Source organism: Macrotis lagotis, chromosome 7 (assembly GCF_037893015.1).
Source record: "Macrotis lagotis isolate mMagLag1 chromosome 7, bilby.v1.9.chrom.fasta, whole genome shotgun sequence".
Taxonomy (NCBI): Eukaryota; Metazoa; Chordata; class Mammalia; order Peramelemorphia; family Peramelidae; genus Macrotis; species Macrotis lagotis.
In genome coordinates, this window is record NC_133664.1 from 173,088,709 (window position 1) to 173,160,797 (window position 72,089).

Here is a 72,089-nt window from a genome sequence, read left to right on the forward strand (position 1 = left end):
TTGAAATAAGAGCAACAATTTCTATGAGGGAAGTGGCCTCAGGCTTTCTCCATGAGAGGCCAACATGTGGCCTTTGAATATGAACTTAGCTTCTTTTGCCTTGGCATTTGGTGTTTTATTTTATGTGAAGAAAAGGGAAATAGTGATGATCTTAGTGAGCTTCAGGAGTGTAGAAAATAAATCAATTGAGAACTTTAGGAGTGATCTCTGTACTGGGTTTTGTAGCCATCTCTTCCAGTTTTCGGGTCTGAAGGAGCAGGCTTTGGGTCTCTCCCCAGTAGTAGCTGAGACATGGATGTCCATCAGTTATGCTACATTTGAACATGAACCAAATTACATATTACATAGAACATACAAATTACATAGAAATTATGTAAAGTCTAAGCATACTCTCTAGAGATTGAAGTGATATAGGCGAGAATTTGCTCTTGAGATTGTGGGAAGAAATATCTGTACTATAATTCTTGCTATATCATCAAAGTAAATATACCTATTGTTAATTGGAACTGGAATACTAATCACTGAAGGCTAACAGTTGAGGGAACATAATAGAGAAAAAGGACTTGAGGGCACAGTACTAGAGAAAGATAAGCTAGTAGTCACACTAGGTGAGGATGAAAACAGAGTACTCATTCTCTTTTTCCTTTTGGTTTATTTATTTTATATAATTACAATAATCTTGTTATGAGAGTAAACATAACACCCCCCCAAGAAGATGAGAAACCTCAAGAATAGTGAGAGAGAAAAACAATGTACTTCAGTCTATGTTCATAATCCAATGGCTCTGTCTCTGGGATGAGTTGCCTTCTTAATCATAAATCCATCAAAGAAGTTGCTTCAATATTTATCCCACATTTGCTATGACTAGCTATATTTCCCTCCACTCTATTCCTTCCCACTCTCATTTATTCTATTCTCTTTCTCCTTTCACCCTGTGCCTATTCAAAAGTGTGTTGTATCTGAATACCCTCTCCCACAATCTTCCATCTCTTCTCTCACCTATTCCTTCCTTCCCTCTCCCCATTCCCCCTTATCCCATTCCTTTCTTCTCATTTTTCCTCTGGGGTAAGACAGATTTCTATACCCTATTAAGTATGTATGTTATTTCCTCTCTGAGTCATTTCTGATGAGAATTAAGTCTCACTCATTCCCCATTCCACTCCATTGAAAAAAAGCTTTTCCTTGACTCTTATGTGAAATATCTTAGCTCCTTCTTCCTCTCCTTTCTCTTCATTCCAGTAATTTTCTTTATCACCTATTGACTCCATCCTTTTACTATATTATACCATTATATTCTGCTCCCTCTTGTGCCCTTTCTATATATGCTCCATCTAATAGCTCTTGTAAATAAAAAAATTCATATGAGTTATCAATATCTTCTTCCCATGCAGGAGTACAAACAGTTCAACATCATTAAGTTCCTCATAGTTAGTCCTTCTCCTCCAATCTCTCTATGGTTCACCAGAGTCCTATTCTTGAAGATCAAACTTTCTGTTCAGCTCTGGTTGTTTCAATAGGAAAGTTTGAAAGTCTCCTTTTTCATTGAAAATCCATGTTTTCCCCTGAAAGAGGATGTTCAATTTTGCTGGGTAGTTGATTCTATGTTGTAAACCAAGATCTTTTGCCTTCTGGAACATCATATTCCAATCCCTATGAGCCCTTAATATAGATGGCCAGATCCTGTGTAATTCTGACTTTAGAGCCATGGTAGTTGAATTGTTTGTTTATGGCAGCTTTTAGTATTTTCTTTTTGACTTGGGAGTTTGGGAATTTGGCTATAATATTACTGGAAGTTTTTCTTTTCGGAATTTCTTTCAAGAGGTGATCAGGGAATTCCAACAATTTCTATTTTACCCTCTACTTTTATGATTGCAGGAAAATTTTGCTGTATTATTTCTTGAAAAAGTGAAGTCTCGGTTCTTTACCCAGTCATGACTTTCAGGTAGCCCAATTATTTTAGAATTATCTCTTCTGGATTTGTTTTCAAGGTCAGTTATTTTTCCAATGAGTATTTCACATTTTCTTCTAATTGGGGGGGGGGTGTAGAATAGTTTTATTTCTTCCTGATTTCTTGTAAAGTCATCAGCTTCCTTTGGTTCCATTTTGCATTTATTCAGAGAGCTTTTATTTCCTTTTTCAGCTGGCCAACTCTGCTTTTTAAGGTATTCTTCTCCTCATTTGCCTTATGGGTTGCTTTGTCTATTTGGCCTAAACTGGTTTTTAACATATTTTCTTCAGTATTTTTTTTTCCTTTCACCAAGCCTATTTGGCTTTCATGATTTGTCTGTATTGCTCTCATTTCTCCTCTCAATTTTTCCTCTACCTCCCTTAATTGCTTTTCAAAGTCTTTTTTTGAGCTTATCCATAGCCTGAGCCCATTTTCTATTTCTCTTGGAGGTATTGGATATAGAAGTTTTGATTTTGTCATCTTCTGAATCTTCCATGGGATCAAAGTAATTTTCTATGGTCAGATTCCTTTTTCTTTTATTTGCTCATTTCCTCAGCCTATGACTGATTTACAACACTTCCAAGGCTTTGGGGGGTTTTGGGGACACCCCACTGGGACTTTAATTCTTCCAAGGTCTTATGAGAGACTCTGACTGCTTTCTAGCCTGTGCTTTGATATATAAGCCCTCCCCGCCCCCTGCTGTGAGGTTGGTCCCTGCTCTGCTATGGTAGTATGGTAGTATAGAATCTCAAACTGCAACCTGGTTCTCAGTGTGGGCAAACAGCAGAGTCCTGACCCAGAGAGAGCAGAGAGACCTCTGCAGTGACCCCCAACCCCTGTGCTCTGTAGGTACAGGCTGACTTCCCTGATTTCTGCTGCAGGTTCTCACCACAGGGATGCTCTGAGCCTGCATTTGCTCTACACTCATTCTGGTGTGGTGGAGTTCTCTCCCCAGCTCTTCAAGCTGTTCCCAGTGATCCCTGGACCAGGAGGTCTGGAAACTGCCCCCTCTGCCATAGACCCAGGCGCCCCTACAGATCTAGGGATCTGGCCCCACTGCACTGCCCTATGGCTTTTTCCAACCCCTGGTCCCGGTGAAACAGACCTTTCCTGTGGAACTTCTAAATTATCTCAGACCGGGAAACTGTATCACTCATTCTTTCTGTGGATTCTTCCCCTCTAAATATTGGCTATAGTCATAATTTGATGACTTTTGGAGGTTTTTGGGGAATGAGTTTCTGAGAATTCCTGCCTTCATGCTACCATCTTGGCTCCGCCCCTCATTCTCTTAAATGATTTCACATGGTCTGTTAATTTGTGACAGGTCAATATTCATTTTAATGCTATTAACAGTCTTTATAGATACCCTTAATTTAAGATAACCTTATAGTTGTTTGTCCACTTATATCATTCTGATCAAATCTATATCTATAGCCTCTAGAGACTGTAGATTATTGAGCTACTGGTTTAGGTAAGTAGTTATTCATCCACAACAAGAAATGGGATGACAGCTTCCCTTTTCACTGAATATTCTTGTGAAATTGAATTAAATCCACTGAAGTCAATTAGCATTGTTGTAGAACAGCTTGAGTTTCTATATGTATTCTAAGTAAGTCAGGGTTTCTTTTCTTAAACTCCATGAGTGTTCAAAAGCAGAACCTTTAAGGCTCTCCCCTCAAAAATGAACCTTTTCCTGGTCCTCCAGGAGCTCTTTGCCCAAATGGTATAGATCTCTATAGAATCTCCTTTAGGAGGACTAGGGAATCTTTCATGAAGCTTTTCCTAGCTTGGACTTATTTTTACTATCCACAACAAGACATCCAGTTTTCAACTAGCCTGTATCTCTAAGGGGAAGTGGTCATCTCTCCATAAAAGTGAGGTGCTTCTTTCTATTATAGAGGATGAGGCTTTGGGCCTTCTCATAAATGTCACTGTCATCTGACTTAAAAGTCATTCATTTATAAAGGCATAGATTAAACATTAGTGTTTTAGGAACAATATAGAATCAATATACACACAATAGAAGATTCTGAGTCTGATGACAACAACAGGTGAAAACAATAGGTGAAATGTAATTCCAAGCCTGGACTTCAATAGCTGTGCAATAGCCTTACCTTTACACAATAGTCCTTTAATATTTTTCAGGTACTTTCTTCAATGTGGATCTTGTTGGACATTTTTTAACTGTCAAATGAGTCTGGTAATTCAGAGAGCAAATCTTAGTGGATTATCATGTCCTTTTCCCAGTACAGACTCTTCTACAATGCCCCAACTCTTGTATTTTATCCTTAAATTTTTTTATAACATCTATAGTCACAAACTAGTTTCCATTTCAAAAGTAATCTCTTGTAAATTTCAACATTCCTAATGATAGCATTCTTAGTATTGGTCAACGACACCAATATATTTAACCAAGTAACAAAAAGTAATTCCCTAACAGACCAAAGAATTCTGTAAACTTCTGAAGATGCAAATTTTCAGCCATATCAATAAAAACAACTGACAGAAATTATCAGCCAAGAAAACTTGCAAATCAAATATTATAAGAACAATGCCCTTCTAATTCCATATTAACTGAGCATCAGCTAAAGCATGTCCTTTAAGTAAATTAGTACTAAGAATTAATATTAAGAAATTAGAATTAATAAATAATTAGTGTGATTTGGTTATAAGTATAAATAATTAAGTAATAAGAATTAATATTCATCTGCAATATAGTATTGCACAAGTTTAGCACAGAGTTTATAATGTTTATAATACATAAACAAAAACTGAAAAAACAAACAATTCACAGTAACAAAAGAAATGCTCACAAAACAAAATAGCATTCAAAACAAAAGAAAATTCAAATGATAACTTCTGTGAGAAGGGGAAATCCAGGAAAATGAAGAATTAAAATTCAAAATTTAAATTAAAATTCAGGGAAAGAAAGAAAAAATTAAATTAAATTTTTGGTAAAATTAAAACTAAATACATATAGTAATAATTCATGAAATGATGCTTTAAAAATAAATAAAAATAAAAATGAGGATATTCTTGAAACTCACCAAAGGAAAAAAAAGAAAAGATACGGGGGAGAATCCCACTTCTTACCAGCAGATGTCACTGTGGATGGCTGTTTGGCCAAGAAGAATTTTCCCTCTTCCCTTCTCTCCTTAGGGAAGGGATTGATTCCTTACAAATTATACCTGCATCCTCTAGTATAGTCAGATTGGTCACCTTTCCCATTTCTCCCACTGAGGTTGGAAATTCTTGCCTAAGACAGCCTCCATTAAATTAGTCAACTGGTTACAAACAAGTTGATTAGCTTAGAAGCAAAGCAAATTAATGGCCCTCAGGTCCACATAGATTACCTTTCTCTGATATTTTGGGGAAATTAAAATACAGGCTATAAATAAAATCACCAAATATGAGTACCTGTTCAAATTAATTTTAGATTTCTAGAATGGAAACAGTCCCTAACCTATTTAAATTCTTGTGTATTTAAATTAGGTACTACTAGTCCTCCCATTTATAATCTCTGTACTTAATTAAAAACTCAAGACCAATTAAGATTAATTTTATCTTTACATGGTATAAATGGTCTGGATACTAATTAAAATAGGAAATGAAAATATAACTTTAAGGAACATAAAACTTTTTTTTTTTAACATTCACTGTCCTGGAGTGGAAAAAGCAAAGAAAAGGAAAAGAGTCTTCATTTCATCCCCCTCAGCAGAATCATCTAGCCAGTGTCAGTTTTTTTAATTCTAGGGGCATTCTCAGGATTTAAATTCTAGATTGTTGTTTTAACCACCATTTCTCTCTCTTCTTTTTAGGTTTTTGCAAGGCAAATGGGCTTAAGTGGCTTGTCCAAGACCAAACAGCTAGATAATTAAGTGTCTGAGGCCAGATTTGAACTCAGGTACTCCTGGACAGGGTTGGTGCTCTATCCACTGTGCAACCTAGCCACCCCTTAACCACCATTTCTGTAGCAGACTATAGAGCTCAGTCTCTTCAACATGATGGACATAGCTCCAACCACTTCAGCAAGCTGAAACTGGAACTCAAACTTAGCTTCTTCAGATCATCCTCCTATTCCTTTTGCCTTAGATCAGTTTAAAAAAGTGTTAACTACCAAAAGCAGAAGAGGAGATGCTCCCCAAAGCCAATTCAGATTCTGTGATAGTTGCTTTTTATGCAGGGTGGAGAAAAACAATCTGTCTCATGTGATAACACAACCATTTCCCTGTTCATGACACAAACTCCAAGAGTTTGGTCTGGCTCAGAGCCTTCCTCTTAGGCAGGAATTAATGTCACACTATATCCAAGATTGCTTTCTTCTTGAGAGAATTCACTGGCCTACATTTTGCAAAGCCTGTCAGCTTAATTCTTAGTGAACAGGAATTAGGATATACCTTAATGTGTGGAGATAAGTTTAACATCTTAAGTATGACTGAAACTTGGAAGGATAGTATTCTGACTAGAATATGATGAAAGACCAAATATTTTATTCAAGATTAAAAAAAAATAAGGAATGGCAGAATATTATCGCAATTATATAGGAAATATAGGCACTGGAAGGAGGAAGTTAAATGGAGAGTGCTTAGATGACAATCAATGCAGATAAAAATTTGAGGAAAATTGTAGTGGGAATGCAGACCAAATACCACAAGGAGGCAATTGAATGTAATGGGGCTTTGCTGTGCTTGTCCAAATCACCTAAGATGGAGATACCCAGAGCAGGATCCTCCTTTTGGGGGAAAACATCCTGCATTCCCCTACTATATAGAAAGGGAGCAACTTCTTTCCATTAGTTGCAGAGGCAGTAGATGCTGTGTCTGAAAACAGCCAAACTGAGACAGATTCTCACTTTCTCTCAGCATCCAAGGGATGAAGGTCCTGTTCAATCAATGCATGGAGCCCTTGAACTAAGTTTAAACTTCTAAGCTAAGAGTGGGAAAAGGATCAACTTCTCCCCAGCCACCTCCCCCATGTCCCCTAACTCTACCTTTCAGCATCTTTGTCCTTAGAATTAGGCTTGAAATTGTTGTATTTGTTATTTCCAGTTTTGGGCACAAGAGTTGAGTCTCTGGATGTAGGAGTTGATCCATGGTTACCTTAAAGTCAAGGTTTCAGTCCCGCAGAGGTGTTTTGAGATCATGGGTCACCTGGGTGGAAGCCCAGGGAGCTTTGAACTTGGGACTTGGTTAGATTATGCTATATAGGAACTGAGTTAAGCTGTAAACCTAATTCCTTACCCCTTCCAGATACTAAGTTGGTATAAGGATTGCCATACCCTGCCCTCCCCCTCCCCAGTTGAAGTTAGAGGGAGGTTGTATTTTGTTCTTACTATACTTATGAAGTAAATAGTTCATTGTAAAAGCTAATCTATTAGTAGTTAAATAGAACTGGGGTGCAAGAGATCCCTAATATTGACTTAAGCCCTGAACTTAAGTCAATGGCAAGGACACTTCCAAGCCCCTTAAGAGTAGCCAAGAACCCTGGGGGAGGGTGAAATGTGGTACATTTGGACTTCAGGATGTTGAGGCCAGAGTAGGTTCTGTCAAAAGATACTGAGTTTGGGAAACTGATTACAAACTCAGCTCCAAAGCATGATGTAGTCATGATGGAAAATTTCAATTAGCCAGATATCTGCTGTATTCTCTGTCAAAAGCAGAATAACCAACAAAGTCTTACTTTAGTGACATAAAGAGGGGGACTATTTTGCTCTTACCAATAAAAAAGGAACTTGCTGTTAAAGTAGAAATGATGGGAACCTTGAGAGGTAGAGATCAATTCATCTTAGAGTTTATGATAGTAGAGAGATAAACTGGGCTTAGTTCAATGTGTTGATTTCTGAGAGTTCTGAGAAAGAATATAGAGCATCTCATTGTCTAAAATTCTACTGTGGAAGTCAGTCCAAGAGATATATGAAGCTCTCAGGATCGAAATTCTGATGATATAAACAATTTTGATGAGAATGAAAAGAGAATTCTATCTACAGAGACTCATGTGAATGTGCAAAGAATTTATTAATCAATTTATATTTTTTAAAATAGATGTTTGGAATACAAATTAAAATTTAACACATGAATAGTCAAGCATCCTGAAACATAGAATAGTCTAGGCTGACTATGAAAAGGGATTTTTTAACAGTTATATTGAGGAAATAGATTATCAAAGGAATAGAATTGCTACAAAGAGGAGATGGAATGTTAATAATAAATGACAGTGGAAAAGCAGTCATTATTTTATTTCTATTTCCTCCTGCAATTAGAATGATTTTTTTTGTAGTGGAAAACACAGGAGAAAAAGAATTAATTCAGATTTGTTACTCAAGATGAGTAAACAAAAAGAACACCTAATTGTTCTCAAGACTTCCGATCACTTGAAAAACTCATTAAAGCTACCTGAAGGACATGGTAGTACATCAGGGAAAAACCTTCATTTAGAAATAGAGAACCTGAAATAAAATCTCAGTCCTCTTCCTACTTTCTCTATACCATAGAGAAATCCCATCCAAGTTCAAAACTTCAGTGTCATCCTACACTCCTCATTCTCACTTTAACCCACTTACCTAACAGTTGCAAATCTACCTCCACATTCTACCTCCACATCTTTCAATGAATCTTTCTCCACTCTTGGGCAATCACCATTGTTCAGGTTTCATCATCAACAATTCATAAAACTAAATAAAGTTAAAATAAAGGTAAATAATTAAACTTTCAAACAATGATTTTTTTAAAAAAGTTTGTAGTATTTTTGCCTCAGAAGTTATTAAAACTTTAAAATGCACTGCAACTTTTGGGACAGTCTGTCTGTTCCATTAGATTATAAATTCTTTGAGGGAAGGAGCTGACTTTCACTTTTGTTTTTATATACCCAGAACCTAATACTCTTCCTACTGGTGCATTAAGTCATTTAATCTTTCTCAGCACAGTTTTCTTCTCTGTAGGATGAAGGGGTTGAGTAAATCATCTCTAAACTCTCTATATTAAAAAGTCTGAAGGTTTTAAGTATCCTGATTTTCAAAAAAGAAGAGGACATAGACCCCAAATGATAGACCTCTGTCCTTCATTTACATTTTTGATAAAAAACTAAGAAGATATTATTAGATTATTAATGAATATTAGAAATGATATAGTAGTCACTAGGATCTATCATGGCTTCATTGAGATTATATGTTTATCCTTTGTTCTCAAGGAAGACCAAGACATCAGGGAGGTGATGCCATGATAAGCAAGTGAAATGAATATGAGGGAGGAGTTGCTGTGCTAAGTCACCAGCCTCACTTTCTCCTCTAGAGCCATCTTCTTCCAATGACCAGATATGGATCAGAATGACTGGAGGTGACCCTGTATGCAAGGCAATCAGGGTTAAGTGATTTGCCTAAGATCACACAGCTAGTAAGTATCAAGTATCTGATGTCAAATTTGAACTCAGGTCTTCCTGACTCTATCCACAGTATCACTTAGCAGTTCCCTCATTGAGAATAGATTATGTGAGAATAGCCTTATTTCCTTTTTCAACAGGTTAATTTTTAAGTTTCTAATTATAAAGATTGATGAAGATATAACATGCTATGATCTTAGAAAAACATTTGATAATGTGTCACATAGACATTTGCTCTGGTAGATAAAATAGAGCTGTAGGATAGATGATAGAACAGTTAGGTGGATTTGGAAATAGATGAATGGAGTTACACATCCATAGCGACCTGAAGGAAAGTCTTAATAAGAAGTCCTGAAGGATGACATTGACCTTTTGCTGTTCAATATATTTTTTAATGTGTAAGGTCTTATTTTTGAGCACTGAAGTTGTGGAAGCAACAACAACAACAACAAAACAACAAAACAGCCCTGACCCTTATGAAGTATATACTGGGGTATTACCAAATGTGCATATGAAGTGATACAATGGGAACGGAAGAGGGAGAAAGTGCCATTATATAAATGTATAACTGGAAAAGCATTCAGAAATAAGAGCGCATCTGAGAAAGAGGTGGGGGTTTTTAGTGGATTACAAAGTCAATAAAAATCAGAAGTGTGATTAGCAATGAAAAAAATCAATTTGTTCTTAGGTACATTAATTGAGGAAAAATATTTATCTACCCTTAATAGGAAATGCCTGAAGTATTGCATGAGTCCAATTTGGAACACTGCATTTTGGGCAGACTTGAAAAATTTGAGAATCTCCAGAGAATGATGACCATAAAGGTGTGAGAACTTGAAATCATGGCATATAAGAACTGTGTATGTTTATCCTTAAGAGAGTTTGTTCTTTTTCAAGTTTCAAAAGGTTTTTATTTGGAATATGAATTAGGTTTGTCTTTAAAGTTATGACTGGCTTCAAAAATCATAATCAGAAACAGTGGGTAGAAGCTGTGGACAGGTAGACTTAGGTTTAATATACAGAAAAATTTCTGAACAATTAGAGTTATCCAAAATCAACTCCAAATCAAATCTAAATCAAAGGTCGCAAATTCTTTATCAGTGCCAATATTCAAGTGGTGATTAGATGACCACTTGTAAGGCATGTCAGAGGGGATTCCTAGTCAGATATGAGTTATTTGCATGATTTCTGAGGCTCTGATTGTCTTATGTCCATTACATTGAAATCCAAGCGCCAGCTTTGAGAAGTATTTTTGACTTGAAGATTTTGAAATTGGGGAACAGAAGAATAATAGAACCATTAACAGAAAGAGGGAAATGTGGATGAGAGCCAATTTATAGTTGTGATAAACTTTTTAAACATTTTGGGGGTGGCTAGGTGGCACAGTGGATAGAGCACTGGCCCTGGAGTCAGGAGTATCTGAGTTCAAATCCAACCTCAGACACTTAATAATTACCTAGCTGTGTGGCCTTGGGCAAGCCACTTAACCCCATTGCCTTGCCAAAAAAAACCCCAAAAACATTTTGCTTTTGGAGATGTTTTGGGATATCCAAGTATCCATGTCTAGCAAGAAGTTAAAGCTTGGAAGAGAAGTCACAATTACAGATTAAATGTGTGATTCGTTTACATAACAACAATAATAAAAAATAACAAACATTTAAATAGCATTTCCTATCTAATAGATATTGTGGCAAAGCACTTTTAACTATTAATTTATTTGATCTTCCAAACAACCCTGCAAGGAAGGTGAAATAATAATCCCTACTTTATGGATGAGGAAACTGAGGCAAACAGAGCTTGAGAGACTTTCCTAAGGTCACATGGCTACCTACCAAGTATCTTGAAGCTAAATAAGAACTCAGGTCTTCCTGACTTCTAGAAGCTCTATCCACTATGCCATCTAATTTCCCCATGATTTTTATATCACAATATCTCACTTTGCACAGAGTCCAGGTCCACCTTGGGAAATTTCTCCATTCCCTTGAGTTCATTGTCCCTACCCAGACAATCTAGGAACTTTGTTGTCAGAAACCACCTCCCTTTAATCATCAACTTTTCATGGTAATGAAGGTCCAAAGGTTCAAAGACCAAACAGGCTTGTTCACAGGTGAATTTTTGTAAAAGCAAATAGAGTTCACTACTTACAGAAAAATCAAATAGCCTGTTTCCACAAGCAACTTTATCTGAGAAGTTGCCATAGTCATGACCACAGTAGGATTCCCAGTAAATGTTTTTTATTCCATGTATTCAGCAGGATTGCTGTTTTTGTTTAGGAGTTCCTCCCATAGGGTGATGACCAACCTTGATAGACTCACTCATTCCATCAGTACAATAATCAGGGACAATTTTAGGGTATCTGTGTTGGAGAATACCATTTGTATCCAAAGAAAGAATTGTGGAGTTTAAACAAAGACCAAAGACTATTATCTTCAACTTAAAAAATTTTTTTGATTTCTAATATTTCATTTTTTCCTCAAGGATATGATTTTTTCTCTCAACGCATCCAATTTTGATTAATGTATAGCATGGAAACAATGTAAAGATTATCAGGCTGCCTTCTGTGGGGGTATGGGGGGAGGGAAGGGGAAATTGTAAAATTCAAATACCTACCAAAAATGATAGGTAGAAACTACTAATGTATATAATTGGAAAACAAATAAAATATTTATATAAAAAAGGAATTTCCCCCATAGGCCCCCTGGCAGTGTCATTCTTTGTAATATCTAAAATTATAGTTTCTAGAAATAGCAGGGATCATCCTTTATTTGCCAGTTAATATTGAAGTTCCTCCAGTGCCCTGCAGGAAGAGACACTCTGCCAGCAGAACACCAATAGATAGTACTGATCTGTTTCTGCACCTTAGCTTGTTGTATCCTAGTCAATAGGAATGAAACTGAATTCAGAGTACCACTCTTTGCAAGAAGCATTTAACTGTAATGCAGTACCAAAAAGGGGAGCCCTGCTTCAGATTTCTCCCTTTGGAAAAGGAACAGTTAAGTCACACTTTGGGCTTATGGAAAGAAAAGTGTGCAGTAGTCATAATTCTCCCTTTCTCTCACTCCTCTCCCTAAGAGTTTCACAGTCACTTCCCAATATTCACATCTGAGGATGTACAAAGTCCAAAGTTCTCCCTTCCTGAGGTGTTCTTTGGGGCCTCTCAGACCCAGCTGTGGAACTTTAGGGGTCACTTCTTTAGACTCAGTTTCTTCATCCTGGTTAATTACTTGACAGCAGTGTCATAAGGAGTAAATGATATAAAGTATATATAAGTGTGTGTGTGTGTGTGTGTGTGTGTGTGTGTGTGTGTGTGTGTGTGTAAAATACTTCACAAATTCTTACTATTATCTTTAGGTTTATTTGACACAGACCCAAAGGTCAGAACTTTGTGTTGACACTGCAAAGGCATTCATTTAGATTTAATGTAAGGAAAAATGTGTTAACAATCAGAATTATCTCAAAGTGGAGTGGAATATGTGGAGACAGAGTGTGTTTTCCTTCAGCAGATGTCTTCAAGAAATGGTTGATGATCACCTGGAAGTGATGAGGGGGAAAAGTTATGTTAATAAAGAGTTATAATGATGTGTTAATCATACCCTATTTAGCAATTGAAGGATTTACACATAGTGGGTGAGGTCTGTGTAAAATTCTGCCTATATTAGTCACTTCCTACTATAAAGAACTCAGCTCCCCTCACTATAATAAACATAATGTATAAATCACAATCCTCTTTGATTACAAAGGACAACTTTGTACTTTGTACTACTTAGTACTAATCTGTAGCAGTTGTACTACTACTACTACTACTACTACTACTACTACTACTACTACTACTACTACTACTACTACTACTGAAGGAAATAAATGTAATTTTTTGTCCCTCATAATTTGTCTTGTGATTTTTTCATTCTACTCAACCAGGAACTTCATCCTTGGGGAACGTAGACACTTTCTAAGAAATTCAAAGAATTGTTGATCATTAGATGATTAGAAAAATCAAAGTTTGGTGGATTTTCTAGAAATTTTGCAAATCATTGGTTCTACTTTTTTAAAGGAAAAGGAGCCAAATTTTTAAGAATTTCTCACAAGTCTTACCTTTTAAAAAAAGAAATTAAGATGGTCTCAGGCTTGGGTAGTGTTGGTAGTGGTGCCAGTTTGGGAGGCCACAAAAGGAGACTGCGGGGAAATCATGAAAGTGATTCGGGAATTAGCAGAATTTGATAAACTCTCAGATCAAGTGAAGATCAATGAAGGAGCCCTGAAAACTCAGGCTTTGTTGAAAATCCTTTGTATCACTGGGGCTGAAATTACTTCAGAGCACCAAGATCCCTAGGTTCCATTATGGTGGACCATGGCCTCTATTATTTCATCTACAGCATGTGGACAGGATGAAACGTATACCTGGAGGATATCTATGTGATGCTGAAATATTGGGGTCTGAGGATTGGTTCCAAGATTATCAAGAAAGTGCCTGAGGAAGGGGCGGCTACGTGGCGCAGTGGTAGAGGACCGACCCTGAAGTCAGGAGTACCTGGGTTCAAATCCAGTCTCAGACACTTAATAATTACCTAGCTGTGTGGCCTTGGGCCAGCCACTTAACCCCATTTGCCTTGCAAAAAAAAAACCCTAAAAAAAAAGTGACTGAGGTTGCTTGTCCTAGAGAGAGGCTGCTCCCAGTTTCGTCTAGCTGTCTTTGACTGGAACAAAGATGCCATAGACTTCTATGTGGCCAGGGTGGGTCAAAGATCTCACTGTAGCAAAGGCTAATGTTTCTTTTGATTTGACAATGAGGCAGTGAAAGAGCTGGTGAGGAAATAAGATGGGGTGTCTGGACCCTTTAGAATCTCCTTTTCCCCTTAGCTCTTATTCCCCTTTAGTCCAATGGATCCAACTATTTCAAGGGAGGGAAAAATGGTTGTGAATTTAAAATATTATAAAGAAATTTGAAAAAAATCACAAAAGAAAAAAAAGAAATTAAAAACTAGGGGCTCAAAGAGAGAGTTTCTTAATTAGAAATGTTGATTCTTGTAATAATTGCATTAATATTCCTTTTTGATAGTTATGGAAGCTATAAAATTGAGATTTATTATTAAGTTTGAGAGGAAAATAAATTAACTTATGCAGTGTCACAACTAAGAAATATGTCTTCATGTGATTTTTAAATCATCTAAGTTCCTTTAAAAAATTGTACCTGATTAAATCCGTTTTATATAGATAGAAATTCATGATATAAAACCCCATTAGTTTTAAATATAAATACATTTTAGCTCAGAGTCCCCATAGCAGTCAGAGGTAAACAATTATTTCTGTAATAATAATTATATTTCTGTAATAATAATAATTATTATTTTTATTATTAGCATTTATGGAGCCCTTTAAGGATTGAAAACCACTTTACAAAAATCATTTTGATCCTCAGAACCCTGGAAGGTAGGTGATATTGTTACTTCCATTTTACAGCAGAGGAAACTGAGATGAAGAGATTAAGTGACTTGCCCAGGTTCACAGATCCTTTGGATGTGGAAGAACAATTCATAATGAAAATTGCCTGGGGTCCTTAAACTACCACAGATTTAAAGCAATTAAGGGGATCAACACTTTCTTTTCTCCAGATGCCTTACTGAGAAGGCCAGAGACTGCACCATGGAAGACTTAACCCTTTAAGTTCTAGGACTCCAGTTGAATATTCCACTCTTAGAGTGGATGGAACCATCAGTAAATCAGGAGGTGGGGACCCATTGAACTAGTGAAGAAGAAAGGTTCTAGACCCTTGACTAGAAGCCTTATTAGACTCTGAAATAGCTGCCACTTCATTTGGGAAAGGCACTAACACTGAACTGAACCAGACAAGCATGATTGTGAATATACCTCTTCCAATTAGTAAAATCATCCTCATTCCCTACTCTTTTTTGTTAGAGGGATTATTTTACATCACAAGTCTGAACAAAGGGTAATTATTTGACCTTGTATGATCTATTCAATAGTAACTAGGCCCTAGGAACTAGCAAGCAATTGGTTTTTTTTAAAAAATTATACACACACATATATATATGTATATGCTGTGTATTTTTAATCAGAAAAACTTGATCTTTTCTCCCTCTCATCTCAAACCCTAGCTCCCCCCCCCCCAGTTTGAGAATGAAGAAAAACAAAGTCCTGCTACAAAAATGCATGGTAAAGCAAAATAAATATATGCATTGATCATGTCCAAAAATATGTCTCATTCTTTACTGAGCCTTTTACCTCTGTTTCAGGAGGTGTGGGCAGTATGTCTTAACATTAATTCTCTAAAATTGTTCTTGACCATTACCCTGATCAGAGTTAGTAATTTTTTCAGTTACCATTGTCACATTATAAATTGTTTTACTGTTCTCTATTCACTTTACTCTCCATTGGTTCATATAAGTCCTCCCAGAAACCAACCCCTTCATCATTTCTTAAAATATTTTATTTCACCACATTTATATACCATTATTTGTTCAGTCATTCCCAAAGTTATGGGTACCCCCTCAGATTTGCATTCTTTGGCTGATTTCTCACTTTAATCTCTTCCTTCTTATTTCTCTTGCCCTGTTAAAGTGAGAAGTATTTTTTGGTACCCAACTCAACAATATGTATATTCTTCCCTCCTTTGACCAGTTTAGAATAGAATGAGTATTGTAATTGTAACTCAGTTGTAACTTTCTCCCCCCACCTGCTTCTTTTGATAAATATCTATTTGAACAACCTGATTATAGGAGATTTTCCCCTTCCTTGTCCACTCCCCTTCCCTCTTTCTAGTCTGCTCTTAAATCATTAAGATATAACAAGATCATGCCCAGGCCTTCTGTATAATTAGACTCCCTATCAACTTCTGATGATGATAGAATTCAGTGGGGACATACGTATCATCTTACATATTAGAATATAAGCAGCTTATTCTTGTCTATTTCTTTATAATTATTTATTCATGTTTATCTTTTAATGTTTCTATTCACTCCTGTGTTTAAACTTCAAAGTTTCTATATAATTCTTATCTTTTCATCAGAAATGTTTGGAGATTCTCTGTTTCATTAAAGTTCCATTCTTCCTTCCCCTCTTACTACTCACTTCAGGGATTATATTTAGTTTTGCTGCATTAGTTATTCTTGGCTATAAGCCTAGCATCTGCTTATTTTATTCTAAGCTCTCTGCTTCTTTATAGTGATAGTTGATAAATCATGGGTGATCCTGACTGTGGTCTCATGGTCTTTGAATTCTTTTTTTTCCTGGCTGCTTTGAGTTTTGTTTATTTTTTTTCCCTCTTTGATCTAGAAATTCTAGATTTTATTTATAATGTTCCTGGGAGTTTTCAGTTTTTGGCTTCTTTCAGGAAAGAACCAAAAGATTCTTTCAATTTCTGCTTTGTCCTCTGATTCTAAAAGATTTGAGCAGTTTTAAGATTTTTTTTTGAAATAAGATATGATTTGAAGGAGAAAAATACACACAGGGTGAAGGTAAAAGGTTGGAGCAAAATATATTATGCCTCAGCTGAAGTTAAAAAAAATCTGGGGTAATGATTCTAATCTCAGACAAAGTAAAAGGGATAAGGAAGGAAACTACACCTTCTTAAAAGGCACCATTGGTAATGAAGCTATATGATTACTCAACCTGTATGCACCTAGTGGTAAAGCATCCAAATTCCTAGAGGAAATGCTGAGTGAATTACAAGGATACACAGAGAGTAAAATGTTAATAATGGCAGACCTTAACCTCCCTCTCTCAGAACTAGATAAATCTAACAACAAAATAAACAAGAAGGAAGTTAAGAAGGTGAATGAAATCTTAGAAAACTTAGATATGATAGACCTCTGGAGAAAATTTAATGGGGACAGAAAAGAATATACCTTTTTTCTCAGAAGTACATGGCACCTTCACCAAAATTGACCATGTATTAGGGCACAAAAACCTTAATATCAAATGTAGAAAGACAGAAATAATAAATACACACTCAGATCATGATGCAATAAAAATTACATGTAATAAAAGGTCACAGAAAGATAAACCAAGAACTAATTGGAAATTAAATAACATTATCTTAAATAATGGGTGATTATAGCAAATGATAGAAATAATCAATAATTATATCCAAGAAACTGATAATGATGAGACATCATACCAAAATTTATGGGATGCAGCCAAGGCAGTTTTGAGAGGAAACTTTTTATCTCTAACTTCCTATATGAATAAAATAGAGAAAGATAGGTAAATGAATTGGGTATGCAACTAAAAAAGCTAGAAAAAGAACAAATTAAACATCCCCAAATAAATACCAAACTAGAAATTCTGAAAATTGAGGAAGAAATTAATAAAATAGAAAGCAAAAAAACCCATTGATCTCATAAATAAATCTAAGATTTGGTTTTATGAAAAAGCTAGTAAAATAGACAAAACTCTGGTTAATCTGATTTTAAAAAAGAGAGAAGATAACCAAATAACCAGTATCAAAAATGAAAAGGGTGAAGTAACCACCAATGAGGAGGAAATTAAAGAGATAATTAGGAGCTACTTTGCCAAACTATATGCCAATAAATTGGACAATTTGAATGAAATGGATGAACATTTACAAAAATACAAACTGCCCAGATTAACAGAAGAGGAAATAAATTACTTAACCCCATTTCAGAAAGAAAGAAATTGAAGAAAACATCAATAAACTCACTAAGAAAAGTCTCCAGGTTCAGATGGATTTACAAGTAAATTCTTTTTTTTAGGTTTTTTTTGCTAGGCAAATGGGGTTAAGTGGCTTGCCCAAGGCCACACAGCTAGGTAATTATTAAGTGTCTGAGGTCAGATTTGAACTCAGGTACTCCTGACTCCAGGGCCGGTGCTCTATTCACTGCGCCACCTAGCTGCCCCCCTCCCTAATCAATATTGATGCAAAAATCTTAAATAAAATTTTAGCTATGAGACTACAGCAAGTTATTACCAGGATAATATACTATGATCAGATTGGATTTATACCAGGCAGGCAGTGTTGGTTCAACATTAGGAAAAAACTCAACATAATTAACCATAGCAAACAGTAAAACCAACAGAAACCATATGATTATCTCAATAGAAGCTGAAAAAGCCTTTGATAAAATACAACATCCATTCCTATTAAAAACACTAGAAAGTATAGGAATAAATGGACTTTTCCTTAAAATAATAAATAGTATCTATCTAAAAATGAATTTATATTTAATGGGAATAAACTAAATTCAGGGGTGAAATAAGGATGCCCACTATGACCATCACTATTCAATATAGTATTAGAAACACTAGCAGTAGCAATAAGAGAAGAAAAAGAAATTGAAGGAATCAGAATAGGCAATGAGGAAGCAAAACTTTCACTCTTTGCAGATGATATGACAGTGTAGAGAAAATCATCTAAAAGACTCCTTAAAACAATTAACAAATTCAGCAAAGTAGCATAATATAAAATAAACCCACATAAATCACCAGCATTTCTAAATATAAACAACAAAGCCCAAGAACAGGAGATAGAAAGAGAAATTCCACTTAAAATAACTGTAAATAAGGGGCAGCTAGGTGGCGCAGTGAATAGAGCACTGGCCCTGGAGTCAGGAGTACCTGAGTTCAAATCTGACCTCAGACACTTAATAATTACCTAGCTGTGTGGCCTTGGGCAAGCCACTTAACCCCGAGTGCCTTGTGAAAAGCTAAAAAAACAAAAACAAAAATAAAATAATTGTAAATACTTGGGAACCTTTGTGTGAACACAATTATAAAGCTCTCCTCACCCAAATAAAGTCAGTTCTAAATAATTGGGAAAATGTCAAATGCTCATGGTTAGGTCAAGTAATAAAAATGACATTTCTACCCAAATTAAATTACTTATTCAGTGCCATACCAATCAAACTACCAAATAAGTACTTTATAAATCTAGAAAAAATAGTAACAAAATTCATCTGGAGTATTAAAAGGACAAGAATAGCAGGGGAATTGATGAAAAAAGTGTAAAGGAAAGTAGCCTAGCTCTACCAGATCTAAAACTATACTGTAAAGCGGCAGTCATCAAAACTGCCTGGTACTGGTTAAAAAGCAGAGTAATGGATCAGTGGATTATGATAGGTTCAAAAGAAGTAGCAGTAAATGAATACAGCAATCTACTCTTTGACAAACCCAAAGACATCAACCTCTGAAGAATAGTCAGAAAGAACTTACTATTTGACAAAAATTGTTGGGAAAACTGGAAAATAGTATGGCAAAAACTAGGCCTAGATCCACATCTCACATCCTATACCAAAATAAGGTCAAAATGGGTATAAGATTTAGACATAAAGAGCGATACTATAGATAAATTAATAGACCAAAAAATATTCTGTATATCTGATTTATGGAAAAGGGATAAATTTATGACCAAACAAGAATTAGAGCACATTATAAACTGCAAAATGAATGGTTTTGACTATATTAAATTTAAAAGGTTTTGCACTAATAAAATCAATGCTGCCAAAGTCAGAAGAAAAGCAGAAAGCTGGGAAACAATCTTCACAACCAGGAGTTCTGATAAAGGTCTCATTTCTAAAATGTATGTATATATATATATATATATATATATATATATATATATATATATACATATATATATATAATTGCATCAAATTTATAAGGTCATAAGTCATTCCCCAATTGATAAAATGGTCAAAAGATATGAACAGTTTTCAAATGAAGAAATTAAAGCTATATATATAAGCATATGAAAAAAATGCTCCAAATCACTATTGATTAAAGAAATGCAAATTTAAACAACAATGAGGTATCATCCCACACCTATTAGATTAGCCCAGATGAGAAAAAGGGAAGATGATCAAGGCTGCAGAGATTGTGAGAGGATTGGGACATTGATGCATTGCTGATAGAGTTGTGATCAGATCCAACCTTTCTGGAGAGCAATATAGAACTATGCCCAAAGAGAAATGAAACTGTTCATACCCTTTAACCTAGCAATTCTAATTCTATGACTATATCCAGAAGAAATTGTAAAAAAATAGAAAAAGCCCTTTTTGTAGTGGCAAAGAATTGGAAATTGAGGGGATGTCCATCAATTGGGGAATGGCTAAACAAGTTATGACAGGAATACTATGGAATATTATTGTTTTATTAGAAACAATAAATTGTCGGACTCTAGAGAAGCATGTAATGACTTACAGAATCTGATGCTGAGCAAAAGGAGTAGAGACAAGAGAACAATTTATACATCAACATTATGAGATGAGCAACCTTGTTGGAAGCAATCCCTCTCAGCAGTCCAGAGATCTAGGACAACCATATTTGACAGATTATGGACTATATTATCCCCAACCAGAGAAAGAAAAACAAAACAATACAAAATACACAGGAAAAAAAAACACCCCTACCAAGTCTGATGAACACTTCAAAAAATTATCTCTTATGCATCTCTTTCCCTTAATCCTAATTCCTCATGCCAAAAACTACTAGTTTGCAAATATGTTTAACAAAATACATATGTAAAAATGCTAATCTGACCATTCCCAACTGAGGGGAAGGAAGTGAGAAGGAAGGGTGAAGAGAAACTTTGCAACTTGGAAATATACATGTACAAATAAATGAAAATAAATGAAAAAAAAGAAATATGATGTCTAGGCTCTTATTTTCATCTTTTCCTGGCTACCACTTGGCAACTCCTGGTTGGCAGGACTATTTTTGCTTTTTATAACAGCATTCTCAATTCAGCATAGTGTCCAACACACAGGAAGTGCTTAGTAAATTTTTTTCATTTATTCATTCTTTCTTTTTTCTCTTTTGTTTACTCATGGTAACTATCAGGTTCTCATCCCTTTATGCTACTGTCTGTCTCTCATCATTCATTTATACATTTGTCAACCTGATATTTATGAAATAATGGTCTGACATAAAACCTTGAATTTTTCTAGCTAGCATCTGTTCATTTCCATTCAGTACTACAAGTAATGAGGGTTGGAGGATGGGTTGTAGTTTCAGAGACAGTCTTACCTCAGATGAAGAAAGGGAAACCCACCTTGAGCTCCGAATCAAGTGACACCGTGCCAGAATTGGAAGTTAGCTTAAACCCTCATTTAAGAAACCTTAAAAGACTCCTCTTTTTGGCACTTATGGTTTTAACTCTCTTGCTCCAAACTGTTTTTCCAATCTGATATCACCTTATGCCCCCTTTATGGACTCCATTTTTCAACCAAATTGCTTTGCTTGCCATCTTCCATAAACAACATTTCACCAGAGCCAGGTTCTGCCTCTTCAGTCTTATTACATAATTACATCTCTATCTCTGATACAATGTAAACTCTTTGAGAAACATTCTTCTCTTTGTATCTTCTTTGCTATGTACACAGTACATGCTTCTACTTAGGCGGAAGTAGCAAAATGGTGTTATTTGATGTGTGTTGATTAATAAATGTATGGTTTTGATTGCTTGCTGAGTTATAAGCAAAGATTTTATCAAGTGACTTTGTACAAGACACCTGACCTATATGTGTGAAGAAACTTCAGTTTCTCCATCAGTAAAATGAGGGAATTAGATTAAATTACCTGTGAGGTTTATTCCAACTTCTAGATATCTTATGATCCCCTCTGATCATTTAGAGACCACACTGATGGAGATGATTCTCTTCAAAATTAGCTAAGACCACCACTGAACTTCTGCCTGGATTCCAATTGGTTCTACTATTTATTTGCTATCTGGCTGTGGGCAAGTTACTTAATCCATCTGAACCTGTTTCTCCATCTGGAAAATGAGGAGGTTGTACTAGATAATCATTATGGTTCTTCCCACTTCTAAATCTATGACCCTTTTATCCTTCCTCAAAATTCTCTTAACTCTGAAACTGGATTTCTCACTCTCTCTCTTGCCTCAAAGTATTTCTGTACTTGTCTTTGTCTCTATTGAATCAGAAACTCCTTAAGAGTAGGGTTTATGGTTCAATTTTGATCTGTTTAGCAGGGTTACAAATGTATATTGAATTGTTTTCTGTTGGGGGGGAAATGATTGTTAAAACTATTTTAAAAGGAATAAAAAACTCACAGGAAACTGCAAAGAAAAAAATAGATGGTATATGAAAATCTAGAAAATAAATAATTTTTAAAAATATTCAACATAGAAAAAAGAGTAGGGTTTAGGTCATATTTATCCTATTTCCAGAACCTATATTTTTGCACACATAAATACTTGTTGAAATGATGCAATAGGATCACTAAATTTGGAATTGGTAAGACCTGAATTTAAATTCAGACTCAGACTCTTGCTGGCTGTGACTGTTTTATCTCAATTTACTCCTATGGCACTTACTTCCCAGAGTTGGTGTGAGAATTAAAAATATTAGCCATTTGTTACCTATCATTGTTGTGAGGAAACATTTAATCTCCATAGATGGAGGAATTATCAGTATTATTATTAGAGGGGATTTCTGTTCAGATAACAGGTTGAGCTAACCAACCTCTAAGGTACCTCCAACTCTGAGATTCTACTACTCTGAGAGCCTCAATTTCCTTAGCTGTAAAAGAAAAAGAATAATGCTTTCACTACCTGCCTCAACGCACCTGCTTTTCTATAGAAATTATAATTGTTAAGCTTTCTCTAGTTATCACCTCCATACCAATTGTAAGCAATAAGTCCCACAACCTTCTATCAGTCAGGATAGATTACTTTTCATCAGTAATTAAATAAATAGTAAGCAAACAGATTATCTTCTCTCTCTCCTTGCTTTGTTTATCCTTTCTTTTCTGTGCTTAAGAAATGACTATTTGTCTTGAGAAATCTTTATTACCTATGTTTTTTTATAAAGATTTTATTTGTTTTGAGTTTTACAATTTTTCCCCTATTCTTGCTTCCCTCTCCCACCCCCCACAGAAGGCATTCTGTTAGTCTTTACATTGTTTCCATGGTATACATTGATCCAAAATGAATGTGATGAGGGAGAAATCATATCCCTAAGGAGGAAACATAAAGTATAAGAGAGAAAAATCAGACAATATGATATCAGCTTATTACCTATGTTAAACTTTAATTCCAGAGGTGAAGTTTTTTTGGGAAGGTGGGGTTATAAAAGGAAAAGAAAAAGGGCTTGAGGAGTGGCAGCCGGAGTTGTTGGACCCTGTGAGAATGATTTGGATCATGACAAAAATGAGCAAAGGCATATACGATTTTTTGGCAAAGGATGATGATGCACATGGAGTTTCTCCAGCCGACATCTGTCCATTTCCATTCAGGATTAAAAGGTAAAGCAGGTGGAGATAGGCGCTTCAAGACTGACCCAACTCTAGGGGCGGCAAGGTGGCCCAATGGATAGAGCACCCACACTGGAGTCAGGAGTACCTGAGTTCAAATCCGACCTCAGACACTTAATAATTACCAAGCCACTTAACCCTATTGCCTTGCCCCAAAACAACGACAACAACGACAACAACAACAACACAAAAAGACTGATCCAACTCTAGAGGTGGAAAGGGAAACCCACAGCTGCGCATCATCACACAGAGCTAGCAGGTGGCAGCAATCTGACGTGCTGGGCTAAGCCAGCAACCCTTTCATTTTCATTTACGGCTGCCAGTATATAAAAGTGAAAGTCCCTGGGACCTGTGAAGTTCGTCCTGGGCCGCTCGCAGAGCCCCGGAACCTTCCAGGCTCTTCCAGCTTCCCCTTTGTCCCAGAGCTCGGGCTCTGGCTGGGGGCCAGGGATCGGGGTGCGCCTGCGCTTCCTCTCTCTCTCTCTCTCTCTCCTGGGGAGGCGGAGCTGGGGAGCGGGTTAAGTAAAGGCCGAGACTGGGGCCCTGGTCTTAGTCCTACCCGGTGGGCTCCCCTCCTTCCTCCTGCGGGGATGGCAGCCTTGGCTCTGCGCGTCAAGGACGCGGGCCCAGCTGGCGGCTCGGCCACAGCCCGCCTCAGGATCCTGTTTGGACATCTCCAGGCCCGGGCGGCCCCGGCGGCCCCGGCGATCGTATCCTTCCTAAGGGCATCGCGCGTGGGCTAGCTCCCGGCGAAGGAGCCAGGGGCCCCGGCAGCCTGCGTAGGTGTGCGCCCTGGCTGGGCCAGCGTCCGCTCCGCGGCCTCCTGCCTCTGCCCTCTCTCTAAGTCTGCGCTGAAACCTCGGAGACGCTTTCCCTAGGCTTCAAGGGGAGAGGGAGGGGCATATTCGCGGCCACCTTCCGCTTCTGCCGGGGGTTTTATTTTGAGAAAATTTGTGTAGTTCCACAGGCCACAGAGTGCTGAGAAGGGCCCCTTGGTCACTCGCCACTGGTCTGTGCTGACTGGCGCTCTCTACTCGTGACCTCCAGGATTGTTTTGTATGCCCTGTTCCTCCACGACCTCTCTTGAGATTCTTTTATCTTCTTTCAGTGTAGCCTCACTGACTTGGAAGCACAGTCATTATTAAGTTCAATAGTCTTCTTTAGATCTTTTGTTGATGCTCTTACTAATTTCACTTTCCGATTGGCTGAAGTCCAATATTTTTTCTTGATCAAACTGAATGGTTCTTCGGAGTTTCCTAGATTAGAGGGAACCAGGATTCCCAATATGATCCCAGATTCTGCTATTCCTCGGTCCTTTTGTTGATCTCCTTTAGATGGTTCTCGATTCCCTTGTCCAGTTATCTTCTCTAGGAAATTGAGACTCAAAGTAGTGTAGTGACTTGCCTAACATGACGCAGTTTTAAAGATTGTGTGTATTTCTCTCCCATCTGGATATTTCAAGTTGTAGGTTTTGCCTCAGTAATTTTTTAAAGGAAGTATATGCACTCACTGGTTTCCATTGGCTTCCACTGTAATATTTTTGTTTCACAATAAATGAGACCTTACCCACTTAAATTCATTTATTTTTCTTATTTTCAATAGAAGAAATTTGAAGGAATAAATGGAAGGTGCCTGAATCATTTGACTTCCAAATCCTCAGTTTTCTCATCTGTAAAAGGTGGGTTTGGAATAGTTGGCCATTGAGGGCCCTTCCTACTCTAGGTATATGAGCTTAATTATTCACAATCTAACATTAACTTAGACAATGTCCCTATGACTTTTCTAGGAATCCCATTTCTTAGCACAGTTTTCCAAACACTGTAGATACTTAATAAATGATTGAATTGAATTTGTTGAAAATATTATGAAATTCAGATAACTTTTATAAGACTCAACATAAGGACTGCCTTTCTAAGCTTATTTAGTGATTAAGTCATGGAGTTAGAACCTTGTTAACTGGTGTTTCCTTTCCAGCTACTTTGTGTTCTGGGATTCAGTATTTTTCTTCTTTATTTTTTATTTTTTTTTCAGAGTCTGCCTAATTACTTTCAATTCTTGGCTCTTTACTCTCATTAAATTGGATACCAGATTTAGAGAGTAGTTATATCTCCTCATCTAGAAAGTCAAATATTTGGAACTTTGGGAAGGACATTATATATTCTTCAGGTTATTCAAAAGTAAATAATGTGGACTGAAAACTGGCTTTCTGTGTTCCATTCAAGGCCAAACTGAAGAGGTAGTATATAATGTAGAAGAATGAATATGGTATACCTGGAGGCCAGAAAGTCTATTTTGAATTCTCTGTGTGACTTAGTCTCATTCAATTCACATTTCTTTACCTTAATCCTTCATTAATTAAACAAATAGCATGGACTAGAATATCAGAGGTTCTTGACCTGGAGTTCATGAACTTGTTTTAAAAAACATTCTGCTAATTGTACTTTTTGTATCATTATTTTTGTAACATCTATTATTTGTACTTTATACTCCTATGTATTCTATTTTATGCTTTTAAAAAATATTCTGAGATAGGGCCCATAGACTTGGTGGACTGCCATAGAGACCATGACACAAAAAAAAGGTTAAAACCCTGGACTTCCATCTCTAAAGATAAAGTGAATGAACATGTTGTTAATGGGGAAAGATTTTTGCCTTTGAAGTATTATTTTATTTAACTTAATATGTATACTAGGCAGCTTACCCGACTTCATCTGTCATTGTACCTTCCAGTTTTCATCCTCAGAAATTCCAGTAAGTGCTGTTTTTGTTCATTCAAAAATATAATTCTATGTATATGACTGCAATTTATGTATTAGTTAATGCTAGGAGAACTAAGTAGCTCCTTGCCTGATTAGAATTTTTATTATAGGGGTGGCTAGGTGGTACAGTGGATAGAGCACTGGCCCTGGAGTCAGGAGTACCTGAGTTCAAATATGACCTCAGACACTTAATAATTACCTAGCTGTGTGGCCTTGGACAAACCACTTAACCCTGTTTGCCTTGCAAAAAAAAAAAAACAACTAAAAAATACAAAACAAAACAAAAAAAGAATTTTTATTATACATGATCTAAAATCATCAGACATTTTAATTGATATGGTAGTCTAACAACTTCACAGAAACTGTTTTCAGTTTGGTTGCCTAGAAATGACTTTAATTCAGAAGAGAGAGAGAAAATGTCACAAACTATGTTGTATGATGGCTATATCAATCAGAATTAATGAATATAATGTTGAAACCAGTCTGTGTCTTGATTATTTTAGTGTAGAAAGCACCAAATTATTTTTTCTTAAATTATTTTTGAAAAAGGGATTCCCTGATTTTCATGGAATGCATTTAATATAATCTTATAATTCACATCTAGCCAAAATGAAAATACATGAAGTTCAAAATTACTGATGTGCTCTCCTCCCTTCCTCTCCCTGTTTTCTGATGACCTCTTCTCCCCCACCACCCCTTCTCTCCCTCCACCTTCCCTCATAGGTTTACAGTGGATAATAATGTCTTAACTCTAGAACAAAGACAATTTTATGAGGATAATGGTTTCCTGATCATAAAAAACCTAGTGTCTGATGCAGATATTCAACACTATAGGTATAGTATTTCCATTTTATTATTTTATTAAAAAAATATAGCACAAATGGAATAAAGATTACTATCATTAATAGGTTGTCCAGCTTTTCTGAAGTTCTTTATAGTTTGGGATTAAAACATCTAGTGTGAAAAAATGTCTCTCAGTAACAACACTGTAGGTACTTTACCACCAATATCTATAGTCATTTTGGCCCTGGTGGTAGATTTCAGTTCTGATTCTATTAAATGAATGTGATAACAGGAGACAGCAAAGATAGCTACCATTTTCTTTCTCAGTCTTGGTATCATTTCTATTTGGGATTGGATGCAGATGTTTTTGTTTGTCCTTCATTCTCAGAGAGGATCATGATATCAAGGAGGTGATACCACGACATGAAAGTGAATTGGATTTAATTGAGAAAGGGCTGTTTAAAGTCACCAGTTTCACTTTCTCCTCCAAAGTTATCTGGATTCATTGGCAAAAGATAGATCAGGATGACTAGAGATGGCCCCAGATGCATTGGGAGACTTTGACCTTTTTAAGCTAAGGTCTACAGATAAGCTTTGGTAAAGGCTCCTTGAAAGCATCCTAAATATATCTGCTAGAATGGCATCTTTGAGTAGGTTCTGTTAGTAAGCAGTTTTGTGTTAAGATGTTAATTCTGTGTCATTTCAAAGGATGATAGCATCTTCAATTTGATTTGTCCAGGGATCAATTTGAAAAGATCTGCAGAAAGGAAGTGAATGTCCCAGGACTACACATCATGAAGGATGTGACCATGGCAAAATCAGATGTTTCTCCAAGTGAGAAAATAATTACGAAAATCCAGAATTTTCAGAATGATGAAGAACTCTTCAGCTACTGCACCCTGCCTCAGGTTAAAAGCTTTGTCTTGTTTTATTTTTATTTTTAAAAAAAGAGTTTATTATTTTTAAAAAATGTGTTGCTTACAATTTTTGTTATCTATTTTCTTTTCCTGGATCTGAACCCCTTTACAACAATGGTCCTAGACTTCATTGTTGCTGGGGGAATATTCTATGATGGAGGAAAATAGCAACTTTTTTACCAGAAAGAATGCTGAACCTAGGATGAGGAGCAAACTAAGTTAGAATCTCAACTGCCACTCTTATTAGCTTTGTATTTAGTCTTCCTGAATCTTGTTTTCTTTTTTGGTAAAATGGTACTCCCTTTCTCACAGGAATGGAATAGGAAAAAAATGTTTTATTAACTTTAAAGCACTAAAAACTCAAGTTTTATTATCGACTTAGGGACTTCCATAACTTTCTGAACTGTCACCAGAGGAAGGAAAGAAGATATTATGGTTTGCCTTGGGTAAGCATGATTAGCTTAATATTTGTAATGACTTTTGATTTTTTAATTTTTCATTTAATTAATAAGCATTTATTTTCTTTCCCTTCCCATTTAAAAGAGAAAAGCAAAACCATTATGATAAAAATGCATAGTCCAACAAAACAAATTCCTTCATTGCTCATGTCTAAAAAAAAATTCATGTAGCGTTTTGAATATATCTCCTTTCAGTCAGGAGGTCTTTCTATGATTTGAAATCATATGTCTATGGACAAGTCATTAAGCCTTTGAGAGCCTGAATTTCCCTATCTATAAAATAGGTAATAATACTATTTATTTTACCTAATAAGACTGTTGTCAAAAAAAGTGCATTATAATTCCTCATGTTCCCTATCTCTCAATAAGCATTTGTTAGGTCCATTCTATAGGCCAGACATTCTATATGTCAGAAACAAATATAGAAAACAAACTCCTTCCTCTGAAGCAGTTTCTATTCTTTCAGGGAAGATAACATACTTCTACAAGTATATGCAAGGTAATTTTGGAGGAAACAGTAGCCACAGCAGCAGGAAGACTGAAGGGAATTCATACTGAGTTTTAGGAGTTTTTAAAAAGAAAAAAAAATTTTTTACAAGGCAGTGGGGTTAAGTGATTTGTCCAAGGTCACACAGCTAGGTAATTATCAAGTGTGAGGCCGAATTTAAACTCTATCCACTGGTGCTCTATCCACTCTGCCATCTAGCTGCCCCTTCAACTGAGTTTTGAAGGAAACTGGGGATTCTAAGCAGGGGAGATAACACAGAAATACATTAATTGTCATAATAATGAAAAGTCATTAATGGCAGTGGGGGGAAAGAACCCTTTGTCTGTAGTAAAGAACAAAGTAAAACAGATCTAAGGTCTACCACACATTGCAGACTTGTATAACCCTTCTTTTTTTTTAATTCAGTTGACTGCCCTTTTATCTCCTTCTATGCCTTCCTCCCCTCCTCTTACATTAGCAAATTCAAATCAGTTTGGTTTTAGAATTTCATGATAGGTTTTAAAATAACTGGAGACATTCTTGATGATACAAAGCCAAGTCTGTGTATCACTAAGTAAAGACTGACAGCAATAATTGCTCTACTCTGACTTGTTACCACAGTGGACTGATGGAAAGTTCCTTGCTTTATGCAATCACCATCTTACATGATAAAAAAGGGTTAAAAGGTTAAAATACAACTAGTCAAAAGTAGAATAGAAGGACCAGGAGAATAGCATGCACAATGATTACCAAATGTGCTTGGAAAGATCAACAAGGAATTATGTATTATGATGATGATGTGCTAATTTATGGAGTTTGAATTATACCACAGCAACAAAATAATTGAAGCTGATTTTGTCATTGCTAATTTAATTCTGTTATGTAATTCTTAGTTCAGAGCCATTAGGTAGTATACTAGATAGTATCAGGCCTAGAATTGGGAAGACTCATCTTCCTGAGTTCAAATCTAACCTCAGACACTTAGGTAAGTGTGTGTGTGTGTGTGTGTGTGTATTTGGGTAAGTCATTTAATTCTTTTTGCCTCAGTTTCTCATTTTTAAAAAGACGCTAGAGAAGGAAATCTCAAGCCATTCCAATATTTCTGCCAAGAAAACCCCAAATCACAGAGGGGTTGGACATGATTGAAATGTCTGAACAATAACAACAATTTTATATTCACTATTTAATTATAATGATTGAATCTAATACCAAAAAGAGATATGAGATGACACTTCTCCCCTATTCAGAAGTGGGAGACCATGGGTATGTTGTACTATGGATCATGTCAGACTTTCTTACTATCTTATTTAGTTGTTTTGTGCAATTTTTTTCCATTCTTTATTACAAGGGATCAATCTTGAAAATGAGATAGAAGAATACAGTGGGAAATACAGACAATATAAAAACAAAAGATGTGAATAAAAATTTATTTAAAAAAGTAAAATTCCTTGCCCCCTCCTGCCTACTCTATTTCAACCCTGAGTTTTTTTTTTAATGGAAGTCTTGTTTGTAACACCCATAGCTTTTCTTTTTTTTTTTTAAGTTTTTTTTTTTTGCAAGGCAAAGGGGGTTAAGTGGCTTGCCCAAGGCCACACAGCTAGGTAATTATTAAGTGTCTGAGACCGTATTTGAACCCAGGTACTCCTGACTCCAGGGCCGGTGCTTTATCCACTACACCACCTAGCTGCCCCTAACTTTTCAAAGAAGTACAAAAATATATCTTGGAGTCAAATAGACATTTTGGGAGGGATCTTTTTTTTTTTATTGGAGCTTGAAAATCACTTCACACATTTACAAACTTTGTGACTCAGTGTGATACAATGGAGAGAAGACTGTTCTTGGAGTCAGGAATACTTGAGCTAAAGTCCTGACTTAAACTCATGTTAGCTTGTGTGATCCTAGACAAATTCCTTAACTTCTCTCATTTTCCTCATCTGTCAGATGAAGAAAATGGACTCCATGGCTTCTAAGGTTCCTTTCAGATCTAAATCTATAATCTTAAATTATTCAAATTCTCTGAGACTTGGTTTCTTCATCTTTAAAGTGGGAATAATAATAGACTTTACCTCACTGGTTGGAATATGATCCATTGACATTTTCTTTTGGATTTAAAGAGGATAGTTGAGACTTAACTCTGTGCTATGATGGTTGCCTCTGATTTCTCATTAACTCTTTCCTCCACCTCTTTCAGATTGTTAAATATGTTGAGTGTTTCACTGGACCCAATATCATGGCTATGCATACAATGCTGATAAACAAGCCACCAGATTCTGGTAAAGGGTTTTTATTTATATTAAGGGTTAGTTGGTGGGGTCCTGCAGATTGGAACTGAGCAAATATAAACTAGTTGTATTGTAAGAATTAAGGTAAAGTCAGTATCCTTACCCACACACAGTGAAGCAGTTAGTCAACAAACCTTAATTTGGGCCACATCTGTGTCCTTTTAATTACAATTCTAAATGACTTACATTATGATAAAATCAAGTATGACAATCTCAGATATTTATCCATGACTGTTATTAATTTCCTTAGGATTAATAGGATAGGAAGTGCTTGTCTTCCCTAGTCCACTCATTTGATTCATGATTTCATTGGGAAAGACACTACCTTCAACCAAAGGCAGGATCACAATATTTATATAGCTTCATAGTTCTTCAGGAGAATTGTTATGGCCAAAAATCTGTCTTGTGGCCGACCTAGTGACGAGGCTCTCTAGCTGACTTAGATAGGCTAGTCCCTGTATGTTAGGCACACAGGATCCATTCTTGTTCCATTCTCAAAGAGCCTTTCTTGTTTTGGTAACACTCATCAGAGCTTATTCTCCATTGGTATCTCTTTTTAGAGCCTAGGCTCCCTTCTACACTATAATGAGACATTGGAATAGGTAGAAAGCAGAATAGATCCTATTCCATCACTATTAACAACCTAGCCTGTGAAAAGATGGCTCAGAGAGTTAAAAGTGATCAGGCAAATCCTCACTGCAGAGACTATCCAAGGACATTAGTTGTCCCAAGAAGGAAGAGACTAGAAGCTGAGGGTGGACTTCACCAATTATGCTGAACCCAGAGACAAATTTAGTGGGATTTACATATGTCATCAAAGCATGCAATATTACTGATAATAGCTTCTGTACCTCCCCATCAAATAACATTCTCTTAAAATCTGGTGGTGCCTGGCCACATTTCCCTATTCAGCATCATGCTGATATATCTGGTATTTGAAGTCAAGTCTCATTGAAAGACCTCTGAAATACTTAACCTAAGCTGATTGTTATTCCCATGATTATATTTCTTTATTGTAGTAGTAATATAGGCTATTTATGTAGGGAAAGCTGAGGAGTTCTGAGATTACAGCCTCTTCTAACAGATGGCTTGGGTTCTGTTTCAGGTAAGAAGACTTCTCGCCACCCCATGCATCAGGACCTGCACTACTTCCCATTCAGGCCTCCCAATTCCATTGTCTGTGCTTGGACTGCCATGGAACATATTGATAGAAACAATGGCTGTCTGGTTGCATTACCTGGCACCCACAAGAACAACTTGAAACCACATGATTATCCTAAATGGGAGGTAGGTCTGACTATTGAAAGCATGCAAAAATAGAGCAAGAAAAATTAATAAAATTTATCTTTATAAGATATCTTTCTTTGAAAATATATGACAAGGGGCAGCTAGGTGGTGCAGTGGATAGAGCACTGGCCCTGGAGTCAGGAGTACCTGAGTTCAAATCCAGCCTCAGACACTTAATAATTGCCTAGATGTGTGGCTTTGGGGCAAGCCACTTAACCCCAGTGCTTTGTGAAAACCTGGAGTGAGGAGGACCTGAGTTCAAATTTGGTATCAGACACTTAATACTTAGCTGTGTGACCCCTATTGCCTTGCAAAAAAATACATGACAAGTGAAAGGCCTCTTGGCCAAAAAACATTATTCTGAATTTTGAAGAAAAAATTAAAGAAAAAATTAAAAGACTATTATTTTCTCATTCCAAGTCATTGGTTTGATTTATTTTACTTTTTCTAAGTCTAAAACATGGTTTGTTTTATATTCAAGGGGGGAGTTAATATTATGTTCCATGGTATCCAAGACTATGATCCAAACCAACCCAGAACTCATCTTGTGATGGAAAAAGGAGATACTGTTTTTTTCCATCCTCTGCTTATTCATGGATCTGGAAGAAATAAAACTCAAGGGTTCCGGAAGGTAACAAACAATAAGCTCTCTCCCAACTGCAAATGGATTTGTAAATCCAATTTTAGAATAACATTCCAAGTCTATATGAACACTGATTATAATTATAAGGTGTCAAAAGTGAAAAATTTAGTCTGTTTTATTGACAAGTAAGCTTATTCTCTTATTTTTAATTAATAAAGAATTAATTCATATGGATGTCACACTGACAGGTATTCATTTCCTCAGAAAAAATCTTATTTTATTTCTGTTTTGCATTTCATATTTGGCATATGCTGCAAATAATACATGATATCATCACCAAAACATAAGAAAATAATCTGGAATTTTTATAAGATATCACTTCTCTCCTGCTCTTGTGTTCTAGTCCAATTAACTATCTCTCTGTTCTTCACATTCATCATTCCATCTCCCATCTTGATTATTCTCCATACCTAAAATGCACTTTTTCTTCACCTCTGCCTCATAGAATCCCTCTTCCTGTCTTCTTCATGGACTTTCTCTGAATATCACTCTCTCTCCAACTGCTCCTATCCTCCTTCTCAAACTTCCTTGAATTTGGTAAATTTGAATATACTCTCTTAAATAGATATTGAATTTATTTGTATTTATTTAATATACATACATATAAATATATACTACTTATATTTATACACATATACATATGCACAATTATATAGGGCCTCTCAAAAGTCTTAGACTAGGGCTTAAAACTTTTGGGACACTCTATATATATCCTTGTTATCTCTCATTAGACTATACCAGTTAACTTACAGTTAAACTGCAACAGACTGTAGCTGATTGTGAGTATATTTGTATTCTCACTAAGACAGTCAGTCAGCAGGCATTGTGTTTTACTGGGGACATACACAAAAAAGACAAAAGATATGCCTAGCACATTGAAGATACTTAATGAATACTTCCAATCCTTTGATTTGGGCAGCTTGAATAAACAGAACCAAAGACCAAAGAAAAGGCAATGTATTTCTCCAGTGTTCTAGGAGATCTGTGTGGGTGTCTTGCCTCTCAAAGAGGTAGACTTGCCACTCCTTTTTACTTTAATAGATGGTTTTATGATTTCCTGTGGTCAAAAATAAATCATTATCTGGTTTATCATTGAATTCACTACTGGCCCACTTTGTGGTGATAGATTTCTCTTGAGCTTAGCTCTAGACTGTTCCTCAAGCAACCTCTTCCTGGTTCCTTGTTTGAAATTTTTCTACCTTGTATTCTTCTGATATGAATTTTAAGAAACCCACCAATGAGACTTCAGAGCAGGACTTTACTATTTTTACTTGGGGGAAAAAAGGTATTTTTAAATGCCTAAAGTTCCATGAATAACCTTGATGTAGGTCTCTGAAATATTTCTGACAGAGAGGAAATTCATCCCTGGAGGTGATGATTACTCCTACCACACTAAAAAAAATTCTTATAATGTTTTACTATAGCCTGTTGGATTCAGATTCTCATTCTCATTTCCTAGGTGCAGGCAAGAGTTCACAATTTGCATTTATTTCTACCAGAGAGAAGAAATATTGGCATCATTAATAGGTGTTGATTGTAATAGAAATTTAAGTATTCCTTTAATCTGGTGGCATATTTATCATTTTCCAATAGAGCATCTGGATTGTTATTATCCTTATTGCCACTTAAATAAACATCTATTGTAACTAAGTGAGATAACTTCATGACTAAGAGAATAATAGGCTTATAATTTTGGAGATGGAAGAGGATTAGAGACCAGCAAGGTCAAACCTACTCATTTTGCCGATGAAGAAACTGAGGCCTAGATAATTATAACTTTCCCAAAGTAGTGCAATTAGTAGGTGACAGAACTGGGATTCAAACCTACAATTTCTAACTACAAATCCAACATTCTTCCCACTACATTAAGCCCAAATTCAAAAACAAACCAAATACTTATCAAACATGGACCTTGTACAGGTCCTATGCTAGGTCTTTGGGAAATCTAAAGAAAAAAGCAAAACAATCCCTGCCTTCAAAGAACTTACATTCTCTTGGTAAGTGTTTTTAAGGAGATTGAGGGAATTTTTCAAGCTGAGAACACTGAGACAATGAAAACTGTTAAGAATAAGCAAACTGTGCAAATAGATACCCAATCCTTTCAGTTCTTTTAGGAGAAAGAATGACGTAGGTAATTTATAACTGCTTTATTTTTAAAATTAGCCTGCAGGGGCAGGCAAAATTGTAAAGTTCTTGTTGAAGGATGTAAATGTAGTCCAGGTTTGAAGCTAAGTACTTGATTGTGTAGTTAATTTATTGCCCCTTAGAGCTAGTGATAATTGGATTTCTTTTTATATTAATTGGTCTAATGTATACAGGCAATTTCCTGTCACTATGCCAGTTCTGATTGCTACTACATTGATGTAAAAGGAACTAGTCAAGAAAACATTGGAAAGGAAATCATAAGCATAGCAGAAAGAAAGTATGGTGTCACCAATATCCCATTTGAGGTAAGTTTGTACAAAATGAAAATGTAAGAACTCTTGGGTTTTTTCCCCCTTTCTTTAAAAAAAGGAAGGTAACTCTGGATGGCATTTAATTTAGATGTAGATGGCTATATTAAGTTGTCCTGTCCTTTGATGGTAACATTATTAATACATCCAATGGCCAATCTAATAATGATGATGGAAGCATCGTGATGTAAAGTGATTTTCTTGGTATATTTTTTTAACATTTTTCTCATGGAAGTGGCAGTTCAGGATAGGGTGTATAGAGCTATATTAAGTTCTGCCTCTATCATCTGCTGACTGTGATTCTAGACAAGTACCATAGCCTTTTTTTTTCAGGTTTTTTTTTGCAAGGCAAATGGGGTTAAGTGGCTTGCCCAAGGCCACACAGCTAGGTAATTATTAAGTGTCTGAGACCGGATTTGAACCCAGGTTCTCCTGACTCCAAGGCCGGTGCTTTATCCACTATGCCACCTAGCTGCCCCTGTAGCCTTTTGATATTCTAGGTAGCTCTCTAAGACTTTAAGCTGAAGAGAAGTTATTGACTTTGTAGAGAGATTTCCTAATCTGAAAATTACCTGTACCAATAAAATGACACTTTTATTCCCTGTCCCATCCTATGAAGCTAACTGCTGCCCTTTGTAATGTTGTTTCACCTAACTTGCATTTTTCTCGTTCCTTCTACCTCTGCCTTGAGATTCCTACCAAGTCTCTTTTCTGCTCTGTCTTACCCTTTTCATTATAAGTTCTGGAACCCTCAATAGGTCATTAACAAACTTCTCTTCAGCGAGATATAGTTTTCTTCCTTATCTCTTTTAATAGGTCTATTTTTGTTTTCCTTTGTCTGAGATCATGATAGCTATCCCCTCCTTTTTTTTGCTTCAACTGAAGCATAATAGATTCTGATCCAGCCCCTTATCTTTACTCTGTGTGTTTCTCTGTGTTTCAAACGTGTTTCTTGTAAACAACCTATTGTAAGATTCTGATTTTTAATCCATTCTGAAATCTAGGTTTTTCCCTGCTCTTATTTCTCTCAGCTCTAATATTTGATTAAGTATCCAAAGCAGGGTTTAAACTCAGACTTTCACAACTTCAAGTTTAATATTTTATACATTGGGCTATGAGGTGCTACTCACTATTGAATGTATCTTCTATCATATCTACCAATATAAGGAGCTAGGAAATGGCAAATTCCTTGCTCCTTATTTCCATAAATAGACCCTTTCTCAAGGAATTCAATATCTGAGTCACAGAGTCTTCTCCATTTCAGCCCCAACCTTAAATTTGGGGACTGCAGAATGCACAAACACTCTGACTTTCAACCCCCTCGATTTATGTTCTATATTCCCCTCTCTACCTACAGGGATGACTTTACCATTGATTTCATCCTTACCCATGGCTGTGCTCCCTCACAATAAAAAAAACCCCACTGAAATTTCTATTAAACCCTCCTATCATTTCCAACTCTGGCCTGCCTTTGCTCTCTTTAGAACTCTCAGTCCCTCTATAACTCTATTAATTATCTCTCTTTTGCTTTCATTTTCTTCTTTTCATTGTTGTTCCTATATTTGGCTCTTCACAATATCTGCACAATATCCTTCCCTTGTTGGGGTCCAGTGAAAAGATTTCTAGATTGAGAGTTAGAGTACTTGCCACTTAATACATTTACTACCTCTATGGTCTTAGGCTTAATATTTTATTTCTCTTGGTCTCAGTTTCCTTCTTTTTAATATGAGCAAGCTGAACTAAATGAACCTTTTTAGTTCTTGATGACATTAGAATTTATTTTATTTACTAACCCAGTACAGTTATTCAAGAACTTAAACTTTCTGTTTGGGTTCATTTTTTAGGAAACTTGGAAAATTCGAGCACGGCTTGTGAAAGGAAAAAAAATCAATCTTTGAAGTATTCCTCAAAAGTCAATTCCAGATGCCTACAAAGAATATTTTTATATGAGGAATGACCCTTGTTATCTTATACTAATATGAAAAAGCACTTGTTGTATGTGGTATTGTCTGCATTGATTGATACTGTTCTGACAGATACAAAGACTAAATTGTGTAATATATAAAAAGCTTAACTTGGTTTCACAACTGTGAAAAATGCCTTTGTATTTTCAGAGTAATCCAAGTCTTCAAAAAAAAAGGAGCAGGAAATTATCAAAGCATCTCTTAACCAAAAGAAACCATACTGAGTTCCAAATCTTTGTAATTATAAATTCCTTAGGGACCAGTAAAAAGTGATGGCTGATTGCTTTGATAGGGAAAATCTATTGCAGGTACTTCTTTAGGGAGGCAAAGGATAAGAATTTGTTCTAAGAAGATAATACTTTAATTAGTGGAAGATTGTGAATAAAGAGTACGGGAAAGACATGCCTCATTCTATAGACTATAATCAAATCATATCCATCCCCTGTTTCCTCTTAATAAACTGGATTTCATTTATTTCTTTCTCTTCTTCTGCCCTAAAGAAGAGTAGGATAATATCCTCTGATGATTATCTTTGTATTCTTTTCAGGCAAGAGAACTGAAAAATCTTTATATCTAGGACTGATATTAGGATTAAGTAATAGGAAGCTTATAAGATCATTTTGCTTTTAGATCAAAGTAAATCACCTGTGGTGATTTCCTGTCACTGATCTTCATGTTTCCAGTTTTTCCTCACTTAGGAAACCAGGTAAAGGTAGGTAGGAGCCATGTTTCCCATTCATTTGTCAATTAGGGTGAGATCATTGCCTAATATTAAAACAGGAAACAGAAGGCTATAGTAGACTTCTCCCACCTTCTCATTTCTTGCCATGTAAGTAAAAGGCATATTTCCTTGACATTTCTCTGGATTCCAATGGTACACCTACTTTAAGCCTATGATACCCCCCAGCAATGTGTTGGATGAAGGCATTTGAGTGACAGGAGCCAATATGAGGAATATAAATGTGAACTAGATGTACCAATGTCTCACTCTGGAATACTGAATTCTAACCAGTTTATGCCAATATTTGAACAAAGATGTTTTGAAATAAAGTTAAATAGTAGGGGTAAAAGTAAATGTTGTGGTTATTTTTCATGATACTATATTATATGGTTCCATCTGCTTGGAGAATAGTCCTGGGATATCAGTATCTTCTTCCATGTCAAAATCACTTTTTAAAAATTTGTCATCTTTTGCTTTTATTTCTTTTACTTTCAAATAATTCCTCCCCCTCACTTCCTTAGGGAACCATTTTAAGTATCAAAGAATGAAAAATGAAAGGGCATAGGGAGGGGGAGGCAGTTAAGCAAAACCAACAATCATATCAACAAAGTGACACTATATACAATTTTCCATACTCATAGTCTCCCACCTCATTAAAGAAAGGAGTAAAGTTCTTTTTCTCAACATTCCCAAGCTTGAGCTTGATTATTTTAATTATATTGCATTCACTTTGGGTTTTTGTTCTTTCCATTTACATATATAGCATTTTTTTTGGCAAGGCAATGGGTTAAGTGACTTGTCCAAGGTTACTCAGCTAAATATTAGTCTAAGGTCACATTTGAACTCAGGTCCTTCTGACTTCAAAGTCAATGCTCTGTCCACTCTACCACCTAGCTGCCCTACACATATAGTAATTTGGCTATTGTGTATATTGTTTTTTTAATTGTACTTTCTTTGCTTAAGTTTAATCAATCTGTTTTATAAATGTTTTCACATTTCTATCTTAAATTATATTTATATATATTTTTAATATAGTATTTCATTAGATTCATGTATTCCCACGAGTGATGGATATCTTGTTTCCAGTTCTTTTGCTACCACCAAAAAAGCACCACTGAGTATTTTTGTATACCTGGAGCATTTCTTTCCTGGAGCATTTCTTTCTGTGTTTCTCCTACCTGGACTACATGCTTAACAGTGAGGCCCCCTGGGTCAAAAAATATAGATATTTTAGACATTTTCTTCTCCTAATTTCAAAAATATTTTCCCAAATATCTATACCAATTCATAACTCTGTTGACAGATACTGTGACCTGTTTTCCATAGCACCTTTAACATTGCTGCCAATATCTAATACCTATAGGTATTATTTGTCATTTTTGACAATTTGCTATGAATTAAATGTAACTGAGTAACTTATATTTAAATTTCTCTTATTGGTGATTGATAGCATTCTCTCATATAATTGTTAATAATTCTTTAGAAAACTATTTGTTCATATCCTTTGACCACTTTCCTAGAGAAAAACTATTAGTAATCTTAAATATTTTATGAATTATATATATAAAATATTACTTCTATATTTGAGGTCAATTTTATCAGTAAACATCTGCATGCAGATTGTATCTAACATCTGGTGGTTAAAAACAAAGTCACCATGTTTTTGGCTTCCTTGAACACCAGACCCTTTGGCATTGCAAATAGAGTATCTATACCTCTGAATAAGCATAAGTAAAGAATTTTTAAGCAACAATGGACTGGATATGCCTAAATTGTTGACAGCTGGGAGATAGCTATTTGTACCTCAGTTTATACTGTGAATTCTGGGCTGATTCAGTTTGAGAAAAGATATCATCTTAGGCTGAAGTTGAAAGAGGATCTGGAAAAATGGGGATTGCCGATGTCTCAGATTACACCTCTGTTGCGGTAGCCTCCAAAACCTTCCATTTTTAATTCTTTGTTATAGTAGACTATTGTTTCTGCTTCATACATACCTTGTTTTTCTTGCTTAGTAACAATACCTTTCCATTTCTTTGCAATTTTCCATATCTAGATTCTTTCATATTAGAAATGCCCAGGATCCTAGCCCAATGTATCAGAATTAATAGAAATAAGGATTCCTGTGAGTTTCATAGTGACTTAGTTTTAAAATATATCATTTATTTGCATATTGTTTTATTGTATTTTATTTATTTTCTTAAACATTTATCAATTATGTTTTCATCTGATTCAGCCCACACTTAACATGATTGTGGACAAGATGTACAAAGACCATATGCTTGTTCTGTCTGATCAATCAATGAAAACTTTCTTCTTATGACATAAAAATTAGGAAACCTGGAAAATAGCTTGGCAAAAATAGACCAAAATATTATATGTATCTGTTACCTCTAGAGATACAGTTATATTTTTGTTTTTTTAGTGGCTGATAGAAATATATAATTGGTCTCATACTTTGCTGCCCTCATCATTTTCCTAAGTGTCTCAAGTGAAGCCACAAACACTTCTGATAAAAGTTTACTGCTTTTAAATACAAAAGTTGAAAATATGCCTATGCAAGTTTTACTACTTTCACATTAAAAATACCTGATGAAAGTTGGCTATCTTAAGTGAAATGAATGATTATTTATAAACTGCTCAGACTAACAGAAGAGGAATTTCGAATACTTAAATAGCCCTATCATAGAAAAAGAAATTGACAAGCAATAAATAAACTCCCTAAGAAAGAAATATTATCCCCAGGATCAAATGGATTTATAAGTGAATTCTATCAAAAATTTAAGGAACAATTAATTCTAATTATATATGTATATATATATATATATATATATATATATATATATATATTATGTGAAAAAAATTAAGTAAAAAAGGAGTACTACAAAATTACTTTTAGGACACAGATTTGATTTTAATACCTGAAGCAGAAAAGGCAAAAACAGAGAAAGAAAACTATAGACTAATTTTCTTAAAGAATATCAATGCAAAAATTTTAAATAAAATAATAGCAAGGAGATTACAGACATAGATCATTAAGATCACTATGACCATATGAGATTATAGCCGGACTGATACAATATTAAGAAAAATTATCATTGGCTATATCAATGACAAAAACAGCAAAAATCTTATGATTATCTCAATAGATACAGAAAAAGTTTTTGACAAAATACAGCACCCATTTCTATAAAAAGTAATACTAGAAAACATAGAAATAAAGGAAGTCTTTCTTAAAATAAATTTCATTTATCTAAATCCAAGAGCAAACATTATCTATAATGAGAATAAACCTGAAGTCTTCCCAATAAGATCAAGGATGAAGTGAGATTGTCCATTTTCACTATTATTATTCACTATTATGTTAGAAATGAATTAGAAGTTAGAAATTATATTAGAAATGCTATAGTAGGGGGCAGCTAGGTGGCGTAGTGGATAAAGCACTGGCCCTGGAGTCAGGAGTACCTGGGTTCAAATCCGGTCTCAGACACTTAATAATTACCTAGCTGTGTGGCCTTGGGCAAGCCACTTAACCCTGTTTGCCTTGCAAAAACCTAAAAAAAATGCTATAGCAATATGACAGGAAAAATAAATTGTAGGAATAAAAAACAGTAACAAGGAAACAAAACTATCCCTCTTTGCAGATAATGTGAAAGTACACTTAGAAAACCCTACAGAATCAACTAAAAAGCTAATTGAAACTATGAACAACTTTAGCAACATTGCAGAACATAAAAGACCCATACAAATCATTAATATTTCTATATCTTATCAACAAAACCCAACAAGTGAAGATAAAGTTCATTGAAAATAACTTCAGAGTATAAAATACTTGAATGTGCCTACTTCCAAGACAAACTCATGAGAACAATAACAATATGCTTTTCATAAAAATAAAGTCAACTATAAAAAACTGAAGAAATATTAATTGCTCATGGGTAGGTCTATCCAATATAATGAAAATGACAATTCTACCTAAGTTCATTTAGGTATTCAGTACTACACCAATCAGACTACCAAAGAATTATTTTAAAAAGCTCAAGAAAATCACTTAAAAATTCATAGGGAGAACAAAAGGTTAAAGGAATCCAATGTAAAAAAAATTATTAATGAAGACAGCCCAGTAGTACCAGATTTCAAACTATATTACAAAGTGGTAATCATCGACGCAATCTGTTACTAGCTAACAAATACAGTGGCAGATCAATGGAATAGACTACACATCAGTAAATGATTAGTAATCTAATGTATGATAAATCTAAAGATCCAAGCTTTGGGGGCAAGAACTCACCATTTGTCAAAAATTGTTGGAAAAATTCGAAAGCAATTTGGAAGAAAATAGGCAAAGATTAACATCTCATACTATATACCAAAATAAAGTTGAAGTTGGTAAATGATTTAGACATAAAGGATGATATTATAAGTAAATTAGGAAAGTGTTGAAATATATACCTGTCAGAACTATGGATAAAATAAATGTTTATGATCAAACAAGAACTAGAAAGGATGATGTGAAGTAAAATGGTTAATTTTGATTACATGAAATTGAGAAGATTTTTATACAAACAAAATCAGTGCTGTCAAGATTAAAAGGAAAGCAGAAGGCTGGGTAAAAATTATAGCAAGTAGCTGGGATTAAAGTTTAATTTATCAAATATATAAAGAACATTTGTCAATTGGTAAATGGCCAAAGAATATGAATAGGCAGTTTTCAGATGAAGCAATCAAAGCTATGTATAGACATGAAAATAGGTCTATATATTACTATCAATTTGAGAAATTCAGAAAATATCTGACATACCACCTCACACCTTTCAAATTGGTTAGCATAACAGAAAAGGAAATGATAAATGCTGGAGGAAATGTGGGAAAATGGGGACACTAATGTATTATTAGTGGAGTTGTAAACTGATCCAACCATTCTGGAAAACAATTGGAATTATGCCCAAAGGGCAAGAGCAATAATATTGTCCATACCCTTTGATTTATCAATACCATTACTAGGTCTGTACCCCAAAAAGATAAATGGAAAAAGAAAAAGAACCCTATATATTTATACAATAATATTTATAGCAACTCTTTGTGGTAGCCAAGAATCGAAAATTGAGGGGTATCCAACATAGGAGGAGTGGCTGAACAAATTATCGTAGTTGGTAGTTGGAAGAATACTATTGTACCCTAAGAAATGATAAACAGTCCAGGACTGCCCAAGGAAGTTTCCATTAATCCTGTAGAGATTCTAAGAAAAACAAACTAGGGAAGGTGGAAGGCACCATAAACACACAGCCCAAATGTCCAGTTGGAGGCAGAGCTAGACCAATACTCAGGCAGCCCCACACAAATTACATCAGAATACTAGGCTAGATCAGCACCTGGACAGCCTATTCCCAGAAGATGAAGGATTATGTAGGATGACTGTCATAATTATCTGACTGTTGAGAGATGGGGATGGCTCTATGCTCTGAACCATGTAAGGAGAAAGAGACAGAGAAGAGGCTGAGATTGAAACCTAAGGAGAAAATATTAAGTTAAAATTAGCCTGAAGGACTGAACAATTGGTACTTCTGTTTTAGAAAGTATTGCAGAGATGGCCCATGTCAACCCTTGTGACTGTAGGCTCTGGGATTATGACTCACTGAGTCATGTCTGCTCCCAATTTTGAGCATCACCTTAATCTTTAATTCCCTAAATTGGGAATACATAGTTGGATCTAGGGGAAGTAATTGGATGTTGCTGAGAGAAATGGAGTGGGGGAAGGGGAATCTGGGGAACATGAAAGGAAAGAAAAGGAACAACCACTGTAGATTTGTGAAAATTGACAATTGCAAAACAAATCTGTGTTCTCTTTGCACAGTTGTCTAAAAAAAAATGGAATTTATTCACATAAATATCCATGTGAGTCTCGTTGTCTAAGGGATAAACTTCAGTCTCCTCATCCTTGCTTGCAGTCAAGATAAATCTCCTCTGTCTTCTCTTCCCATTAAATTCTGAGTTTCTTAAAGATAGGAACCATCTTTTTCCTATTTTTGTACACTAGCACTTAACATAGTACCTAACCTATGGTTGGCATTTAAAAATATTCATTTATTGATTGATTTTTCCAGATTTTACATCCTCATTGCTCTTCAGGCTACTTACCATTCTGCTTATCTTTTTCTGGAGTTGATGTCCTTCTTAAATCTGTTTTTTGGAGTCTGTCACATTATTGTTGTTGTTTGTCCTTCATTCTCAAAGAAGACCATGACATAAGGGAGGTGATACCATGACAAGTGCATGAACTAGATTTGAGTGAGGGTTTGCTGTGCTAAATCACCAGCCCCACTTTCTCCTTCAGAGTTGTCTGGGTCCAGTGGACAGATATGAACTGGAGATGGCTAAGTGACTTGTCCAAGGTCACATAGTAAGTGACAAGTCTCTAAGGCTGGATTTGAACTCAGGTCCTTGACTCTAGGGCTGATGATGTTCACTGCATCAACTAATAGACATGTAATAAATGTTCATTGACTGATTGACAAAATGTGTAATACTCTAGCTGTGGTCACTACTCCAGTATTCCAGATCTAGTCTGTCTATGGCAGAAAACCAACTATAAGCATACCTTTTCTATTGTTCCGGACACTTTGCCTGTCAAGGCAGCCTATGATTAACATTTATTTCTTTGACTGTTACACTGTCAACATATGTAAAACTTATAAGACATTAACTATCTCTACTCCCATACCTTCCACAATCCCCATCCCTAGATTTTTTTTAAATCCAATTCTAGCTTAGATCTCCTCTATCCTGTACTTGTGAAGTTGACTTGTTAACCTATGCATAAGACTTTATCCTCCATTCCATCTTAATCTGAAAATCCAGTTTTTGTTGACCTCAGCTTTTTCTAGTTCTTTCTCAGCTCTCTAAGGTTATGAATAATTAAAATGTTAATTTATAAACTTCTAGTTCTTTATCTCCATTGCATTGAGATTCTAATCTTTTCCTACCTTCATTAAAGATAAAACTATTATGCATTCACTTATAGAGTATATTTACAAAAGCAGAATTAAAATTGACAGTGTAGGATTAGTATTACCAAGCAGGATCTCTGCCTGGGAGACTTGAAATCTGAGTTTCCCTTATCCATTTGGTTTCCCTTTTAACCTTCATCTTAATTTTATCTGTTTCCCCCCAGATATTTGTAAATAATATAAGGGATCACAATACAATACCACTAAGCCAAAGTGTTTTGGCCTTAAAGGCCAAGTGTATGGGACAGTTTCCATTTCTGCTTAACAAATTCAACTTTTTGATATTTGTCCTCCATTCTTGAAGAAGATCATGACATCAGGGAGATGATGCCATGACCTGCAAGTGACTTGAATTTGAATGGGGAAGCGATGTGCTAAGTCACCAGTCTGACTTTCTCTCCAGAGCCATCTGGATCCAGTGGCCAGATATGAATCAGGACAACTGGAAATGGCGCTGGATGGGAGGTAATCAGGGTGAAGTGACTTGTCCAAGGTCACACAGGCTGGATTCAAACTCCTGTTCTCTCCAAGGCCAGTGCTCTATTCACTGCACCAGTTAGCTGACCCATTCTATTTTTTAAATGTTTCTTGAATATCCTAGGTAACCCCACCTTGGAGCATGCCCAATTTATCTAACATGGAGCTCACTGAGTCTCCTACCATGTCGATGAAGGTAGACTTTGGTTAACTGCTTGCATTGGTGAGACCAATTCACAGCATTTTGCTCAATCATCTCTTCTGTTGGGTTCTTCTTCTTTATTTTTACCAGTGAGACAAAAGGAACTTGTCTTCCCCTGCTGCTTACCTGGTGTTCACCCTATTCCAAGAAATGGACCTAGGAGTTTTCTGTACCCTCTTCAGCTTTAGATGCCTGAGAGAGCAAGCAGAAGTGACCTTGGGACCAAAATTCAGGATGACTGGTAAGGGGTAAAGCCACCAGTCATCTCAGCATGGAAGCCAGGGTCCTTGAGTTTCAAGCCCCAAGGGCTTTGGAGAGTCAGAACTGGAATTCTGCTCTATTAGAAAAGAGCTAAGGTATGACCTAATCCCCTTCCCCTCCTCAGATACTTTTTTAGTGGTGTCAGGGTGTGTGTGGGGGGGGGAGGGGAGGGAGGGATTTTGCCTCCTACTTCTTTCCAGGAGTAAATCTATATATTTGTACTCATACTTTTTGATATAAATATTCCTTTGTACAAATTCCACCTACTTTAGGACAGTCAGACATGCCATTTATATTATATACCCTGAAGTCACTCTAACTCTGAGTTTGCTATTCTTTCTGGGACCTAAAACTGTAGGAGAAAACCATGGTTTAAAGTAAAAGTTGCTTCTGTTGAGGTTATACACTTTATTCTTCCTAGAATGTCCTTCTTCTACCTGTCAATAGCATGACCATCTTTTAAGGGTCCGTTCAAATTCTACCTCCAACCTGAAACCTCAACTGACCTCAACTAGTGATGATTCTTTTTATGTCACTACAGCATGTTTTTAATTTGCATTTTAACAATATCCAGCCTTGTGCTGGATGATTTTTCTTCATATGTACAGGATGAATCCCCAATAAGGATATAGCACACAGCATTACACTCTCATTATCTGTTGTCAGGTCTTCACAAATTCTTTTTTTATGGTATAAATTATTTTAATTTTAATTTATTTTTGTACAAATTTTTTATACATTATTAAAATATTCTTGTTTAAGAGTAAACATAATACCTCCTCCCCCTAAAAATATAGACCATCATGAGCAATAAAGGAAAGAAGAAAAAATTAAAATTAAAATTAAAAAATAATAATAGGGGCAGCTAAGTGGTACAGTGGACAGAGCACCAACTCTGAAGTCAGGAGCACCGAAGCGCAAATCTGGCCCCAGACACCCAACAATCACCCAGCTGTGCAACCCTGGGCAAGCCACCCCAACCCCATTGCCTGGCAAAAAAAAACCAAATAAAATAAAATGATGATGATGATGATAATAATAATAATAATAATAATAATAATAATAATAAGGCATCCAGGTGGTACAGTGGACAGGGCACTAGCCCCAGAGTCAGGAGTACCCAGGTCCAAATCCAGCCTCAGATACCCAACAATCACCCAGCTGTGTGAACCCGGGCAAGCCACCTAACCCCCTCTGCCCACAAATCCTTCCTCCCAAATAATAATAAATAAGAAGAATAAGAATAAGAAATGTTCTTCAGTCTGTGTTCCAACACCACCAGCTCTGTTGCGAGTGACATTCTTTAGGATAAGTCCATCACAAAAGCTACTTCCATAATTTTCCTGTTGCCATTGCTGATCGCAACTCCCTCCATTCATACTTCCCCATTACCAAACACTATATTTTCACTCTCTTTTCACTCTGTCCCTCTTCTTATATGTGCTATAGGGTAGCTGAGTGGCACAGCAGGCTGATCACTGACCCTGGGGCCAAGAGGCCCTGAGCCCACATACCACCCTTAAGGTCCAGTAACCACCCAGCCCTGTAGTCCCAGACAGGCCATCCAATCCCAGCCCCTTGCAAGAAGTAAAAAAGAAAATGTGTTATATCTGACCACTCTCCTCCCACAGTCCATCACTCGCATGGTGAGAGTGAAGTTTCCCTCATTCCCCCTCACCTTCCCCTTTCCATATCATTGCAATAGCTCATTGCAATAAAAAAATCTTACTATATGAAATATCTTAGCCTATTCTACCTCTTATGAGTTATTTCCTGTGAGTATTATCAGTATCATTTTTCTATGCTGGAATACATGTAGTTCATCATCATTAAGTCCCTCATATTTTACCCTTCTCCACCACTCTCTATGCTTCACCTGAATCCTGTATTTGAAGATCAAACTTTCTGTTCAGCTCTGGCCATTTTAACAGGAACATTTGAAATTCCCCTGGTTCATTGAAAGTCCATCTTTTTCCCTGGAAGAGGACATTCAGTTTTGCTGGGTAGTTGATTCTCGGTTGCAGTCTAAGCTCTTTTGTCTTCTGAAAAATTATATTCTAAGTCCTACAAGCCTTTAATGTAGTTGCTGCTAAGTCCTGTGATCCTGACTGCAGCACCATGATATTTGAATTGATTGTGTCCTTCTGGCTTCTTTTAATATTTTCTCTTTGACTTGGAATTTCTGGAACTTGACTATAATATTCCTGGGAGGTTGGTTTTTTTTGGATCTCTTTCCAGGGGAGATAGATGGATTTCCTCAATTTCTATTTTGCCCTCTGCTTCTAGGATATCTGGGCAATTTTCCTGTAGGAATTCTTTAAAAATGATGTCAAGGCTCTTTTCCTGATCATGACTTTCAGATGTCCCAATAATTTTTAAATTATCTTTCCTGAATCTGTTTTCCAGATCAGTTGTTTTTCCAATGAGATGTTTCACATTTTCTTCTAATTTTTCATTCTTTTTGGTTTTGAAATATTGAGTCTTGACTTCTCATAAAGTCAGGAGCTTCCTTCAGTTCCATTCTAGATCTGAAGGATTTGTTTTCCTCAGAGAGCTTTCTTATCTCTTTTTCCATCTGGCCAATTCTGCTTTTTAAAGCATTCTTCTCCTCAATAACTTTTTGAACTGTTTTATCCATTTGGCCTAAGCTTGTTTTAACATGCTATTTCCTTCAGCATTCTTTTTTGGATCTCCTTGACTAAGCTGCTGACTTCTTTTTCATGTTTTTCCTGCATCTCTCTAATTTCTTTTCCCAATTTTTCTTCTATCTCCCTCACTTGATTTTCAAAATCTTTTTTGAGCTCTTGTCATAGCCTGAGCCCAATTTCCATTTTTCTTGGAGTCTTTAGATGCAGGAGCTTGGATTTTCTCATCTTCTGACTGGATATTTTGATCCTTCTTGGGATCATAGACAATGTATTTCTCAATGGTGTTCCTCTTTTTTCTCTGTTTACTCATTTCCCCAGCCTGTGCCTGGTCTTGGGGTGCTTCCTGTGTTTTTGAGTATTATTGGGACACCCCCTCCCCACACATACAAGGATCTCAGTGTGTGAAGCTCTGTTTTCCCTCCTGGTCTGTGAATGACCACAAGCACACCCTTCTGCCACGGGGCTGAGGTGGGGGGGGGGGCTGTTGTTCTATGGGGGGCCTAGACTGTGATCAGGATCTGAATGTGGTCAGAGCCCCAGCAATCTGTTCCAGGTACAGAGTACAGACCTCAGAAGTCTCTCTCCACTCCCCAACATAGGCTAAGTACTCAAGGCTGAGTTGCCTGGGGTCTCCTGCTTACTGGCTCTGCCTGCTTCCAGTTCCTAGATCTGGGCTGCCTCAGCCATGCTGCTTGCTGAGTGCCCTTAGGGCTGGGCTTCACATGCTCACTCTGGCAGAAGCCCCCCCCCCGCTGATTTTCCAAGTTGTGCCCAGTGCTCCCCGGGGTGTAGGTTAGGAAACTTCTCCCTGCTGCCATGAGCCATGGCTCCCAACACCCTGGGGCTGCCTCTGGGTGGCTGAAGTTCCTTCACTCTGGCGGGCCACCCCTCAAACCCCATGGAGCTGAGCCTTTCTACTATTTTCCAGGTTACCTTGCGCTGGAGAATTGCCTCACTGTATCCCTCTGTGGGTTCTGTCTCTTGAAAATTTAGTTGAGTTCTTATTTTATAAGTTTTGAGAGAAAGCACCTAAAAAGGATCTTTTCCTGTTGCCATCTTGGCTCTGCCCCTTTCTCTTCACAAATTCTTGTGACTGTTTATTATATCCAAATGTAAAACATTTACTTTTTTTTGAGACAAAGTCTTCCTATTTTGTTCAATAGCTATTCATGGTCTCTACTACTAATTGGCAGGGATTCCTTGATGTGCTCTATTTTTCTGACTAGGCCAATTTGCCATTCCCTAGGCAGCCCAATAGTTCTTATGGACTTAGGGTAGACATATGATCAGCTTTAGCCCTACTATAGATCAGAGTTCTCAAATTCAAGCCATTCACTAACCATCTTCAACCTCTAAAATAGAAGAGACCATAGGTCTGTGCCACCCCCTCCTAACCCATTGAAGAAGTTTTAAAGAAGTTTCTGAATCTTGGTGATAAAGTTACAGTTTCATGATTTATCCATTTTGATATCTCTTGGGACCTTTGCTGGAGCAGGTAGGGGTTACAGTGGATAGTCAGGAAGACTCATCTTTCTAAGTTCAAATCTGGCCTCAGACACTTACTAGCTATGTGACTCTGGGCAAGTCTTTTAACCCTGTTTGGCTGTTTCCTCATCTGTAAAATGAAGCAGGGAAGGAAATAGCAAACCACTCCAGCATCTTTGCCAAGAAAACTACAAATGGGGTCACAGAGAGTCAGACATGATTGAAACAACTGAACAGTAAGGACTTTTCTTCTAGGTTCAGCATGCCATAGAAAATGTCAGTATTCAGGAATTCAAAATGGTACAGGGGATAGAAGTACAGAAGTTGACACCATCATAGAGAGAGCAAGCCTCAACTAGCCTGCAATTTGCATGTTTACAAGTGATATGAAGGTAGCCTACAGCCCTGTTATTCTCAGTGATGTCCTTCTGGTTCTTATACTTGAACTCAGCAAATAAAGGGTTGACCATGTGGTTGCCAAAGTCCTTCCTACCCAAATAAATGTCCTCAGCTGTGGACATAACTCCAAAGATGCCATTTTCATTGGTGAGGATAGAGACATTGAAAGAGCCACCTCTGAGTAAAAGTGGGAAGAGAAGGGAAAGATATAATAATTTATTAAATATCTATGATGTATCAGATACTATGCTAAAATGATTTACAAATATTAAAAATCAATACATTTCTCTTTGTGCTGTGCCTTCTCTAAGCTATAAGCAGCAGCAGCAGCAGCAGCAATGGGCTTGTTATTCCTTTTTTTTTTAGGTTTTTGCAAGGCAAACGGGGTTCAGTGGCTTGCCCAAGGCCACACAGCTAGGTAATTATTAAGTATCTGAGACCGGATTTGAACCCAGGTACTCCTGACTCCAGGGCCGGTGCTTTATCCACTACACCACCTAGCTGCCCCCATTGTTATTCCTTTTTCTTTCTGAAAGAGAATGAATAATATCATAAGGGTGACGTCTTGACTTGTGAGCAAATTGGATTTAGGTGGAACAAAGCTGCACAAAGTCACGAACCCTACTCCTTCAAAGTCAGTGGAGTTCAGTATAAAAACATAAATCAAGATGACTGACCATGGCCCAGGATGCAGTGGGAGACTTTGGCCTTTTTAAGTTAAAGTCTTTCCCAAGTGGCAGTTTATCTAAGAAAACACCCATTCATTTGCAACAATCTTCCCAAAATTTCAGCTAGTTCCTTCATCTTTATTAAGACCATGAATGTTTTTTCTGGATAGGAACTTTTGGTTTCTCCTCTCCATGTCATTTGGATCTTATGCTTGCATGTGTCATTAAAAAACACCCAATACTTCATGTCTGTGCAACTTTGTCATCAGAACACAAGATACCTGGCATCAAACACTATATTATGGAATATGTTGGGGGGTAATTTAATTCTTTATAACATCACTGACCAAATGTTCTGTGTTAGCTCAGGGTGGTCCATTTTCCTTGATCATTAGCAATAATTTCCACTTTCCTATGTTAGAAAGATTCCTACACTGGAATATATGGTGCCAAGATCGAAACCATATCCTCTGATGCAGATACTGGAAGGTCTGGGTCATTACTTACCAAAAAAAAAAAGTCATAAGAGTTGGTGCTGTCCTGAATAAGACCCTTGAATATTTTGGTTTATTTCATATTTATACTTCTTGCTTTTTCTTTCAAATGTTTCATTTTGTCTTTTCATACTGTACAATAATATTAAATGACATTTATATGTCACAGTTATACCTTCTAGTTCTTTGGAGCACTAAAAATACTACTATGAATATTATAATACATATTAGACTTTTGCTTCAGTCTTTGATATCTTTGGGGTATATAACCCCAGAGGGAAATCACCACATTAATTGGGATAAACAATTTTGTCCCTTTACTTGAAAAATTCCAAACTGATATCCAGAGAGGTCGGATGAGGTTCATCAATGTATCCATCAGTGTAGAGTGTTTTGACTTTGTCTTCTTATAAACTTCTGCATAGGAGGCATAGAGTCAGAAAGTCCATGTATTGAGCCCTAACTAGTTGTCTACAATACTTTGTCAAATACAGTATTTTAACAGACTGGAACTGATCTTAATCAATATTCACATTGTAGGAATGTATAACTATATAATTGATTGTTGATCTTCATTCTCTAAGAGAACTAAAATGACATCACTATTTGGAGTCAAGGTACAGTGTGTCCTACAGCAATTGATCAGACCGATGGGAGCTCAAGGTCCATGTGAACATTTGGAGTAGAGATGTTTCTAAATTTGCATATCGCACAGTTCTTTTGAGCTACTGAAATTCTGTTTTGCTCATAGAGCACAGTGTCTTCTTTGATGCAAGTACATTATGTCAGGAGGTCCAGTGCATGTGTCACAGTGACTACCAATGTTCTTCAGAGAGACTTTGAGAGTGCCCTTGTATCTCTTCTGACTTCTGTGTGTGTTTGTACCTGCCTTATATGAGTCCTCCACAAAATAATCTTTAAGGCAAACATGTTTGACATTACAATAATGTAGCTAGCTTAGGTTTCGATCATGTCTAGGTTCTGCACAATGTAGATCAGGTATGGGAATAATATGCCTCACATAAAATAAATATACATAATTGATATATTGAAAGCATAATACTGTAATCTATAGCTCCATGAAGCATTAAAACATGAGACTGTAGAAGAGGCATTTCACCTTCACCTTGGATCTGTAGTGACTTGACTGATTGTCAATGTCCTTGTCTCCTGATCAGTCAGGTCTGGACTTGGATGCATTACACCTCAATGCTCATCTTCTATGAAAACTATGTACTTGGAGAAGAGTCTTCCTGCTTTCATTGAGCTCTGACTGAGGGATCCATGAGCTTCTGACTTCTTGAGATTGTGACATTGCCTCTAAGGTTGGAAATGTCCTGTTAGAAACAGTACCAGGAGCGGCTAGGTGGTGTAGTGGATAAAGCACTGGCCCTGGAGTCAGGAGTACCTGGGTTCAAATCCGGTCTCAGACACTTAATAATTACCTAGCCGTGTGGCCTTGGGCAAGCCACTTAACCCTGTTTGCCTTGCAAAAACCTAAAAAAAAAAAAAACAAAACAGTACCATTATTATTCAACCACCTATGCTCAAGGAAAGAAACACAAGCAGAAAAGGTATCCAGTGTCTTGAAACTCAGGTTCAGATTTACTTAGGCAGCAGACTTGTTTACTCCAAAATGCAAACAGTCAATGTAACTGCCAAGGGGCAAAAGGGCCCCTCTATTCCTCCCTCCCCCTCAGAGTAAGTCCTAAAGAGAGTCTTCCATGTCACATATTTGTAAGTGAGTTCGAAAGGGAGTGTGAAGGGAAGCTGTAGTTCTTTCTTGCTAAATAGCTAATTTTCTTTGATGATTCAATGATACATTATCATTGCAAAAGGACTGAGAGGTCAATAAGAAAATGGTTTTATCATCCCAGAGTGTGAGTCCTTTAGCACTAAATTACTTACATTACTGAAAGAAGTCAAGGGAAAATAGCTTGGTTCCACACATGTGTCATGGGATGACCCTTGCTACATTAGGTTGCACATGTAACACATCACTGAAGGCCACAAAAAAAACTGGCTAGGATGAAATAACTAGGTGGTCAGATTTACATATCAAAAGTTTTCTATCTTTCACAGACTGAAATCCAAGTCCTCACATTACAACTAGAGAGTTCAACAAGTCCTTAAGAACTCATCTGATAAACTGTACTAAAACTGAAACATCGGAGGCTGAACAATTGATACTAATGTCCAAGATTCATAAAACAAAAAAAAATTTTGACATATAACCCAACAGAAGAAATCAAAATAAAGTGTTACTGGAGTTATGGATACTTTTAAAAAGCCTGAAGAAGATGAACTTTCCATTGCTTCATGACCCCATTTTCTTGGCAGAGATATTGGAGCTATTTGCCATTTCCTTTCCTACCTCATTTTATAGATGATGAACTGAGGCGGCAGGGTTAAATGACTTGCCCAGGATTACACAGCTAAAAAGTGTCTGAAGTCAGATTTTAATTCAAGAAAAATATGTTTTCCCAATTCCAGTCCCTGCATTCTATCCACTGTGCCATCTTGTTGCCCAGAAAATGAGCTTACATCTTAATAATTGTTTACAAATTTCAAAACATGGAACATGGCCAGAAATGGAAGATGAGGTACACAATGTGTGGGAAATGGAGAGGAAGTCAGTTTGTCTAGAGCCAATGGAATTAACTGAGTAGAGGAGTTATGTAACTATCTCTGGGCTTTGACAGTCGTATAGACAAATAGATTGGTGTAGGGAGAGATTTGAGATTATAAGGGCTGTTGCAATAAACTAAGCAAACTATCAGAATGACCTGAATCACAGTGTGTGATGATGTACTTGTAGCCTGAGGGAGAGAGGAAGTTCTGAGAAAAATACAGAGATATATATTGCCAAAGACAGATTCATCTTATTTTATCATTTTTGCTTTTGTTTAGACCTGGTATCAGACAACACCATGGATACAATTCTAGGAGAAAGTCAGTCAATGAATCTAAAGCTCACTTTTGAATTTATTAAGCTCTTACTACAACTTATTATTTATCAGGCATTATCTGAGGATGTTTTGTTTAGTTGCTTCAATTTTGTCTCACACTGACCCCTTTGGGGGGTTTCTTGTAAGGGATAATAAAGTGGTTTGCCATGAGGAAACTGAGGCAAACAGGATTAAATGACATGCTCAGGATCACCTATTTATGAAGTGTCTGAGGTTAGATTTGAACAAGATTTCCTGATTCCAGGTTACTCTATCTACTTTGCTACCTAATTCCCCAACTGAGGATAAAAGGAATTGGCATTCTTCCAGGTGTGTAAGTCTGTATTCAGGTAAATAAACAATATATTTCTACCCACACACAAAATAAATACTAAGTAATTTTGGGAAGGAAGAAGCCCTTAAAGAAGGGGGCAAAGCAAAGATCTGAAGCTTGCTTGAGGGACCCCAAGAAGTAGTTTGTCAAAAGTAACATGTGCTATTGAATTTTGTTTTGTCCATTGAGTCTCAATGTCAATTACAATTTCCCTTGAAGACCACAGGACCATAGTTTGGTTTGACCTCTAGTGTATTTGTATGTAATTTATATTTGCATAGATGTTGTGATTGTTCCCAGACAATTAATTATTGTTCTAGGTTTTTTTTCTTCCCTAATTCTTTCTTTGTGATGTACTTCTGGATTCCTTATTGCTTCCCTCCCCCCCACCCCACCCCCCACACATGCACACATGCACAATTGGGAACTAGAGGAAAGACTTTAAGTGCCAGCAGAAATTTTTGTCAAGTCACAGTTGAAAGGACATTGTTCCCAGATTCAGCATATCTGATAAACAAAATCTATATTAATACCCCTCTCCCCAGCAACAACCCGTATCTTTGCTAAACACCGCAAAAAAAATTCTACCTTGAAAAATTGAGCAACACATCAAAGGCAAAACCTTTGTCCCATTTTGAGCACTTACATATCTTCATCCTACTAAATCACATAAATCCTTATACAGAATGGACCTTAAGAGAAACATTAAGATAGAAATGATCATTAAATCCATTGAACTCAATGAGATTGCAAGTGAAATAGTAAAGAAAGAGAGGAGAGGACCCAGGAGGGAGTTCTGTGGGACTTCCATGATTAGAGGGCAACATATCCAACAAGTGATCATTGGGCCTTTTTACCTTTCTCCTGCCCTGTTGCTCCTCTTCCATTCTACATGAAGAATTATCAAGAAAGGGTGGGAGAATAGTATCTTTCAGAAGATCCTCAGGTTTGGATTACTAAGAAAAAGATGAATTTGAGGGTGTGGGGGGGGTATCTGACCCTTAAGAGAGGGAAAGATAAGCTTAATCTGTCCCTATGCCTCCAACCTTGGAGTAGATCTCAAGGGTAAATCTCTTTTAAAAAAAAAAAAACCTTTTATTTGGGCTATGTGGAATACCTTCCTAAAAAGAGATTAGCAAAGAGGTACTTTTTATCAGTTGGGTGAAGATTAAATAGAAGGCTGAATTTAAATTCAGGAAGACTTGGGAGTGAATCCTGCTTCAGAATTTACTAGCTGTGTGACCATTGGAAAGTCACTTAACCTGTTTGCCTCAGTTTCTTCATCTGAGGCAGGTCATTATAAGAAACAAATGAAATAATAATCATAAATTCTTAGTACAGTATTTGGCACTATATAAATATTAGATATTAGTATCATTTCACTTTTGTCTCAGACCTGCATTATTGGAACATCTCACAAGGTCCAGATCTTCAGGACAGCCAGGTTTGTTTCTTTAGTCCTTTAAGGTTCAAGATGATCCTGTTGGTGCTCATGTCTTCTTCTGAGAAGAGATACCAAGGCAGGAATCATGTTCCACTGGGGAGTCAGTAAAAGATGCAGGAAGATGACTGCCAGAGTTGGAAATTATCTATTTCTCAGCATTCCTGGTTACCTGTGCTAAGGGAAGAAACACAAAAGTAGAAGATAGCAGCCAGGGTCTAGACCCTCCTATACAAACACATGATGATCAGTGCTGCCATGTGCTCAAGTTATGAGCCATCAATACCATTGGGGTGGGAGAGGAAGAGAAATACCTTACCTTCCTTGCCAGAGTCCAAGAAAGAACTGGTGCTAGAGGATTCTAGAGAAGAAAAGAGGGAGGTGCGATCTGTTTTGCTGCTGCTCTTATAGTTGAAGAATGTAGGCACCTTTGAAAAAAGGGTTTTCCTCTTTGAGGCAATCTTCAGTCACAAGAACAAAGGGACCAACTAGGACCTGTTACTTGTGTTACCCATATCACATGGGATGTCACGCATGTCCTTTAGCAAAGGGCCAGAGAGCACATAGTCCTCAAAGACTAAATTACACATCCAGTTTCATGGAAAGCACTCTTGTTCTCCCTCATTAGAGTATTTTTGTGACTTTTGAATTGGACCCCCATTTTAATCCCATGATCTTTGTAAAGCACTTTGCAATCCTTTATCACTATATAAATGGTAGTTATTATTATCACTATTTTCATTTTACAGGTGAGGAAAATGAGGCTGAGAAAGATCAACTGAATCATTCATGGTCACATAGCTGGTTTATGTAAAAGAGGGATTTGGAAAAAAATGTCCTGATTCCAAGTCCATTTTTTTTCACTTCACCATATTTGTCTTCCTATGTGTGACCATGAATAGGAACTTGTGTGAAGAAGCTGAGAACGTTAGGATGGAGTGAATGGGAGCTTGTGAGAGCTCATGGGGAGTCATAAAAAAGATTAATGGCTTGGAAATGAGGATTCATTAAGAAAAGTTAAAGGTGGCTTTATAGGCAGTTAACATAACAATCTTTTAGAAAATATAAGCCAAGCAAAATTCTCAATCATCTGGAAAATTTACATAAGTTCCCCCCATATTTATGTCTGTACATGCAGTCCTTCTCCAGTCTGTCTCACCAATTCCCTTCATCTCCACTCCTAAAAAGATCTTTCTCTTCAGATTCTATAAAGTCGATCCCAGTCAGTCCTGCTCACCCTGAAGATGAGAGGAGATAGGTGGAGCTCATTTTCTTTGTAGCTGAGGTAAGACACTCTTCTTTCTGGAACTCAGGAGAGAGGCTCCTACATTGCATTCTGGGAGTCAGAGTCATCCTTAGAGAACTGTTCCCCCACAACAAATCATATTATGAACTTTCTCATTCCTTCTCTATCCCTGAGCATTTTTTTTGCAGGAGAAAGCTGTTTAAATTGAATATTGTGGTGTAGCCTCAACAAGAAAAAGAAGTCAGGATAGGGCAATCTGAGGGTTGTGAGTGGAGTACCACACATTATTTTCATGAATGTGTCATATTCTTCGATTACAAGTTCCATGAGAGTAGGGACCCTGTTGTAAATAAAAAAGTCTCTCTCCTGGAGACTAGCCAATGCCCTATATACAAGAGATCCCTATTCAATACTGGATGAACTAAAAGCCCTTTTGTTTTGGATCATAGGTACCTTGAAAAGATGTACCAAGTCTCATTTATCTTTGCTTCTCTGGTGAAGGCAGAAAGAAATTGGTGCTGATTTCATATGCAAATGTGTGTTTTTTGTTTGTCATATAAGTACTAGCTGGTGAAGCTACTTTCTTTCCCCTGCCTATAGAATGGGTCCAGGAGTGGGTATATCTGCAAATGAGAGAGATGAGAGAGATTGGACACAACTTGATTGACATCAGAGAATTTATTAAAGAGATTTTGAAAATGTAATGGATTTTGAAAGATAATTTGTATGCAGCTTATGCAATACCAGAGAATTCAATTGATAGGGTCTCTGCCAAGGCAAATATTCTGCTCGACCTACTGGAAAAAGAAACATGATAAACTTTTGAGTTGGTGGTCACCTTTTTTTTTAAAGCATAAAAGTACAATTTAGGATTAGAACCAAAAAAGATTGCTATGACCATGGAGGTCCAGCTTTTGTTTTAATGCTCTATAAAATCAGCCATGAACTTTCAGAAGTGTATCTAGTCACACATGTACCAACTTACACATTTGTACAGTTTCAGAATATTTGTCCAGCCCCTGATTTCCTTAAGACTCAACTGAAGGGGTGGCTAGGTGGAGCAGTGGATAAAGCACCAAGTCAGGAGTACCTGAGTTCAAATCCGGTCTCAGACACTTAATAATTACCTAGCTGTGTGGCCTTGGGCAAGCCACTTAACCACATTTGCCTAGCAAAAAAAACTTAAAAACAAACAAACAAACAAACAAACAAAGACTCAACTGAAGCATTTTTTCTTCTTCAGAAAGCTCTTCCTGGTCTTCCCATCTGCTGGTGCTGTCCTCTCTCCTTATCTTGTACCAACTATTCATTTATCTTATATGTTCTGATATGTTGTCTCTCTCATGAAAATGCAAGCACCTTGGAAACAAGATTTGTTGTTGCTTTTTTCTTTTTCTACTCAAAGCTAAAGAGATTGTCTAGCACACTAACCACTTAATAAATGTTTGCTAATTGCTCATTGGTTGATTGAAAACCAACAAAGGGAATAACAAAAGAAATCATGGAAGGGAAAGCATAAAAGGCTATATATATTGTTAAGAAAAAGAATAAGTGAAAAGGTAATGGGGAAAGGAGATAATGAAAGTAATTAGGGATACTTAGGTATCTCATAGGAAAAGATGAAATGTATGGGGAACTCAGTCACTCATTCATCTATCCTTCAACCATTTTTCAAAACCCTACATATAATCAAAAACTGTGCCACAAATAGATTATAATCTAGTAAGAGGACATTAAGATGGGGTAGGATTGAGGAGGAAATAGTAGGGGAGGAGGTCTGAGAAGGAGCTGAGAGGTGAATAACCTGGAGGTGGAATGGGAGATGGGAAATGCTATGAAAGCTCTTTCTAGAATCTAGAATGGTAGAAATTTCCTTCTCTCATCACAGAAATAACAAACCCTTTTGCAACCTCTAATGGTGACAATGACCATGGGAAAGAGCATGGATAACTCTAACAGAGCTAGAAAGAGCTTTGTTTATTCTAGCCAAGAGGGGAATCTCTCTCATTCATCACAGAATACATTTTCATTCTTTTAGCTGAGCTTCTTCCAAACTGTTCTAAGCACTTTAGTCATTGATTTGAATAGTGAATCTTATCAAGTTTACCTTTGAGTCTCTACTGCTTTACCTTCAAATTTCCTCATCCTAGGTGTCTCTCCAAGGCTCATTATTCTTTTTTAAATGGCAATTAATATTTTATTTACTTATTTTTCCAACTATATACAATGGTAGTTTTAAAAAAATCATTTTTTGCAAAGTTTTGAGTTTCACATTTTTCTCCATCTCTGCTTTGTCTCCAAACCCCACCCCCCACCCTGCCCTTGCTAGAAAACAATCTGGCCAATATGACTAGAAAGGACAATGATCAATGTTGGAAGGGATGTGGGAAAACTGAGACACTAATGCATTGTTGGTGGAGCTGAGAACTGATCCAACCTTTCTGAAGAGCAATTTGGAATTATACCCAAAGGGTAATAAAAATGTGCATACCCTTTGATCCAGCAATGCCACTACTGGGCCTATACCCTGAAGAGATGATGAAAAAGGATAAAAACAACACTTGTACAAAAATATTCATAGCAGCCCTGATGGTGGTGGCAAAGAATTGGAAATCAAGTAAATGTCCTTCAATTGGGGAATGGCTTAGCAAACTGTGGTATATGTATGTCATAGAACACTATTGTTCTATTAGAAACTAGGAGGGATGGGGAATTCAGAGAAGCCTGGGAGGATTTGCATGAACTGATGCTGAGTGAGATGAGCAGAACCAGAAGAACATTGTATACCATAATAGCAACACTGGGGTGATGATTAACCTTAATAGACTTGCTCATTTCATCAGTGCAACAATCAGGGGCAATTTTAGGGTATCTGTGATGGATGATATCATCTGTAACTAAAGAAAGAATTGTGGAGTTTAAACAAAGACCAAAGACTATTACCTTTAATTTTTATTTTATTTTATTTTTTTAGTTTTTTTTTTTTGCAAGGCAATGGGGCTAAGTGGATTGCCCAAGGCCACACAGCTAGGTAATTATTATGTGTCTGAGGCTGGATTTGAACCCAGGTATTCCTGACTCCAGGGCTGGTGCTCTATCCACTGCACCACCTAGCCACCCCTACCTTTAATTTTTGAAAAGTTATCTTATTATGTAATTTTGCTTTCTCTTATATTTTATTTTTTCCTTAAGGATGTGATTTCTCTCTCAACACATTCAATTTTAATCAATGTATAGCATGGAAACAATGTAAAGACTAACAGTCTGCCTTCTGTGGGGGGAAGGGGGAGGGAAGTGAGATTAGGGGGAAAATTATAAAATTTAAAAAATTTAAAAAAAAAAGAAAGAAACCAGAAAGGATAGGAATTCAGAGAAACCTGGGAAGTCTTGCATGAGCTGATGCTGAGTGAGATGAGCAGAATCAGAACACTGTACACCATAATAGCAACATGGGGTTAATGATCAACCTAGATGGGCTTGCTCATTCCATCAGCACAACAATCAGAGACAATTTTGGGCTATCTGCAATGGAGAATACCATCTGTATTCAAAGAAAGAACTGTGGAGTTTAAACAAAGACCAAAGACTATTACTTTCAATTTTACAAAAAATTATCTTACGTGATACATAATTTTGCTATCTCTTATATTTTATTTTTTTTCCTTAAGGATATGATTTTTCTCTCTACACATTTAATTTTGATTATTGTTTAGCATGGAAACAATGTAAAGACTATCAGACTCCCTTCTGTGGGGAGGGAGGGAAGTGAAGTGGGGGGGATTGTAAAATTCATATAGATTTAATATAAAAAAGAAAGCAATCCAATATGGGGTTATGCATGTATAAGTATGTTAAATATAAATCTATATTAAGCATGTTATGAAAGAAGAATCGAATGTTACACCTTCATTCCCTTCCCAGACCAGGAAACATCCTTAGAAGATAATCTTTGTTATTCTGGACATTTTTCCTGGACTTCTTCCTTCCAACAAACTTAATCTGTATTAAATAGTCTAAGGAGCCAAACTCTGCCTGGGAATTAACCTATTCTATCATGCAATGGCTGTCAATATAGAGATCTTTACAACTAGGGAGCAGAGGCATTAGTGGTGACACTGACTGTCTGGAGCTTGCCGGCAGGGCTGGAGGGAGAGTTCCTGTGCACGAGAGCTGCAGACATCAATGTAGAGTGCTTTACAACCCTGATATTAATCACTTGATATTAATAATCAAAGGATCTTTGAAGAAAGTCCTTGTTTTATGATCCAAGAGAATCTTGTAAGGAATCTACGATTTAGACATGTGTATGTCATATGTTTTATGTAAAAAGAGATAATTCTAAGACTTTAAGCTGCAGAACAAGTTTTGATCAGCATTGATAGAGATCCTAAAAAACCAACCCCTAGAAATATTATAGCCAAGTTCCAGAACTCCCAAGTCAAAGAGAAAATATTACAAGCAGCCAGAAGGACACAGTTCAAATATCGTGGAGCCGCAGTCGGGATCACACAGGACTTAGCAGCAACTGCATTGGAAGCTCGTAGGGCTTGGAATACAATATACTGGAAGGCAAAAGAGCTTAGAATGCAGCCAAGAATGAACTACCCAGAAAGGCTGAATGTCCTCTTCCAGGGAAAAAGATGGACTTTCAATGAACCAGGGGAATTTCAAATGTTCCTTTTGGAATGGCCAAAGCTGAACAGAAGGTTTGACATTCAGATACAGGACTCAGGTGAAGCATGGAGATTGGAGGAGAGGGGGGAAATATGAGGGACTTAATGAGGATGAACTGCATGTATTCCTGCATAGAAAAATGACACTGATAATACTCATATGAACCTTCTCAGTTAATAGAGCAGGTAGAGGGAGCTTTTATAGTTGAAGTACAGGAGAAAGCTGAATTTGAAGATAATATGTGTAAAAATGAATTCAACAGAAAAAAAGGGAAATGGAATGGGAGAAAGAAAAAGGAGAGGGGGAATAGCCCAAGATATTTCATATAATAAGATTTTTTTTATTACAATGAGCTATTGCAATGATATGGAAGGGGGGGAGGCAAGGGGGAATGAGGGAATGAGAGATGACTAGGAGAGGAAACAGCATATATACTCAATGGGGTATAGACATCTGGAGTAAGAAGGAGTGGGGAGCAGGGGGAAGGGGTGGGGATGTGTATAAAGGAGTAGAGGATGGACCATGAGGGGAGAGTGATCAGATATAACACAATTTCCTTTTTACTTCTTGCAAGGGGCTGGGATTGGATGGCCTGTCCAGGACCATAGAGCCAGGTGGATTCTGGGCCTAAAGGGTGGTATGGGGGCTCAGGGCTTCTTGGCCCCAGGACCAGGGATCTGCCTGCTGCGCCACTCAGCAACCCTACAGCAGAGTCAGAGTGAAAGGAGAGAGAAAATATAGTACATGGTAGTGGAGAAATAAGAAAGGAGGGAGTTGTGATCAGCAATGGCAGCATTGGAAAATATGGAAGTAAGTTTTGTGATGGATTTATTATAAAGAACGTGATCTACCCGTGACAGAGTTGTTGGTGTTGGAACAAAGACTGAAGCACATTTTTTGTTATTATTTGGGGGAGGGTGCAGGGCAAGTGGGGCGGGGTGGCCTGCCTGGGGACACATAGCAGGTTGATCTTTGGGTGTCTGGGGCCAGATTTGGACCAAGGTGCTCCTGGCTCAAGGGCCAATGCTCTGTCTGCCACCCAGCCAACCCAACTATTATTACTATTTTATTTTATTTTGGGTCTTTTTTTTCTTCTTTTTGGTTTTTGCAGGGCAGTGGGGATCGGGTGGCTTGCATGTCACACAGCAGGGTGATTGTTGGGTTTACAAGGCTGGATATGGGCTCGGGTGCTCGTGGCTCCAGGGCTTGTGCTTCGTCCATTGAGCCACCTGGTCATACCTACAATTATTACTATTTTTTTATTTTAATTTTTTTCTCTCCCCTTTACTTTTTTCGCCCAAGCAAGTCTATCTATATTCATTGGGGAGGGGTATTTTGTTTACTTGTAAACAAGAATATTTTATTAATGTAAAAAAAATTTGTACAAAATGAGAATAAAAAAATAAATTAAAAAAAAAGAACCTAGGTCCCCTGAGTCCAGAGTCAGTGCTCATATTTTTTCCCTTAGACAAATTACCTGAACTCTCATTTTCAGTTCCCTCATTTTTAAAAAGAGGGGGAATTGGAGTCTGGCCAAGATGGTGGAGAGAAGACAGGCACAGTTCTAAAGTCTCCTGATCTTCCCTCATAAATAATATGAAAAAAAACCTCTTAACAGAAATCCAATCAACAAAAAACAGAAAGAAAAGCCAGGAGAAGAACATCTATCTCAGGATTTGTCTTCTGCAGTCATGGGTTGAGTCCAGGTGCAGAGGGGGGACTCTGCCAGGAGCACAGGACCTGTGGGGGCAATGAGCAACCTTGATGGACTTGATCATTCCATCAGTGCCACAATTAGTGACAATTTGGGGCTCTCTGCAATGGAGAATACCATGTGGATCCAGAGAAACAACCTTGGAGTTTGAACAAAGACCCAAGGACTATTACCTTAAATTTAGAAAAAAACCTGATGTTATTGTCTGATCTTGCTATCTCTTATACTTTATGTTTCTTCCTTAAGGATATGATTTCTTCTCTCAACACACTCAATTTGGATCAATGTATACCATGGAAACAATGTAAAGACTGACAAATTGCCTTCGGGAGGGGGGAATAAGATTAGGGGAAAAACTGTAAAACTCAAAATAAATAAAATCTTTTAAAAAATTAAATGAGGTGAAACGTAAAAAAACACTTCCTCCTTAAAAAGAGGGAAAGGAAGGAGATGGGAAGAGGAGGGGATTCAATGGGTTAAATCTCATTACCTTACATTAAGAGGTACAAAAGACCTATTGTAATAGAGGGGAAGAAGGCAGGAGATGAGAAACACCTGAATTTTCCTCTCATCACACTTGGCTTAAAGTTAACTTACACACACACACACACACACACACACACACACACACACACACACTCACACTCAGTTAAGTTAAAAAAATTTTACCTTTCAAGTATTCAAAGGGGGAAGGGGGGATGGAGACAGGGAGGGGGAGAAAAAGAGGAACTAACAAAAGGAAGGGAAAGGAAAGGGGAAAGAAAGGGGTGGGGTGGATAGAGGAGAGCAAAAACACTAAATGGGTGGTATTCAGAAACAAAATACTGGGGAATATGGAGAAAGGGAAAAAAGGGGAAAAATACAAACAGAAGGAAGATAGCATGGAGGGTAATAAAGAATTAGTAATTATAACTTTGAATGTGAATGGGATGAACTCTCCCTTAAAATGTAAGTGAATAGCAGACTGGATTAAAAACCAGAATCCTACAGTGTGATGCTTACAAGAAACTCATTTGAAGCATAGAGATACATATAGAGAAAAGGTAAAAGGTTGGAGCAAAATATATTTTGCTTCAGGTGAAGTGAAAAAAGCAGGGGTAGCAATCCTTATTTCAGACAAAGCAGCTGCAAAAATAGTTTTAAAAGAGATAAGGAAGGAAACTGTCATGGACCCAGCTCTGGACCTTGGCCACCTATGGGCTAGGAGACGCCTGGGGGTGTGAACCCACCCACATGGGTGCTGGGAACATCCCAGTAACAGGAGTGGCTCTGCCCACGAGGGAGAAACAGGGGAGGATCTGAGGATTATAAAAGGGATGGGGCTGGGGAAGAGGAGAGCCATTTTTTGATGCTATGTAAGCAATAAAGACCTGCTTGTTAGACTGCAACCGGGTGCTCTGTCCAGTTATTTCCCTCCATTTCCAAGAAGGGTCCATGATGTCTGAAGACCTGGGAAAGGTATGTATCCAGGTGAAGGGTTGGGATAGGTCCCTGAGCAGTTGGCGCCCGAACAGGGACAAAGAGAATTTCCGCCTGGACTCCCTTAATAGGGGGAAGAGCTAGACAGCCTCAGATTAATTTGAGATTAATCTGGGATGAAGTTATGGGGCAGGGGCTGGGTTTTCCCCTGATTAGACCCGAAGAAAAGGCAGTTCTAGCTTGTCAGTTATATAAATTAGGCAAGCGGCATCAGTTTAAGCCACATATTAAACAGTGCCGCAAATTTGTAAATAAGGTGTGGGAGGTCTCCCCATGGTTAGAACATTCAGGGATTACAAAAGAGAATTGGGAGACAGTTGGGCGACAATTGGCTTCTTTTGATGAGTCATGTCCTGGAATCCTAACTGACCAGGACTTCTCCTTTTATTCTCTCATAAATACAATGCTACATGGGGCTTCTCATCCCTGTGGGAGAGAAACAATTGGCACACAAGTGGGAAAATCATTAGGAGAATCTTCTGAGGAGGAGAATTGTAATAATCCTCCTGATTTATCCTTATGGGTGGTGAATAAAAGAATGGTCCCTATGGGCCCGCTACAGACGGGTCTTCATTCTCCTGCCTTTATACCTAAGGAATTTGTTATAAAGATAATAGATATTAAAGATTTTTTTATAGCATTCCCCTTTACCGTGAGGATAGGGATAAATTTGCATTCACAGTACCATCGAAAAATTTTCAAAGCCTGTCAACCAGGTATCAGTTTACTGTATTACCTCAGGGAATGGCCAATAGTCCAACTATGTGCCAAGCATATGTTGCAGCTATTGTTCACCCGCTGTGCAGTAAATATCCCAAGGCTATCATAAGAGTTAACAAAAGAAATGCTACTTTCTTTGAGTAAATATGCGCTTCAAGTAGCTCCTCATAAGATACAAGAAACTAGCCCTTATCAATACCTTGGTCACACCCTTAGTGAAGGAAGGGCATCTAGAATACCCCCAAAGGTGAATTTAGAGAAGTATAGGACCCTTAATGATTTCCAGAAACTTATTGGTTCCATACAATGGATACATTCTACAGTTCCTATTCCTGATGATTTGATGTATCCTCTTTATGATATCCTGAAAGGAGATTCCACATTGAACTCCCCCTGATATTGGACCTCACAAGCAAAGGAGGCAATGGCACAGATCCTGTCCAGGTGCCATGAGTCCATAGTTCAATTTGATCCTGAGCAACCTATATTCACCACCGTTTTGAATCAAAGGTCGCATATTGGTTGACTCTATCAAAAGCAAGGTGTCATAGAATGGCAATATTTCCAGAAAAGTAAAAGAAGCATCCCTTGTAAATTTACGATGCTGGCAAATTTATTCCTAGCTATGTCTGATCGTTGTCTTTGTATATTTTGAAAATATCCTGTTTTAAATATTTGTGCTTCTGAAGATGCTCTTCATTATTTTGCTGACTCTACCCCTGAATGGAATGCCCTACTCACTTCATGTGATGTCATTAATCTTCCATTACCCCTGAAGCTGCATGGATGGGACAGCCTTCCATAAAACCCCCCCCACGAATTATTTCCCCTACCCCTGTTGATGGACCAAATGTGTTCACAGACATCACCAAAAACAAACAAGCAGCCTTTTACATCCCACAAAAGCAAGTATTGTGAGTTTTTACCCCTGAGTATACCTCAGCCCAGAAAAATGAACTCCTTGCTGTTACATGTGCTCTTGCTTATCTTGCCAATGTGCCTGTTAATCTTATCACCGACAGTCTGTATTGTGCTACAGCACTTCGAGAACTCCCTACTGCTTTTATCAATCCTCGTGTTAGTACTATTGCTTCTTTGTTAGCAGACCTTCAAAATCTTCTCCTCTCTTGTCACTGTGCTGTGTTTGCATTGCATGTGTGTTCCCATGTCTCTGCTGTTGGGCCCATCTACAGTGGCAATGATACGGTAGATCGAGCACTGCTATGCCCTTTACTCTCAGAAGCCCATCAGGCACATGATAAGTACCATCTCTCAGCTCGTTCCCTTCATCATCTGTATGGCATCACTAAAGATCAAACCAGGGACATAGTGAAACTGGTGCCTTGGCTGTGCTCCATTTCATCCCCCACCTATTGATTGTGCCATTAATCCCCAAGGAGACTGTCCTAACACTTTATGGTAGATGGATGTTACCCACTATGGGAAAACCCTTATTCACGTCTCCATAAACACTTTTTCCTATTTTGCCATGGCATCAATTCAACCTGGTGAGACAGCCTGCCATGTTATAGCACATCTTTTATCCTGTTTTTCCACTTGTGGAGTTCCTACAGCTATAAGAACAGATAATGGCCCTGCATATTCCTCCAAGGCGTTTGCAAATTTTTGTCAATAATTTTTCATTTTACATAGTAGTGGAATTCCATACAATCCCACCGGCCAGGCTATAGTTGAACGTGCTAACTGCACCCTCAAAACTCTCCTCATTAAAAAAAAGGAGTCAGTGGTCATGGCCGCCTTATATATACACAATTAGCACAGGCTATATACACCATGAATTTTCTTCAATTGAGAGATTATGGTACCTCCCCAGCTTTGTGTTTTTTCGCAGGAACTTCATGAACACTCCACACACACGCAACTACCTATCCCTCTCCTAGCCCAATAGACAACCGAGTACTTTGGAAAAGCCCAGATGGCCAATGGCATGGCCCAGGCTCGGTAATTATAAGTGGACAAGGGTATCTTTGTATTCAACCAGATACAAGTCCAGATGGCTAGGAGAAGGAGGAACCAGTCTGGACACCAACCAAATGGGTCAGATGGCTAGGTCCTATTGCCATATTATTTCATCTTTGTAGTTTTGGCCCCTGCTTGCTACGGTTTTTGATATCCCTAATGAAGAATGCCTTGATCAACATCAAGGTGGATACCAGGTCTCTTGTGCATTGCACCCCTTGTTCAGTGCCAATATAAATATCTACTGCTCTGTGTTTCATCTTACCCAGTGAATGAGACTGCAGGCAGCACTTTCTCTGGGGATTGAGGCCCTTCTGTCAGAACTGCCCAATGTCACTGCAAAATATGAAGAAGAACGCACCTCACCAGTGCTTGTGCTTATGACTACATCTCTGTACTAGAATAGTTAAAACTGTATTTTATAGAGTTATTTAAGAATGCATTCAATTTTTGATATTAATTGGCTATTTAAAAATATTAATAAATTTATATAAGAGGTTCCTCAAGACATTCCAATTGATTCTAAAAGTTATTTTCTCTTGACCCGTCTTAATTGGTTCAGTCAAAAACATAATAATATGTGTATATGTGTAATTAAACTTCTCTGTAATTAAACTTCAATGGGACATTTTCACATCTCTCTACTGGCCTGGAGGGATAGGAAAATGTTCCTATATTTTGGGAGTTGATGCCGGCCAGGGCATCAATCTCAGCTTGGTAAATTTTACACAAAAAGGTTGTTTCTGTGTGTTTGTACCTGTGTCTGTGTGTGTGTGTTTAATTCAGATCTGAAATAATTTCATTGCTGTAGGTTATTAAGATTATGACTATTTCTACCTCACCTCCTCTGCTACATGTTTGTTTCTAAAGCGTGCTATTGGAGGCAAAGGCTGACCTTCGTGCTCTTCTCCAGAATCCCAAAGAACGACCAAAGATGAACACTACCCCTGTCTAAACAAAAAGGGGAAATTGTCATGGACCCAGCTCTGGACCTTGGCCACCTATAGGCTAGGAGACGCCTGGGGGTGTGAACCCACCCACATGGATGTTGGGAATGCCCCAGTAACAGGAGTGGCTCCACCCATGAGGCAGGAACAGGGGAGGAGCTTGGCAGAGGAGCTGAGGACTATAAAAGGAATGGGACTGGGGAAGAGGAGAGCCATTTTTCGCTGCTATGTAAGCAATAAAGACCTGCTTGTGAGACTGCAACCGGATGCTCTGTCCAGTTATTGCCCTCTGTCCCCAAGGAGGGTCCCTGCATCCGAAGACCTGGGAAAGGTATGTATCCAGGCGAAGGCTCTGGATAGGTCCCCAAGCAGGAAACTATATCCACCTAAAAGGTACCATAGACAATAAAGTGATTTCAATACTGACCATGTATGCACCCAATGGTATAGCATCCAAATACTTAGAGGAGAAGCTGAAAGAACTACAGAAAGACATAAACAGCAAAACTCTACTAGTGGGAGACCTCAACTTCCCACTCTCAGATTTAGATAAATCGAATCATAAAATAGACAAGAAAGAAGTAAAGGAGGTAAACAGATTGCTAGAAAACCTAGATGTGATAGATTTATGGAGGAAATTGAATGGGGATAGAAAGGAATATGCCTTTTTTCTTCATTTCATTGTACTTACACAAAAACTGACCATGTACTAGGCCATAAAAACATGATAATAAATTGCAGAAAGGCACAGATCATAATGCAATAAAAATCATATGCAATATTGGATCATGTAGATATAGACCCAGAACTAATTGGAAACTGAATAACCTGATTTTAACAACTGAGTGAATCAAACAACAAATTATAGAAAAAAAATTAATTATTTTTATCCTAGATAATGACAATAAAGCAGGTTTCAGGGGATACATTATAACTTTAAATAATTACATGAATAAATTAGAGAAAGAGGAAATCAATGAACTAAATATGCAACTAAAAAATAGAAAAAAGAACAAATTAAAACCCCCAATTAAATACCAAATTAGAAATTTTAAAAATTAAAGGAGAAATTAATAAAATTGAAAGCAAAAAAAACTATTGAATTAATAAATAAAACCAAGAGTTGGTTTTATTAAAAAAAATAAAATTAATAAACTTCTGGTCAATTTGATTTAAAAAAAGAAAGAAGAAAACCAAATTGCTAGAATCATAAATGAAAAAGGTGAACTTGCCACCAATATGGAAGAAATTAAAGTAATAGTTCAAAATTATTTTGCCCAACTCTATGCCCATAAATTTGACAATCTAAGTGAAATGGATGAATATTTACAAAAATATAAGTTGCCCAGGTTAAATGAAGAGGAGATTAAATACCTAAACAAACCTATCTCAGAAAAAGAAATTCAACAAGCCATCATTGAACTCCCTGAGAAAAAAATTGCCAGGGTCTGATGGATTCACAAGTGAATTCTACCAAACATTTAAGGAACATTTGGTTCCAATTCTACAAAAACTCTTTGTAAAAATAGAGGAAGATGGAACACTACCTAACTCTTTCTATAACACCAATATGGTGCTGATACCTAAACCAGAAAGAGTTAAAACAGAGAAAGAAAATGATATGCCTATCTCCCTGATGAATATAGATGCAAAAATCTTAAATAAAATATTAAAAAATGATTACAACAAGTTATCACTAGGATAACATGTTATGGCTAAGTAGGATTTATCCCAGGGATGCAAGGTTGGTTCAATATTATGAAAAATGTTAGTATAATTAATTATATCAACAACAAACCTATCAGAAATTATATGATTATATCAATAGATGCTGAAAAAAGTTTTTGACAAAATACAGCACCCATTCCTACTAAAAACACTAGAGAGTATAGGAATAAATGGGCTGTTCCTTAGACTAATAAGCAGTTATCTGAAACCATCAACAAGCATTATATTCAACAAGGAGAGGCTAGAGACATTCCCAATAAGATCAGGGGTGAAACAAGGATGCCCATGATCACTACTACTATTCAATATCATATTTGAAATGTTAGCTTCAGCAATAAGAGAAGAAAAAAGAAATTGAAAGAATTACAATTGGGAAGGAAGAGACAAAACTCTCACTCTTTGCAGATGACATGATGCTATACCTAGAGAATCCCAAGAAATCATCCAAAACCTACTGGAAGCAATTAGCAACTTTAGCAAAGTTGCAGGATATAAAATAAACCCTCATAATCCTCAACTTTTCTATATATGACTAGCAAAATACAGCAGGAAGAACTAGAAAGAGAAATCCCATTCAAAGTAACCTCAGACAATATAAAATACCTGGGAGTCTATTTTCCAAGGCAGACTCAGAAACTTTTTGAAAACAATTACAAAACACTTCTCACACAAATAAAATCAGATTTAAATGACTGGGCAAACATCAGCTGCTCGTGGATAGGTCAAGTTAATATAGTAAAATGACAATTCAACCAAAACTAAACTACCTGTTTAGTGCCCTACCAATCAAAATTCCAAAAGATTACTTTAATGAGTTAGAAAAAGTTGTAATTAAATTCATATGGAGAAATAAAAAGTCAAGAATTTCCAGGGATTCAAAAGAAGTGCAAAAGAAGGTGGCTTAGCCTTACCAGATCTAA

General features: G+C 36.9%; 1 protein-coding gene and 1 pseudogene across 1 annotated transcript; both read left to right on the forward strand.

Annotated features, from left to right (window-relative positions):
- Positions 1 to 10,053: 10,053 nt before the first annotated feature.
- Positions 10,054 to 14,137, forward strand: LOC141494201 (thialysine N-epsilon-acetyltransferase-like; annotated as a pseudogene).
- Positions 14,138 to 23,898: 9,761 nt separating this feature from the next.
- PHYH (phytanoyl-CoA 2-hydroxylase) lies at positions 23,899 to 38,674 on the forward strand. The gene is made up of 9 exons (XM_074194106.1): positions 23,899 to 24,276; positions 26,259 to 26,317; positions 27,049 to 27,159; positions 27,848 to 28,016; positions 31,162 to 31,243; positions 32,358 to 32,539; positions 33,021 to 33,170; positions 35,501 to 35,632; positions 37,480 to 38,674. The coding sequence occupies exons 1-9, from the start codon at positions 24,157 to 24,159 to the stop codon at positions 37,531 to 37,533; spliced, it is 1,059 nt and encodes a 352-aa protein (XP_074050207.1). The 5' UTR covers positions 23,899 to 24,156; the 3' UTR covers positions 37,534 to 38,674.
- Positions 38,675 to 72,089: the final 33,415 nt, after the last annotated feature.

Coding starts and splice junctions, on each gene's coding strand:
- PHYH (XM_074194106.1), top strand. CDS start 24,157: ATGGCAGCCTTGGCTCTGCGCGTCAAGGACGCGGGCCCAGCTGGCGGC. Junction 26,318..27,048: donor TTTCATCCTCAGAAATTCCA/GTAAGTGCTGTT, acceptor CTTCCCTCATAG/GTTTACAGTGGATAATAATG. Junction 27,160..27,847: donor GCAGATATTCAACACTATAG/GTATAGTATTTC, acceptor TGATTTGTCCAG/GGATCAATTTGAAAAGATCT.